The 71809-nt window shown below is 34.9% G+C and overlaps 4 protein-coding genes and 2 long non-coding RNA genes across 18 annotated transcripts; 3 read left to right on the forward strand and 3 right to left on the reverse strand.

Moving 5' to 3' along the window:
* The first annotated feature begins 5897 nt into the window (after positions 1-5897).
* Positions 5898-10749, forward strand: LOC103942149. 11 transcript variants are annotated; one of them, XR_007251733.1, is made up of 5 exons: positions 5898-6721; positions 7085-7158; positions 8095-8158; positions 9154-9317; positions 10491-10749. It is a non-coding gene; the product is annotated as an uncharacterized LOC103942149 (long non-coding RNA). The 11 variants fall into 11 exon arrangements; XR_007251734.1 differs by lacking the exon at positions 10491-10749 and adding an exon at positions 8866-9011 and having other exon boundaries at positions 7085-7175; positions 9154-9417; XR_007251730.1 differs by lacking the exon at positions 10491-10749 and adding an exon at positions 8866-9011 and having other exon boundaries at positions 9154-9416.
* LOC103949984 (11-beta-hydroxysteroid dehydrogenase A) lies at positions 9517-11940 on the reverse strand. The gene is made up of 6 exons (XM_009361121.3): positions 11511-11940; positions 11113-11305; positions 10766-10851; positions 10465-10596; positions 10213-10377; positions 9517-9937 (listed from the first exon to the last, which is right to left on the reverse strand). The coding sequence occupies exons 1-6, from the start codon at positions 11694-11696 to the stop codon at positions 9647-9649; spliced, it is 1053 nt and encodes a 350-aa protein (XP_009359396.2). The 5' UTR covers positions 11697-11940; the 3' UTR covers positions 9517-9646.
* A 6128-nt stretch (positions 11941-18068) lies between these two features.
* LOC125469373 (loricrin-like) lies at positions 18069-27878 on the forward strand. The gene is made up of 4 exons (XM_048566619.1): positions 18069-18137; positions 18210-18385; positions 18461-18667; positions 27761-27878. The coding sequence occupies exons 1-4, from the start codon at positions 18069-18071 to the stop codon at positions 27876-27878; spliced, it is 570 nt and encodes a 189-aa protein (XP_048422576.1).
* A 15263-nt stretch (positions 27879-43141) lies between these two features.
* LOC103949985 (HVA22-like protein e) lies at positions 43142-44715 on the reverse strand. Of its 2 annotated transcripts, none has more exons than XM_009361123.2 (5): positions 44510-44715; positions 44355-44381; positions 44094-44216; positions 43688-43907; positions 43142-43459 (listed from the first exon to the last, which is right to left on the reverse strand). In XM_009361123.2, exons 1-5 carry the CDS (start codon positions 44554-44556, stop codon positions 43448-43450), a joined length of 429 nt encoding a protein of 142 aa, XP_009359398.2. In that variant the 5' UTR covers positions 44557-44715; the 3' UTR covers positions 43142-43447. The 2 variants fall into 2 exon arrangements, with proteins under 2 accessions (XP_009359398.2, XP_009359397.2); XM_009361122.2 differs by having other exon boundaries at positions 43142-43468; positions 44510-44712.
* Positions 44716-55034: 10319 nt separating this feature from the next.
* On the forward strand, positions 55035-57421 carry LOC103949986 (palmitoyl-acyl carrier protein thioesterase, chloroplastic-like). The gene is made up of 6 exons (XM_009361126.3): positions 55035-55530; positions 55663-55796; positions 55971-56084; positions 56187-56364; positions 56480-56548; positions 56844-57421. The coding sequence occupies exons 1-6, from the start codon at positions 55120-55122 to the stop codon at positions 57105-57107; spliced, it is 1170 nt and encodes a 389-aa protein (XP_009359401.3). The 5' UTR covers positions 55035-55119; the 3' UTR covers positions 57108-57421.
* Positions 57422-60833: 3412 nt separating this feature from the next.
* Positions 60834-66118, reverse strand: LOC108867466. Of its 2 annotated transcripts, none has more exons than XR_007251686.1 (5): positions 65919-66118; positions 65068-65177; positions 64800-64942; positions 61448-61796; positions 60834-61346 (listed from the first exon to the last, which is right to left on the reverse strand). It is a non-coding gene; the product is annotated as an uncharacterized LOC108867466 (long non-coding RNA). The 2 variants fall into 2 exon arrangements; XR_007251687.1 differs by having other exon boundaries at positions 61448-61528; positions 65919-66114.
* Positions 66119-71809: the final 5691 nt, after the last annotated feature.

Here is a 71809-nt window from a genome sequence, read left to right on the forward strand (position 1 = left end):
GTTTCGCCCACGCTTTCATAGGGTCAAGCTCTATCCAATTATATCAAGAAATACGATAAAATATATGAGGATAAAATATGTCCTCGTAAAATTACATTTAGTCAACTAAGGGCATTTTCATCTTTTCCACTTATCGATAAATTTTTTGACGCAAATTATAATAAATCCCGGAAAAAAATTCTAAAATTCTCTAATCATATTTTCATTATCAATTTACTCCAAAAATTCATACATTTTAAATTTCCAAGATATTACATATACTATGTAAAAGAAAAGATCCACTTATAGATCATGTCGTCGAGTCGAACCCGTTCGAACTAGAATAGCTAAAGTCATCGATAATAATCCTACCTAAGCATAATATCAAGACCCATTAGTAAAACTCCACTAGAACAATTACATTTGAAAAAATTGAGTGCGAATTTGGAATCAGGGCGTCGAAATACTCTAAATAGGGTCCACAATCCTATACAAGTCAATCTGGAATATCCACCCATAGATTTCCGATCCGTAACTTCTCAAAGTCCATACTATGCTTCTAGAATAACATACTAAAATTTCATCAAGATCCAACGGTCGGATTTCCGCCAATCATGAAATCAAGTGGCAGTCAACATTTGATTTTACAAACTTAGAAATCTAATTCAGGAAGATCCGTATGTCGGATTCCAGATCCGTAAGTTCCTGTTGTCTTCAAATATTACGTACTATAACGTAATAAAGTTTGGTGACGATCCAACGGTCAAATCATCAAATCATAAAATGATCAAGTGGCGTAATATTCCAAACTAGTTTAAACTATCGAATTATAACAAACGGTTATCAAATTGGAATCAGAACATCGAATTTAACTTAAAAATGAAGCGCCAGTCCACTGACCATGCGCCGCCGCACGCGGCGGTTGGCCGTCTCGACTTGTCGGAAAATCGAACAACTCCAAAAATTCCCAAATTTTACAGGAATGAAGATCTCAATAAGAGGAACAACTTTCATACCTAAGCCGAAGTCCAATTCGGCCGAAAAAAGCTCCAATTTCCCTCGAACTCGTCGGAACCCCTAGAAATAGGTGGCTTCGATCCATCACCTATGGTGCTCCACTGCCCCTATAGTTGTTTGAGCTTTGTTCTAGGCCTTAAAGGGAGTCTAATGGTGGTGGCAATTGAAGGAAAACATTTCATAATTGGTGGATTTTGGGCAAGGGTTTTTCGTGAAATCTTAACCAATTCGTGTCGATTTTAAGCATAAATGGATGTTGGGATGTGGTGATGAGGTTTGGTGTGGTGAATGGGTAAAAATCGCCTGAAAAAAATGGATGAGAATCGTCAGAAAACCCTCTGAGTCGAAACCGAGTTGGGTGTGTGGGTGCACGGGTCACGTTTGGGTGCTTTGCACCTTTCTCCTTTCCCCTAATTTCTCTCCTCTCTGGTTGGTCACTCTCTCTTTCTCTTCTTTTTGATTGGGCAACAGCCCCCTCTCATTTCTCCCTTCTTTCCTCCGTCCATTACTCTCCATTCCCTCATTTCTCACAAAATAATTTTAAAATAGGGTTAATCTCAGTTTACTACCTTCAAGTTTCTTGGTTTTCAACATTTAGTACATCAAGTTATTTTCATCTTAGAGTGGTATCTGAAGTCAAATTTTAGGACAGTTTCATACATCCGTTAAGGTTACTGTTAAGTCAACTGTTAACTGATGAGGGTTTAGGTTAAGTCCACCATCTCTGCCGCTACACCCTTACCAACACACCTCTCCATTCCTTCTTCCTCTCCTCTCTCTTTCACCTTTCTCTTTTTTTCTCTATGTTCCACTTTTTTCTGTTTTCACCATCTGGGCAGCGCTGTACTCCCTTTTCACATCCACCCAACCCTTTTCACTGTATTTGTCCTTATTTGGCACCTGGGATCCGAATCCACACAAATGCAGGAAAAAAAAAAATCCAAATTTGACCAAATCTTGCATAACAGAGTCTATATTCAACGTAAAAATCGAAAGAAAATTTGAAAAGATTAAAAAATCGGTTTGGCTGCTAGGTTTGTGCTCCCCACCACCGTCTTTTCCGACCGTTGGGTTTTGTTCTCCATCGCCGTCAAATCTGGTAGGTGTGAGTCTTTAGTCGTAAATCTGGGTTTTGTTGACCACTGGCAGTCAAATGGATGGGGTTGGGGTATGGTGGTAAGGGAAATGTGGGTCAGGTATGGAAGGATCAGGGGAGAGAATAGTGGAGTCAAAGAAGGAGGGGGAAGGTTGGATGTGCCGGGGATTGAAGAAGGTTGGGTTGGCGCAGAGGAGAGAAGGGATGGTTGGGTGGGCGCAGAAGAGAAGGGAGGGAATGCTTGGTGAAAGCGTTGAAGCGGGAGAAGAAGGAAGGGATGATGGGTTTTGGCCGTGCGGTTCCTCATAAACTTTTTTTTTTTTTTTTTTAATTTGAATTTTTTAACTTTTAATATTTATATGGACCCTTATGACACGTGACACCTAGTCACTATCCACGTGAGCACCATATCACCAGTTAACGACTAATTTAACAGAAAACTTAATGGATGTATGAACATGTCTCAAAATTATGACTTTATATACCATTCTGGGATGAAAAAAACTTCATGTATTAAATGTTGAAAACCCATAAATTTCAGAGTAGTAAACTGAGATTATTCCTTTAAAATAATAATATAATAATTATGAGAAATATATAAAATAATAAATATTAATCTTTACAAAAGTACTTTTCGGATTTATAGTTCTGTAAAACCCCTATCGTAACTCCGGTTTCAATTTTGCTTGCCCCTATGGTTCGTATTGTCGAGTACTATAGTGATATGCTAAAAGAACATTTTGTAAGTCTCACTATAAGCTAGTCAACGAAACTCAATACCTTCACCTCTAGAGCATTTTTGTCAATTCACTCATTTAAAATTAATAAAATTATAAAAGTAGAGACGGATTGTCACTTTTTTTTCTTCTTGTGAATTAAATGGGTGAACCAGGTAAAATATACAAGGACAAATTTGTGGTTCGACAAGAGTGCCTATTTTATTTTAGATTGGAAAATTTATTTGTACCCATGTTTTATATCTAATTTATACCCAACTTATTCTTTACACTCACATTCTATTTTGATTTATGTATTATTATCTTAGGAAAACTAATAAAAAAAGCTTGAAAACTTTGAGTTTTAACGATAAGGACAAAATAAAGGGTAAAGTGAATAGTACCAGGTTAGACTTTTTAGTGTAAAAATGTGGTTTTTCGTTAAAGTGAACAGTACCGCGGACTTTTCGTTAAAACCCCCTATTATCTTTCCATAAGTTATCTGAACCCACTTGCTAGGTATATATATGTATTTTTTTTTTAAATACAATTTAGTCTCACAAGATGAAATATAAATAGATGTATCATACAAGATTAAAAATTAATTTGTCCCTTCGACTCTATCAAAAATGAATTTACATATTTATGCTTTCGTGGATATCTAGTCAAGGGCCTAGAATTAATATGTAATTTAACACTAATTTTAATTAAATTCAATCTTATTCAAAGATTAAAGTCAATAAACTTTTTCTTTTACCTCAAATGCAATAATCTTAGGCAGCTGTAGTGACTTGCCCACACATAAATATGTATTCAGTTAATGAAAATTTACAATAGTGATTCTAAAAAGAATCAACTCAAAATTACAAGCGTTCCTTATGAGATTAATGGCTTCACATTCAAGTGAATAATGTGTTACTAATAAAAATGAGCATGTTTATCAACGTTTAAATAATAAATCAATCATTAACTTCCATATTATTTAGTTTTTAAAATTTTATCTTCAAATTTAATCTCTTTAGCATTATCCGTGTCGAAATGTAATCGTATTTGTACAGTTGAAAAACAACCAGCTTGTTGCCCCAACCACATCAAGAAATTTTACTACTAGTCTGACGAGTGGATTTGGGTAGACTGTCCACAATCCAATCGAAAACTTTGAAGAGGGTTGGTGGGTTTTCTTGTCTCACGTAGTAGCGAAAAGCTCTGGACATGACATAGATTTTGTCTCCAATAGACCACAATAAGGTTTATTATTTTAATAGAGTAAGATTTTCTTTCCTCGTAATCTCTTTTTCATTCTATCCTATACTATTTAAATACTTATGATTACGTCACGTCTACATCTTTTTTTAAATTTTTTATATAAAAAATAAGATAAAAAGAAGAATGTGTGAGGAAGGTGAGAATCCTACTTCTATCTTAATTGTGACCAAATGTCATGGGAATTAATTACGGTAGTTTTGGGTTCAAAAGCAACAACTTCAAGATTGTCTTCATACATATTCCAAGGACGCTCAGAAACTCACCGCATGGGCCCTAGGGTTTGGAATCCACAATCTTATATTTATGTCCGAATGGAAAGGGCCTTCTGTCGGGATATTCAGAACCTTGTCCAAGTTTAAACTCCGGTGGAGATTTCGAAGATCTTGTTGCCAACAATTTACTAATATATCCATTACCAATAGTATTTGTCCATCTGAACATAGAAAAATCAGTTCTTCTCCGGCATCATCTGCAAAAGTTCTATCTGTTGGATCAAAGTGTAAGACTATTTTAGAGTTGCACAGTGGTATGTAACATCTCATATAGATTAAAGATTGCAAAGATTGATTTCAATAATACTTGGGAAGTTCCCTACTAGGATGCCATTTTTTTTACTATATAACAAGGGGTCCTGCTCTCACACTCAATACATATAAATAACATTTCTAACTCCATTGAATAGAGTTGTGATAAGGTCAGTGAAAGAGAGTAGAAGATCTTTTGTTTTATGTTATGGAGTTGTCACAATATATGAAGAGATGCAAACACTCAGAAGATTGATCAACGAAAGTTCTAATCTAGATAAGTGTTTTTAGTTGATTATGATTTTTCTGCTTACACAAAAGTATACAACTAAACTTGTCAATGAAAGAGTTTTAATGAAACTTTCAGCAACATGATTTGTCTCATCACATATAAAGCAAACAAGGGACAAATAAACAACTTATACTTTCTTTATGGTTTGCTGTAATTAGTAGGACTGAATATATTCTTAATTAATTGTATTAGGTTACTTGTGCCACATGTAATTATTACATATACATTTCCACATGTGATTGTTACATATGCATCCGCTGAGAGACGGTTAATAATATCAGAAAATTGAACCACTAGACGTAATAGCTATCCCAAAACCAAGGCTGAAAGGTCTTCTATTGATAATTTCTTTCTCAAAATCAATAGTCGACGTAAACTATCAATCTTTAAATTCCAGTCACCATACAACCCGTAATTGCCCTAATTATTATAAGATTCCAGTAATTTTTCATGCTGCATGTACAAAATTGAAAATTTCAAGAGTCACCAAAAGTAGGAAAGTTTTGTTCGCTTTACCTGCAGGTCGCAATAAATTAGTACTTATAATTCTTGCGTTTTTTAAAACATAATTTAGAGTGAAGTTTTCTACAAAGGAGAGATTAACACTTTATGCAACTTGTATTCATAACATAAAATTTCTCTCATTTTGATTCGCAATTCTCCCCCCATTCATTCCTAATTATATCAATATGATCAATAAACCTGAGGGCTTGAAGAAGAGAGGAACCATGGAGAATTCAAAACTCAAAAGATCCACCTGGACAAAACTTGGTATCTGAACCAGCTTGGTTTCTGTACAGTCCTCACGTGCAGTCACATAAAGTTTGGTAAAAAATTCCAGAGATGGTCAGCGGTCACGTGAGAGCTTGAGGAAACCCAGATACATTATCTATTCTAAAATTGAGGAGCAATTGACTGTTCATTCCGTTACAGTCAATTGTTTGCCTCTTGATTTCATCTTATTTACAATAAAACCATGAGATTTGGGCTGGGGGTATTTATTTGAACTCAGAAGGGTAATTTTGTCTGGAGGGTTTAGGACGAATTACCCCTTCATTTCACCTTATTTGCAAGAAACCCATTATATGTGGACTAGGTTGGAAGGGCAATTTTGTCCTCTCGGTTTTGAGTGAATTCAGGGGTTGGCGTGTAGAGTTTCATTTACTGTCCTTCAATGAGGGTTTCGGGGGATGGAAACTCTGACAGAGAGCGGAAGAAACAGAGAGAGAGAGAGAGAGAGAGAGAGAGAGAGAGAGAGATGCCGATGGGAAGAGAGTGCAGGGGAGAGGTATGGGTGATGGATTTCAAAAGTGGGAAAGTGGGTTTTGTCTTCTCGGTTTTCACTGAATTCGGGGGTTGGCGTGTACAGTTTCATTTGCTGTCCTTCAATGAGGGTTTCGGGGGGAAGAAAGAACAATTGTGGGTTAAAGTCTTCATATTTGAAAGTTGAATCTCAGCCTTTGAAAGGCTTTGTGAACATGTCCTCGCGTGTGCAGCAGCACTCTGCAGCTAGAACTTTTTTTGATTTTTCATTCGAATCGATTCGATTTTTTACCTAGAAAAGTTAGCGGTTACTGGTGAGTTTTTCCGCCTTTCTTAGCGTGGGTGTTTTAATTTTTTTTTTTTTTTTTTTTTGGTGGTTTAGGATTTGCAGATGGGTTTTGTGTTTAAGTTTGCTTTTTGTGATTTTGTTTGTAGGCTCGGATCCTCCTCTTCTTCTTCATCCAAACCTGTAGCCCCACCTTTGATTATTACCGACGGAAACACGACGGATTAAGGCGCAGCACCAATACTGTAACACTTAGGAGAAAAGAGGCCCAAACCCGCAAAGGTATTCTTTGTGTTTGTTTTTTTTTTTTTTAAATTTTTTTTATTTAAATATTTTTTATTGGTTCTGGGCTTTGAACTGTTTAGATGTTGAGAATAAGTTTTTCATTTTTTTTTTCGTTACTTTGTTTCTGGGTTCGCTCCAATTAAGACAATTAGGGAATGGGTGAATTTAAATTCTGGGATATCCCTTCAGGAAAATATAAGAATTTTTTATTTTTGTGAATATATTTGTATTGAATCACTGACCTCTTTTTGATTTAGTAGGGAAAAAGGGAATGATGTGATTGAATAAGGCAATATGGATGAATTTCTTTAGTTCTTGCTATGATAATCTATTATTTTACTCTTTCACTTTATTTTACAGATTCGTTCGAACACGTGCAGGAAGAAATAACGAGGCGGTTGAAGTGTAGTACAAAAGTTTACTTTGAAGCCAAGGTTAAGAAAAAAGAGTGGTTTGTACAGTAGCTAAGTAGATATAAGTGTATATCTCTGTGTATGTATTTGTATCATTTGTTTTGATTGTGATTCTTGGTTTTGCGATTAGGATTTTTGGAAGGAGGCTTCGATTCAATTATTGGAATAGATAATATTTATTGAAACTTCAATGGGTCAATAGAAGCTGGCTGCTTGCAAAGGCAAGAACATCAGTATATATGCATTGGAATTTGTTGCGCTATAAGTAGCTTTATAGGCATTCTATGCCATTGCCAATATATTAGTTTATATAGCAGCAAAATGATTATGAACATTGGAAAATCTAAAGTAACTTTAACTATTGTGCTTGGTTCTAAACTTTTCTAATCTTTGTCTATAAAAGTTGACAATTAGGCAGTGATTTCGATTGGGCATAAGTTATTTGCACCCCTTTTCCATCCTTACATAATTGAAGTGCTTTTGACTCTCTGTGGTTATGAGTTACAAGATCAAATTGTTGAATTTTTTCTTCCATCTGTGTTTCCTTTTTCAAAAACTGAAATTGTTCAACTATTTTATTTGTTGTAGGCGTGTGAAATTAGATAGATAAAGAATGGGAACTTACTACTCGAGAAATTACCAAGTGTTAAATCCCTATAAAAATATAGCATTTGAACGTGTTGACTTTTTGAATCCCACTTTGAGCTTTTGGTTTATGCAGTCAAATATGTATAAGAACTCAACTCAATGATGCATTGGCCAATCTCTTGCTGGGTTATAAAGGATTAATATATGAGTTTTCTCATAAAATCCTATAGTCCACTTTGTATCTTTGCTTGATGAAATTGTTTCTTATTAACTACTTTTTTTGTCCTTTTTTTTTGCCAAGGCTTTGTATCATGTGGACTTCAATTGGTGAGTATCACTTCGATGTTGATATAGTTTATTTTGTTGCAGAGGATATGAAGAAGTGGAAATGTACCTGATGGAATGAGAGTTTTGCTGCTTAAGACAAAGAATGGTAACTTAGTTATTTCATTTGCTTTTTAGCTATTTCATTGCTCTGTACAATGCGTTTTAGTTTTTTCAACTCATAGATAGTTTAACCCATGATATGTCTTCACATCATTCTTGGATATCATTAACTACTCCTTGCAAAAGGTGAAACTGAATATATACAACAATTTTCTATTTGTGCATCAATAGATTAATTTGACTAATTTAAAAGAATTGTTGCAATTTGGTATCAATTGTGTTCGGTTGTTTGGAAGCATGACTATTTCTGGATTTATGAAACACTTTGTAGATATTCCATGCATTTTTGCAGCTGGAATCTTTTGGTAAATACTTAACCTTTTAACCAAAGCCTATATATGCCAATTGGTTTTGTAAGTAGCATCAAATAATTAATTGCTTTTTTCTTGGTTAGTGCCTAAATGTTTACACTTTCAGTTTAACAGAAAATGATAAATTGAGACAAAGTTGGAACCTAATAAATCAATATTAGCAAACGCATAAACTTATTTCGTGATTATCACGATATTGTTTCAATATTCTACTTTTGCTTGCAATTCTGTTCTCTCTAGGACATTAAGGTGCATTTTTGGTTTTTAAGTTTCATCGCCAGATAACAACCATTTGATTGTGATCTCTCTATAGGATTGGATATATGATTTAAAAATTCTGTTAATGTTAATTGTGATTCAATTGTTTTTTCAATCATGTAAGGAGATGCAATCTAAGTGACTCTAAAAGATGTCGACTATGCTTTGGTTGATCAAAAAATAGAAACTGCACTTCTGTATTATGAGAGAAAATAGAGAGCAATCTGTCTCAGTTTTGGAATGTACTGGAATAAAAAAAGCTAACTCAAGGTGCTAACTTTGAATTTCCCCGAAATATCTTTTTTTTTTATTAATTATTTAGACGTAGAAATTCTCCATGTTATTTTTATTAATTATTTATTTGGGAGTGAAGTGAAAATTTGTAAATGTGGATTTGTGTTTGTTTGACCAGCTGCTATGTCAAAGCTGGAGGAGCCATTGTTGATTAATCCTAGGAAATATGAGGCTTTGTGGTGATGGGAAATGCTTAAACTGCTTGAACATTATGCACTCCGGACCAGAATGAGGCAAAGGTTCCAAAAGGTGTTGTACTGCTTCCAGAAGGCTTTCAATGAGGTTCTTCCACTTACAAATTTGTTATTCTTGGAATTTGTAATCCCGCAGCAACGCGCGGGCATTACTAGCTAGTTAATAACTAACTTATCCATTACAACACACCACACCTTTATTGCTTATTTACATCTACGTACGTAGACAACTCAAAACCCCCCCAGATTTTAACCACCACCCAAATTACAAACCTTCCTAACTTTCGCGCGCGTGCATATATATATATATATATATATATATGTATGTATATGTATATGTATATGTATATGTATATATATATATGTATATAACTTGGTAACCATTTCACATCCTTAAATCCCAAGTACTAGTTTTGATCAGTCTGTCTTGACTTCAGGAGTATGGAGGCTCTCAGGGTAAAGCACATTCTTGGCTCCTGTGTAATCCAAGATCTTCTTGCTAGGTGCATCTCTGGCAGATGAGCCCGCCCTGTTCATATAAACTAGTCTATAACCCCACTCAAGTAGCTCAGGGCAAAACACCTTCCATAAGTATGTCACCCTGAACCATGCCGGCTCCGTCAAGTACCTATCCCCACGACAAGCGCTGTTCACGATTGATTTGGCACATCCTTGCACTTTAGCAACTGGAGTTGCACTTACTTGGGCCTGCACAAAATTACGCTCATACAAAACAATATGAGGGCCGTGTTAATATGATACACTATTCAAACTGTGAATGGATATTGATAGTCCAGCAACATACTGTGAATCTGAAGCAAAGATCAATATTGACAGTCTTAACAACATAAACAGATATAGACAGTTTAGCAATATAATGTGATTATGAAGCGATGATCAATATTGAACAAAATAACATGTTTCTAATATGCATACTAGATTAACTAATAAATTAAGTGCATATAAGAATTTAACAAACTTACATCTCTCAAATCTTGATCAACTGTCATTTTGCCTTCACTCATTAAGAACTTGCCTTGGGTTAGCTCAGACTCTATGAATCCAGGAGTCACGATTGTAATTTGGATGTCTGGCCCAAATTCAATCCTCAGTGTCTCGTACATGCTTAGTAGAGCTGCTTTACTTGCCTAAATTAGATATACGTGAACAATTATGTAATGAAGTATAAGAAGATAATCTCTCTAATATAAACAATCTTCATAAAGATCACTTACGTTATAAATGCTTTGTCTTGGTATAGGTAGCCATGAAGCAGACGACGAAAGTACCACGATTTTACCTTTGCTGCTTTTCAGGTGTGGAAGTGCAAAATGAGTGGTATAAACCGAGCCCCAGAAGTTTGTGTCCTGCAATCACAAGTATTCAACTTTCACTCATCTATTTGGAAACAAAATATAACAGATAGGGACATTACTTGGGTTGGCTTACTTCAAAATTCAGTCAAAATATATTGATGTTTTGATAATTGGACATGTATTTACCAATTAACCACACAAATGAAATCAGAGCAGTTACCATAATGGTTCTGAAGTTGGTGATATCAGTTGCGTCTTCCAATATGCTAAGTAAAGTGATCCCAGCATTGTTCACCAGATGGTCCACTGCATACATCACACACCCCATCAAATAATCAATCATACCATTAAATAAGAATTTACATGTTACTGTCACCCTAAAAATAGCTTTATCTTTCTTCATTATTGTTTGTTATGGGATGAATACATATCACAAAGTAGCAAAATAGTACAAGATCACGTCTCTTTTTGGAGTACCAATCTAATTCGCTAGCTAATTTAAATTCATATTTCCCCGTGCCAAAAACATGATAAAAGTTGATTTGTACACATATAACTTGTACTTACGCCTTCCATAGTGGTTCATGGTGTCATCAACTATTCTCTTGCAGTCCTCAACCTTGGAAACATCTGCATGTATCATGAGAACATCTGGAGAGCCAAAGTCACTTGCTCGATCAACAACTTCTCTGAGAGCGTTTTCCCTCCTCCCAACAAGGGCTAACCGTGCCCCTCTCTTCGCATACTCATAAGCCAAGTGCTGTAAAATCAAACAACACAAATAATACAAGTGTACTAACTAAAAAATAATATGTCACGTGACATGCACAAATAGAACGGGGTTCAAACTTAAGCAAACAATAAATTGTTGTTCATATCTACCATGATTCGGTTGTATTTTGATTAAAAGTTTGTAGTGTGCTCTATTTGTGCATATTTTCTTTAGTGTCAGTGATATTGGTTACCTCTCCAATACCAGAGGAGGCCCCGGTGATGACAACGACCTTTCCATTGAGTTTTTCACTGAAAATGGAGCTCAGGACATAGGAGAAGGACTTGAAGAGATAAAAGGGTGGCAGGAAAACGCAGAGGGAGAAGAAGGTGAAAGGAGGAGCTGCAAGATTCAAGAACGTGTGAATAAGACCCAACATGGCTTTGCTTAAATTTGCTACCTGTCTGATGATAACACAGGAATATGTTTCTGAGATGATGAAATCTTGAAGATAGAAGCTGTCTATTAATTTGGTTTGGGGTTTATGACTATATGGAGTGTTAGGAGGAGACGAAGAAGGAGGAGGTGGCGGTACAATGGCAGCAACAGGGCACGTGGCAAGATTAGGACACGTCTACAGACATTTCCTTGTGTGACGGTATTATTTGTTTAGATGCTCCCAAATTTTGCCGCATCTCTTTGAGAAATTTTTTATTGTGATCGGAACACAGGTGGTACACCGTATATTTTATATAAGTAGTGAAAAATTATGTTTTTTAAGTTATTAACTTTTAACATACGTAATCCATCATTAATATAGTGACATGTAGTGTACCAGGTTACATTGAACAATCTCTCCATCTCTTTTATTTTGGTTTTAATCTCTCCATGCACGTTATCATTTGTGTAGAATTCAAAGAACAGAAGGATAAGAATAAAGACAGATCGCCATTAGAATTTGTTTGGGAAAACCATTGACTCTATCATCCAGTTGTTATTAGACAACCTTTTATGAATTCAATGTCGTTTTATCGAACAAGTTTTTAGGTATAAAAAATGAAGATAAAAACTAGGAAAGTTTTGACATAGGTATTATTTTTATTATTTTTTTAGTACAACGATATATTATACACTAAGAGGATAAGAACTTGGACTGAACCACTGATGTGGTCAAATTTTCATATATTTTATCATATATCTTCTTTGGGTATCGTATATATGAATGAGTTAAATGCACTAAATTCTATTGTTTTATTTTATAGGCATTCAATACCGGAGTTACATGAAGAAAAAAAAAAAAGTGAAAAATGAGCTTTTCAGGTGTCTAGAGTAATCCAATGGAGCAAGAGTCTAAGTAATTGCACAAAGACATGCATTACAGTTAAAAGATGAAAATGCAACGGTTTTGGATATCAAAGTGACATGGGAATGCTATTCCGTGAATTTTAAGAGAGACATAATTGTTTTTATGATTTCCGTTTAATTTCTTTTTCTTTAATTAGGACTTAATGTCCAATAAGAGCTAGGTTTTTAATTAGCCTTTTTCTTGCCCATTGCCGTGAGTTATAATGTGGAGATTAATTCTCCTTATTCATTCATTCAAGAAAGAAAGCCACCAAAATATATCACACTTTAGGGGGTGCTGCGGCAAAGAAGGGAAGAGGGAAGAGTTCTTTCTTTGGGTTTTTTCTTTGCTAGGGCTATACTATGTAGCTTAATTATGAATACTTAATTGCCTTCTGACAATATTATTATCAAGTTTTTCTTCTTTGTTGAGTATCTTTTGCTATTTGTAATGCGCTTGATTTTTATTTAAATGCTTGATCATTAGATTTAGATTAAGTTGATTTGATGCAAGTTAGAGTAAATGTCATACTTAACTTGGGTTTAGCTTCTTGCAAATGATACCATAAACACCTATTTGTAGATGCCATGCAACTAGGGTGTGTGATTTTCCAACAATTTCCATAGAGTTTAATTAATAGGTTCTTACTTGTTTAAATTCATCTAGATATATACCATAAAGGGTTAAGATGTAAGGATACTTTTGATGAAACAAGATGCCATGGTCATTGAATAATTTAGGGAAAATCGATCAGCAATATTAGGAAACTACTTGAGCATAACATATTGAAGGAATTAAGTAGAATTGGTTACGGTGAATTCGGATGCCCTAGGTCTTATTTTCTTATGTTTCAATTTATAATTTACATGCATTCTTTATTTTAGTTTAATTTCAAAATTTCATATATTTTCTATTAAACCTTCTCCACTCTAATTTGTTTCAATTTAGTTAGTAAGATTTTTAGATATCAATTTGATTTCTGTGCGACGATATTTGTGCTTATGTGATATACTATCATTTGATTTGCACACTTGCGAGCACAAAAATTTGAGACTTAATGAGGCTAATTTTGGTTATCTAATTTTCGCAACAGCCACACCATGGGTAACCTAATTTGGTTTCGAATTCGCTATCTACGAGATTTCAACGTAAGACTTCTCACTTACAAGTGAAGAAGAATACTACCATACCGTAATACTGAGTGGCTTCTTTCTATTTCTTAGATTCAACGTACGTTTCTTTAAGAATTTGATTAAACATTATATGTACAAATAATTAAAAATAATAATGACGTCATCTTTCATGAGGAAGATTTTTCTCTTCATAAAAATAAATAAAAGCCTTTCTCTCTAAACAATAGTCTTATAATTTGACTCTATTAATTTCTTGTATTTTCAGTAACGTCGAAGGCAAAAATACTATGAACAAACAAGGTATAGAACGTACAACGTAGCATTAATCTACTTACTAACTTGTATTTGGACATTTAGAGAACAACATAAAACAACTTAAAATTAATTTATTCCCTGAAACTTTCATTTTACTCTTACTTTCTCTCTTGAAACCAGTTTTGTCTTATTATGCTCTTCGAATATGTTTTCGTCTCATTTAATCTCAAGTCACCTTGTTTTCGTTCATTCAGTCAAATAGATGTTAAAAGGGTAGTATGAATATTTTATTTTTGCTATAGACAGAGATAGCCATGCTTGGGGACGTGGCACTTACGTAGGAATTTTGGTTGACCATGTATTTACCAAGCCGCATGTGAAGTGGCCAGAAAAGCTGGGGAAACAAATTAGGAGTAAGTTGAAGATGAGAAATTAAGGAACATAGGTTTACGAATCCAATCCTTGAGTTCAATCGAAGGCTAACCTTATGAAAATGGTGGCAGGTCGTGGTAAACTTGGAGAAGGGCATTATTATTATTGTTTTAGTAGAACGATAGTGTTAGTGCGTTAAAGAGTTACTTGTAAGGAGAGATAAGAATCATGGGGATCAAACCAACATCAGGGTGTGCAGGCATAATTACTTTTTGTTTCTACAATAAAGTGTTATCTACAGAGCAACCATTTTATTGTAAGTTAAGGTCAAAAGTTTAATTAAAGTTGTCAATAATGGAATTGAGATTCTTTTATCGGGAAGATTGGAGGTAAAGAGTTGTATGAAAAATCAAATGTTCATACTACCATTTAATTTAATGTCTATTTGATGGAATAGACAAAAATGAGGTGAAAGAGAGGTCCGTCCAGCTTAGGGATCCCATTTGCGTCCAACTAATAAGCCATAACACAATCACCACGCACGGCAACTAGAAAAGTCCTTTAAGTGTGCAAATCTAGAGAGAGGTCCATCCGTAATGTCAAATGCATCTTCCCATTTAATTTTGAGGGTGTCGAAAGCGTAATGTTAGAGAGACTAAATTTGGAGACAAATTTGACAAACTAAATGATATGACCAATAAAAATAAGCATGTTTATCAATATTTAAGTAATAAATCAATAATTAACTTTCATGTTCTTTAATTTTTAAAATTTTGTCTTCAAATTTAATCTTTCTAGCATTACTTGTTTTGAAATGTAATCGTATTTGTACAGTTGAAAAACAACCAGCTTGTTGCCCCAACCACATCAAGAAATTTTACTACTAGTCTGATGAGTGGATTTGGGTAGACTGTCCACAATCCAATCGAAAACTTTGAAGAGGGTTGGTGGGTTTTCTTGTCTCACTTACTAGCGAACGCTCTGGACATGACATATATTTTGTCCCCAGTGGACCACAACAAGGTTTATTATCTTAATGAAGTAAGATTTTCTCTTCTCCTAATCTCTCTCTCCTTTCATCCTCTCTTATTTAAACGGTTGTGATTACGCCACATCTACATCTTGTTTTAAATTTTTTATATAAAGAATAAGACAAAAAGAAGAGTGTGAGATGAGGGAATGGAAGGAGATGGTAATAGGAGGGAAGAGAATCCTACTCCTATCTTAATTGGGACCAAACATCATGGGAATTAATTACGGTACTTTTGGGTTCAAAAGCAACAACTTCAAGATTGTCTTCATACATGTACCAAGGACGCTCAGAAACTCACCCCATAGGCCCTAGGGTTTGGAATCCACAATCTTATATTTATGTCCAAATGGAAAGGGCCTTCTGTCGGGATATTCAGAAGCTTGTACAAGTTTAAACTCCGGTGGAGATTTCGAAGATCTTGTTGCCAACAATCTACTAATATATCCATTACCAATAGGTATTTGTCCGTCTGAACATAGAAAAACCAATTCTTTTCCGGCATCATCTGCTAAAGTTCTATCCGTTGGATTAAAGTGTAAAACTATATTAGAGCTGCACAGTGGTATGTAACGTCTCATATAGATTAAAGATTGCAAAGATTGATTTCAATAACACTTGTATGCTAATAAAGACAGTGTATTATTAGGATTTTATAGCTAAAGCAAACCTGATACGATTAGTAATCCTAATCAGATATGAGTACAAGTTTAGGTGATAAAGTCCTATTCTAGTAGAATTACATGATGGGAAGTTCCCTACTCGGATTCCATTTCCTTTACTATATGACAAGAGGCCTTGCTCTCACACTCGATACACATAAATAACATTTCCAGCCCCATTGAATAAAATTGTGATAAGGTGAGTGAAAGAGAGTAGAAGATCATTTGTTTTATGCTATGGAGTTGTCACAATACACAGAGAGATGCAAACACTCGAAAGATTGATCAACAAAAGTTCTAATCTGAATAAGTGTTTTTAGTTGATTATGATTTTTCTTCTTACACAAAAGTATACAACTAAACTTGTCAATGAAAGAGTTTTAATGAAACTTTCAGCAACATGATTTGTCTCATCACATATAAAGCAAACCAGCAACAAATAAACAACTTATACTTTCTTTATGGTTTGCTGTAATTAGTAGGATTGAATATATTCTTAATTAATTGTATTAGGTTACTTATGCCACATATGTAATTATTACATATACATTTCCACACGTGATTGTTACATATACATCCGCTGAGAGACGGTTAATAATATCAGAAAATCGAACCACTAGACCTAATAGCTATCCCAAAACCAAGGCTGAAAGGCCTTCTGTCGATAATTTCTTTCTCAAAATTTATAGTCTACGTAAACTATCAATCTCTAAATTCCAGTCACCATACAACCCGTAATTGCCCTAATTATTATAAGATTCCAGTAATTTTTCATGCTATATGTACAAGATTGAAAATTTCAAGAGTCACCAAAAGTGGAAAGTTTTGTTCGCTTTTACCTGCAGGTCGCAATAAGTCCGTACCACGCGTGGCAAGAGTGAGAAGTGAGATGATCGAGAGACTAAAGTACTGAACTGATTGGGAGAGATGGATTAGATAAATTTAGGAATGTGGTATTCACACTGTTGGTCCCACATCGGCTAGGAGAAGGAAAGCAAAGCAATTTAAATAGAATAGTTCCATTCTAATTAATACCGAGACCTTTTGTATTAAAACCCCACACATGACGGATTGTGCAGGTGGTTAAGTGGGGAAAGTATCGGTGTTGTTGGAGTGGGCCTAATCCGTCAGGTGCGGGGTTTTAATTTAAAAGGCCTCGATATTAGTTAGAGTGAGGTAATTCTATTTACAGGGCTTGTTCTCAAGCCTTCTAGCTAATGTGGGACAGAGGAATTCTAGTACTCCTCCGCATGTGAGAGCCAATTTTATGGGTCACACATGAAGTTCCCCACATCGGCAACTACGTGGAGCCAAGCCGGGGATACCCCGTTCGCGCGGGGCCAATGGGGACCCATCCATTCACGTGGCATCTCTTGGCCTACGTGGAGCCAAGTCGGGGCTCACCCGTTCACGCGGGGTCAAAGGGGACCCACCCGTTCACATGGATGTACGGGCTCGTCCCCTGGCATTGATACCATGTTAAATTTCAGGTAGACGGGCCAAAGGCCCACTCCAACAACACAGATACTGTCCCCACTTAACCACCTGCTCGATCCGTCAGGTGTGGGTTTTAATCTAAAAGGTCTCGATATTAGTTAGAGTAATTCTATTTAAAGAGCTTGTTCTCAAGCATTCTGGCCGATGTGAGAAGGAGGAATTCTAACACACACATCCTATTTTACTTCTCACACACCTTTTTAATTTTTAGTCGTCGGATCAGATGAATTGAAGAAGATCAACGGACAGAAATTATCAAGGTGTCTGTAAGAAGTAAAATGGGGTGTGTGGATAGCACACCCCTAAATTTATACAAACCTCAACAAAAAAACCAAGGAAAATAGGAAACGTTAGAATTGATTATGTTGTGCTTTAAAAATATTTGTAAAATATAGCAGTTGAACATTTGATAAACTATATTTTTCTAAGTGTTGTGAGTATGAAAAAATAGTGTAAAAGCTTTGGTAAAATTTAATGTAAGTGACATAATTAATTGTATATAATGATATAAATAGACATGGCAATGAGGGTGGTGGTGATGAACTATGGCAGCATTTGTGGTGGTGATGGCCGCGGCAATGGTGGGGTATATATAGTGGTTGTGCCAATAGTAAGGTGTGGTGGTTGGGGTGTAGAGGTAGTTGTGGTTGAGGTGTAGAGTAGTAGTGGTGGCATCGGAAATGATGACAATTGTGGTGGTGGTGTCGTTGGTGGTGGCAGTGGTGTAAGGTTGGTGGTTGCAGTTGTAGATGGTGGCGGTGACGATCACAGTGGAGGCAGCAATGATGATGGCAACAACAATGGTGGTTGTATGGTGATGATGCAAATAGCATGGTGTGGTGGTTGAAGTGCATATGTAATAATGGTGGTGGGGATGTGGCAACGATGATGGTGGTTGTGGTGGCGTAGTTGTGGTGGTGGTAGTGACGATTATGGCAGCAGTTGTGGCGACGATGGTGGTGGCAATGGTGGTGGCAATGGTGGTGGTGGTGCTTGTTATTGCGTTTGTGGTGGTAGTGGTGGTGGTGCTGGTGGTGGTGGTGACAATTGTGCTGGTAGCAATGGTGGTGGTGGCGCTAGTGGTGACAATTGTGCTGGTAGTGATGGTGGTGTAAGGTTACTACCTCTAGTGTTAATTAGTGACGGTCACTTTGTTCTCGAAGAAAAAAAAGTGAGTAGACGGATAAATAATGCCATTTTATTAAAAACAAATGAATGTATTACATGAATTGAAAATATTCATTAAACGGTCAACTTTGCTTTTTATAAAAGCTGTTGTCTGAATGCCGGTGTAAGGTTACTGGCTCTAGTGTTAATTAGTAACGGTCACTTTGTTCTCCAAGGAAAAAAAATGTGGGTAGACAGATAAATAATGTCATTTTATTTATAAAAAAAAATGAGTGTATTACATAAATTGAAAATATTCATTAAACGGTCAACTTTGCTTTTTATAAAAGCTGTTGTCTGAATGCCATTATTTTTTAGAAAAAGAAGTAAATTTTAGTTTTACGAAACATTTTGCATTGCTTAATTTTGAAGTGAAGCAAAAAGTAATACCAAATGGGGCCTTAGAGTGAGTATATTACCGCAAAAATTTGTTTATATTTTACTTGTATTATTTCGACTCCAACATCTGATTTGGGGATCACCTCTTCCATCAGGCTCCTCCATTCATGCTAATTTTCTGATATGTTGCAAAATTCGTCTTCCTAATAGGTGGGTAGCAAATTGTGAAGGACAATAAATATATGGGCTGACACAAGTGAATACTTCACTTTCATATATAAAAAGTAAAACATGTATAGTGTATCTGATGTTCCATATATGGTTAATCTTTTAACTCCGGAGTTAAACATGTAAAAACTATAGCTAATTTATATTGAGACCTAGAATTTGATTCATTTAATTTTCAGTTTGGTGTCTGCTAATTGTGGCAATTTTGATGATGTAATATTGTTTTGACATTTTGATATCTGTTAAAAGATCTTTGTTCTCTTTTAGAATTCTTAGAATTTTGCTCACATTTACATGTAAAAAACTTAACTAATCTATCATTTTAATCGCATTTAAATCCTTTGTCATATATTATTATTGCACAAGGCTCCATCGAAAACAACTTGAGCTTATTTCGACACCCTTTAAGTGATATGGCAACAAACAAACATAATACTTATTATTTAAGACGAGAGAGAGAGTTTGATGGGCTTGACTTGTTCTCAAGAAGTCTATGAGCAATGTACCACTGAGTGATTCAGAAAATTAATAGTTAGATTTTGTATAGAGAGATATAATGAATCTTTGAAACTATTAGATCTTGCATAAAACTCGTATCATTGAGTGAGACATATGAAGGTTAGATCTTGCATACAACATTATAATGTTTGCAATAGAATTAAAACTAGGGAATGTTAACGAAAAGGGCTTGGCACTATTCATTTTTAATCAAAATGACATTTTGTGTATGAAAAGTCCATAATGGATCAAGCTTTTTCTTTATTTACTCGTATGCCATTTTTATTATTGTAGCAGGGTCCACAATGATATTTCTATCTAGAAATACATTATTTTACATGATGCTATTCAACTTATGCTAATTTGTGGCCAGCCCTTCATGCTTCCATCATGTTGTTAATGTTTTGCGGCTCTTCTTCTGTCAAATTGTTTCAGTACTGTTCATCATCTTCTACTAGCTCTGCATCTTTCTTTATCTTCTTTTACTTTGTAGTACATTTCTACTATTTCTTCTTTGAATTTTTGAGGCTTTCAAGGGGGCTGACTGATCCTTGTCTTATCTGTAAATATATATTTCTTCTTCTTGTGCTACTAATACCATATCATACCTAAAATCTTCAAAAACTAATATCATATCATGCCTAAAATCTTCAAACTCATCTAAGGCTAACATTTGGATTCATCAGAATTTTAGAATATTTTTGTATGAATGAGTCCACCTATGTGAGGAGATAAGGTATAGTGTAAAGGATTCTTCATTAATCATGACTATATGCCTAGCTTTCTCCTTATGCATATGTACATACCAATCTAGAGGACTACTAATAAAACTTTTGCAAATTTCTTTCCACTTTTCCAGACAATCTTTTGCTACTTTTATAAGTTTTTCAGGAAATGATTATAGTTTGTTTTGCTAATTGTAATAATTCTTCTAAACTCTTCGGTCTGTCTAACTGTAATATTTTTATATGGTTTCCTTCTTCTAAAATCGGATATTCATTGATGCGAGAATTATACGCACACAATTTAAACCCTCTTTTTGTCAATTGTAGTGAAGAATGTAAGTAGGGATCGTTCTTAACCGGGGATTATGAGGGATTGCAAAATCACTTGGAAACTGACTCAAAAACGTAAAATAAAGTTTGAAACACTAAACTAGACTCAAAGAATGCAAAACTAAACAATAAAAACACTCAAACAAATCAAAAGACTCAAAACAGCCCCAAAACACTCAAAACTGCCTTAAAATCACTTTCTGGGCAGTTTGGAGCACTTTGGTAACTTTGGACGAAATTGGGTAATAGAATGAATCAAAATGCTTAAAAACACAAACTAAGATACTTTCTAACTAAATTGGACACTAAAGTAAAGGGGGATTGAATTTTTGACGAAAATAAATTAAATGCACAGATTGCAATTTAAAGGCAGATTTGTTGTTGTAACTTAAAAGCATAAGGAAATGAAGTAAACACAAATAAATGAATCAACAACTAATAAAATGAGATAGTATCAATGGAGATGAAGCTAGGGATTCGATTTCACCATTGCTAAACGAAGTCCATGTTTGTTAAGTCAAAACGTATTCAACTCTCCAATCTGCAACTAGGGTTCGTTTTACTTATTTATGATCATCCATTTGATGTGTGGTTGTGATCAAGTATTCCTAATATGCAACCTAGTTGTGATGTTCAACTTAGATTAGCAAGTAAGAATCCATTAAGAACAAGAAAACTTCAATGAATCAAAGAAATCACATGGCAGGATGTATGCATAGCAGTTTCTTCATTCATTTACATGTCTACCAAGATTAAGCATGATGTGTACTATAACCTTGATCAAATAATTCATAAGCAGCCCTAATGGTGATCAAACATTAAGATTAACAAACAAATTAAACTATAAAATCAGTGAATGAAACAAGAACACAGATTGGTGAATCAAATACTTTAACTTAATAACATGGAATAGTTTTGCAAGGCTACATCGAAACCACCCCTAGCCAAAGGGGGATTTAGTTCTTTATAACATTGAAATCAAAGAAACACCTAAACATTCCAACAACTCAAACATGAATTGTATGAACGTTTAAGCACTCTTTTCTTCCATTCCTCAATCATACAAAACAAAGAGAATTGAATTTAAACATTGAAATCAAAGAAACACCTAAACATTCCAACAACTCAAACTTGAATTGTATGAACGTTTAGGCCCTCTTCTCTTCCTCTTCTCTTCCTCTTCGTTGTAGCATAAGGTCTAGGGATAGTTGGTTGGGGGGATGGAAGTATGGTGTTTGGATTGTAAGGGAGAGTCACGACCAAAGGTGTTGTGGTTTGATGTCTACATTGAAAATGGAAGAGTTTGTGACTGAAATGTGTATGAATGAGAGTGAATGAGAATGAATGCAATGGATGCTTATTTATAGGTAAAATGGGGGGGACATGACAGCTAGGATGAGGAATATATGCATGTGCACGGCAATGATGGTGTTTTCTTGTGGTGAATCTGAAATGGGAGAGCATGTGGACTAAAGGGGTAATGATGATGAATGCATGTGAATTATTTATGAAGGGAATGCATGTGGAATGGCTGAAATGAATGATTATGGATGCATGTGCAATGTTTTAAAGGATGATTTCTGGTGGTGAATGGGTGTATGTGTGAATGATTAAAGGAACATGTGGGTTGGAAATGATGAAAGAAATGCATGTGAGTGACAACTAGATATGTTGATGAATGCATGTGGAATGTTTGTGGTGAGTGAATGTGCATGGCAATGAGTGGAGAAATGTGTGAATGATGGCAGATTTGTGTGGATGATATGTTTAGGGTCTTGTAAGGGTGGAAATGCATGTGGAGTGCATGATTGTTTATGATGATATGGATGGTTCTTTGCATGGCTTTTGAAGTGATTGTGGGCTTTGGAATTGGAAGGAAATGCATGGCCTTGGGGTTGGTTTAAGAGAGAATGGGCTAGGCCCTTTGTTTTATGTCCAAAATGAATACAAGGCCTTCAAATTCGTCCAACACTTTGGCTCCAATCATATGCTATCCATTCCAAGCCCAATTTTGCTCCAAAATGCTCCAAAATGCATCTTTTTGCTTCCTTAGCCATATGAACCTAAAAACACACGAAAATGGCTTAAACTACTAAAACAACTATGAATTAACAACATAGATGCACGAAAACAAGCTAAGTAAGTCGCCTAAATATGCTCCTATCATTCATGTTCAAATATTTCTTCATCAAACTCTTCTATATTATTATGCTCATCATTTTCTTTTGAGTTTTCTAAGTAACAACTATCTTGGCCACTAGTCTCTTCTATACTTATGTTTTTGTATGCTTTTATAGTATTACTTTGAACAGTTATTGTAATACCTCTTTTAAAAAATGTTATGTTAGGATTCATAAATAAAAAAACCTTGTAAACTTTTCAAAAAATTTAAACCTAAAATGAATGGATATGATCCTACTGGTGAAACAAATGTTAATGGTAAATTAAATTGTTTTTTTTTCTAGTTTAATAATACAATGTGTTAAATAAACTGGTCTCTCATCAAACTGTGTTTTTCTTACTGGTTTTGCTAATTTTTGTCTATATTTTTCCGGTATTAACTCTTCTCTTATGACACTCTTTGTACTCCATGTATCTATCATGGCTGTTGTTTGTATTTTATATTCTTTTGCTAATTTTATTTCACAATTTATGGTAATTAAAGAACTATTTTTTGGCTTTTCTATACTATAAATAATATTTCATAATATTTCAGTATTTTCTTGTGATTCTGCTGAATTAATTTCTAATAACCTATTACTATAACAATTTTCACACAATATTGAATTTGTATTATAATATTTATTTGCAACTAATTTGTTACACTTATGACATCTTTTTGGCCAACCTAAATTAATGTATTTATATTCTTCTTCATGTTGCTCTTCTATGAATGCATACATATATTCTTATAAATCACTATTTGTGCTACTTGAATCTTCAAAATCTGAATCTATCATATTTATACTTTCTATACTATAAATACTCTCATTATCACTTAAATAATCTAAACTGTATATTGACTGAATATTTTCATCTTCTTCTAAGTTAAACAACTCCATTAAATGTACTTTTTCTCTCGGCTGTTTACCTAATTTTGGACATTTAGGTCAAATGTGTCTAACTTCTCTACATGAATAACATTTACAACTACTCTTATCATTTGGTACTTTATATTTTCTAATCCAAGGTCTACCACTTCTTTTTCTGAATTGTTTTGGAATATATTTTCTCTTCCTATATGTTCTTGAAGGTCTTATGTTGAAATTCTTATGTTGTTTGTAAGGTTTATATGACTTATATTTTTTTTTTGTATACTTTCTTATGCTTATTTTTCTTATGACAACCATACTGTTGTGGTAAATTTATATTTTTACAACTCATGTAAAATTGTTTTCTAATCTGCTTCTTAGCTTTTATTTGACTACACTCCTGTGTAAGTATGTCATATACATGTTGAATTCTAAATCCTATTGCAATATCATTTTTCTTTGATGCTTTGCCATTCATTCCAAATCTTTTCACCTATTAATCCTTTTATTTTTGTCATATAAGTATCTAATAAATTAATATCACTAATTCTACATGTTCTTCCTAAATATTTAAAGAAATCTGTAGTATACTCAGCTATATATTGTAAATCACAAATCTATAACTGTTCTAAATTCCTAATTGCTCTTATTTGTTCTTATTCGCTTCTGCCATCTAACATATTATGATCTAAAAATTATTGTTTAATCAAAGTAACAAAACCATCAATATTAAAATGTGTTTTGTCTGCCTGATGTTGTTCTGGATTTTGAACTTTCCATGACTGAAAATAATAAAAAAACTAAATCATCTAAAGTATACTCAAAGTAATCTAACATATTTTGTGAATTACTAAAATCTAACATTAATGCCGCATGTACGCAACCTTTTTCTCATCTCTCAATCATTCTTTCCCAATCTTGTGGATCTACATTATCTAAGTTTAATATATTACTTGCTATATTAATTTGTTCTTGTGACATCCCACATCGCCCAGGGAAGTGATCCTTAAATGTATATTCCCATCCCTACCTAGCACGAGGCCTTTTGGGAGTTCACTGGCTTCGGATTCCATGGGAACTCTGAAGTTAAGCGAGTAGCGCGCAAGACACTCCCAGGATGGGTGACCCATCGGGAAGTTCTCGTGTGAGTTCCCAGAAACAAAACCGTGAAGGCGTGGTCGGGGCCCAAAGCGGACAATATCGTGCTACGGTGGTGGAGCGGGCCCGGGAAGTGGTGCCACCCGGGCCGGGATGTGACAGTTCTAACCCTCTCAAATATGGAATCCTATTTTTTCTAGGTGGTCTTATCATACTTTCTTCTATATAATCTACTTTTGCTTTTCCATTATATTGTTCATTTGTTGGTCTAAAAAATTATTGATCAGTTCTACTTACGTGTCTGGGATTTTCTACTCCTAATGTACTATTTTCTTCTATTGGATTACATTCTTCTTTCAATTCTAATAAATTATTATATTCTTTTGATCCTAAAATATGTTCTACTCCTATTTCTAAAATTAAAATTTTCATCTCTTCATCTGAAATTCTGTATAGTCCTAAATCATATGTCTTATATTTTTCTAAATATTGTTCTTCATCTAAGTGATCAATATCTTCTATAAGCTTATTTACAATATGATCAAAATTTTGCTCAACGAAATTAATATCTAAATTATCAAAAGTCATATGAATACTCTCATTTTCGATCTCACTTTCATCCTCTTCTACTTTTTTTAGTTGCTTGTAATTACTAAACCTAATTGTTGCTTGACCTGTACTAGTTTCATATATTTGTACATTATTTGGTTGTCTATTTCCTGCTACTTGTAAGTTAGGTAATATCCACTGAGTTCCTTCTAAAAGGCTATTATCTACTGGTTTTGCTTCTATCATATTTACATGTTTACTACCAAATGTTTGAACTAAAATTTGAAATTTTAAATTAAACTTATGATTATATCTATCAGACACTTTACCAATATACATTAAGCTAATACACAAATTTTTATACTCTCTTTTCATGTTATAATTTTTTGTTCTTATGCTTACTTTAATATATTTACTAAATTCATTAATTGTCATAACATAATTTGGAATACATCCTATGACTGCTAAGTTTGAACTTAAGTCTACTTCAGCTGTTGCAATTACTGCTTGTTGGTGATTATCCCATCTGTCATCATATATGTATACTAAAGCTTTTATGCCTATTTGTGCCCTCCAATTAATATTGTTCCTATGTAAATATGGCTGAATTGTGATTTTCTCAAATAAGTAATTGCTTATTTACTAATTAAATTAAGTGTAACTTCCTTATCAATATAGCTAACTTTATATTGACTGATGCTACGTTCAATTCTACTTCTATTTTCAAGTAAATCTAATTGATACAAATTATATTTATTTTTCCGTGTTCTCCCAAAATCTCTTTTAATGAATTATTGTGCTTCTTCTTCATTTGGATAAATATTTTTAGCTCTAACTACTTTTTTTCCTTTTTTTCCTAAAGAGTTCTATTTTCGGTTATCAAAAGGATTTAGCTTAGGTCTTCTAATATTATTATTTGCACTTATAGTTAAATTTTCTAATTTATTTAACAAAGATGGTGGAAATGATGACGATGCGTTATGTAAAACTTGATTTATTTCTGCTATTTGTTCTTCAACTTGATCTAATTTCTCAGCCAAACTTAAAACTAATTGAATAATTAAATTATTTTGCCTAATGGTAATATTACTACTGGCTACTTGTGTTGAAAAATCTGTTAAACCTACTGATTCTTTATCTAGCTTACTAATTTCTTTCAAAGCTTGGATATATTTTCTGCTAGTTCTAGAATCGGTCATTAAACTAATAATTTATCTATTTTATTATGCAACTTATCTACTTGTTCACTTAACTCCTTTTGCACTAATTGAATTTTTTGAACTTCTAATTTTAATTGCTCAACTATTTCTATTGATCTAAGTTCTACTTGCTTATGCTTACTATCTATGAGGTCAACAAACTTTTTTATCTCTCTTTTGCTAGGAAACCTTTGAATATTTTTATTATTATCTTCTAACTGAGATGTAATATAATCTAAATTTTGTAATTGTTTTTATGGAATTTTTCTAAAAATACTCTAACAACTGGTTTAACAAATGATTATGCTTATTATTTTCTAGTTTTATATTTTTTGCTTGACTAATGATAAGATCTACAATACTATTGGCTTGTGGATTTTCTTCACTATGTAAAATATGATTATGCTTTCTTAATCGAAAATAACAAACTAAACTATTTTGATCTAAGGTTATTTTTCTTTTTTGAGGTTCACTAATTTCTAAATTAAGGTAATCTATCATAAACTATAGTCCACTTTTCTCTAAAGTTATGGCTAACTGGCTTCTTAGAAACTCTCTTTCTTCTCTTAGGGTCTCTAAAGTTTGATCTGTTGCTCGTTTGCTTCTAAAACTTAATGCTGCACTTCTATGTTATTATATTTACGAATAAATGAAGGATGTTCAAGATAACCAAGATAAAACTTTTGCTTCTTCAAAGTCCTGTTAATTCTTTTGGATATATATGATAATCTTCTCTTTATGCTAACTATAGTTGGGTGCCTCGGACAATAAATACCTGGTGGTTGTGGTCGCCGAGGTCTCAAAGGACAATAATATCTGTTGTTCATACAAAATAACACAAGTATGATATCAGTTGTGTTAATGACTTTTGTCCTCAGGGTACTTTACTATTATAATTATACTATTAAAATGCTAAACTTGGCTCTGATACCAGATTCGCTAAGTAAGCCCGGTTAAATATCGAATGGTCATTATAACAACTAGACATAAAACCTTGCACATGGAACTCGACATGTTTCAACATGATGGTCACTCACAATGCAGGTATAAGGCCTTAATGGCTAAACTCAGAGGTACGAAGAATTCAGAAGTACCCTGGTTAATGTCCAGTTATTTGTATGGCAAGCATTCAACTATAACAGAGTGCTCGAACAAAGTATGATCGTCAGTTTAGCAAGTTAATAATATAACTACAATGGTGTTTCCTTGTTTTGGATTAGAAGTCTAATTAAACAAACACACTAAAAAAAGAAAAGAAAACTTACTTAAGACTTGGAGATTGCTTGAATATGTACATTTGAACTTTTATTGATATATAAAATGTTTACAAAGAGAAGTGTTTACAAAGAAATGTTTACAAATGATGCTATGAAGACTACAGATGCTTGAGAGTATGAAGTTGGTGTGAGTATATGGTGAGAGTATGGTGTTCAGGTATTGAGATGTTGAGGTGTTTTTTACAATGAATGGAACTCCACTTATATAGATTGAATGAGGATACAATGGTATTAAAATTATAAATAAATGGTGTGGACATCTCTTTGGTATTTGTCATTTGTCACTATGTTTCTACTGTTGCTGAAATTATCAGCACTGTTTCTTAAACGTGGTTTGACTTTTGCTTTGCATGTGAACTTTGGAGACAATTTTTGCTTTTGCAAGTGATATCCCTGGAATGCTTTCTCCCTTGTCTTCTTTTTCATGCCCATTTTGGATATTATTGAATTATTTTGTCCTTATAATTGAAAGGAAAGTTTTTTGGGGGGTTTTGGTTAGTTTTCCATTAAAACTACAAGATGAATTAAGTCTCTTCTCACGTAAAACCTTAATTAGGTTAAAATAGAGGGATGTCCATTAAAGAAGAAGAAAAGGCAAAAGTCTTTGGGCCTCAATAGAACGGCACTTTTAACATACCAATTTTATTGATCACAGATGCATAACAATAAGATTACTTCTTCTGCTCTTTTATGCAAAACAATATCTAAACAATTCTAATATACGCATCTAGAACAAAATTAGATTTCAAGTGCAAGAGGTAGCACACACTGCCTGACCACTGGCCTACGCACATCTACTTTAAAACTTACAACTATTCTTTGCTACTAAAGGCCATCAGTTACGAATAGCAGTTCAAACCTTCTCCTCTCATTAACCCTTGCAATCAAATCATCAGCTCTTTGGTTTAGTTTTTGATCATCATCAGGTAAATTAAGCTCATCATCATCATTATCATCATCATCATCTTCATCTTCATCTAAATCCTCTTTCGCCTCCTCCATTACTTCCTCACTTTCTCCAACCGATCCTTTCTCATCTACAGCTTCTAATAGATCTCCACAAGTCCTCTTCAGCACTACCCTTTCTTCAACCAAAAGAGTATTCAAGGTCTTGAGTTCCCTTTCTTGGTGGCCTGAAGAGCTCTGCTGGCCTTGGATCCTTTTCATACTTTCGTATTGGTCAACAATATTAGATGGCGAAGTCCCTGTTGAAAAGATTTTGGATTCTCCTATAAGGGCAACAACAATGAGATTCCCTAGAATGAACACAAACTTGGAGCTCAAGAATACTGAACTGATTTTAGGGATGGTAACGAGGACAAATACCTTCATGGAAGAAGATACATAGGGAAGCCACAAAGGGCTAAAACAAAATAAACTGCAAGTTAATGCAGTAAAAAAATAAAGGACGAAATTGCTCAAAGGATGATGGTGTTTCTTGTGTTTGTGGACTGCTTGGAACTTCAGTAACTTGATTGGATCCATTTGGAGGTTATAAATTCAACCTAAAAAAAGGGTGGAGTAAGAGGTAATTCTAATGAGGAAGAGCTAGCTCAAAAGACAATCTCAGAAAAAATGGGGTAGGTTTTCATCTGCCTGACCGTAAGGCATTTGCAACCACTGGTTTATATAGTGGGTGAAATGGGGTTAATTTGGTAATTAAGATTCATCATACTCTTTATATTTTACTTCATATGGGAGAAGGTGACTTTTAAAAAGTTATAGGGAGATTGATTAGTGTTTATTGGTTACTTTTATTTTTCAGGCTAAGCTAACTTTGCTCTTCCCCTGCTTGCAAATTTTTAACAAAAACTAAAAGGATTAACATGCTCCCAGTACACAAAAACCTGGGACTGAAGAAATCTAATTCTGGGTTCATCAGAGACAGACAGTCAGCGAGATCAAATTCATGCAATTCAACATGACATCAATAGCAGCCAAATTATTGAGTTTTTATTTTTATTAAACCTCGACCGCACGAGAAGAAAATTAAGAGCTAAAAGCTTGTTTAATTAAGGTTTTATTTGTGCAATGAGTCTGCATGTTTAACTTATAAGGCCTTTGAATCAGCTTCATAGATTATGCTAATGAATGAGTTTCGGGACTTCATGTTGGGTGGGCGTTTGGGTTATAGATTCCCTTTGTTCATCAACATTATTAAAGGGGGATTACTAGTAGTCCACGTAAAAAGTATATGCATAATTGTATCATTTCCTTCTTTTCCTGGATCTTTTTTTGCTTTTTCCTCTCATAATTCCTCAACTAGGTGGGACATCGTTGAGTGGAACCAAAAAGGGAACCTTTCAGAGGAGAAAGTATACCATGTCACAAGTTTTGCTCAATAACGTATAATGGGATATTTAGACATATAATTGTATGTAGTTGGTTAATTAAGTCTAATTGCTATAAAATCGGCGGTATGTGTATAGTGGCATAAATGAAATAAGACATAATATTTATGAGGTTCCTTTACAATCACTGTGATTGGAGGTTCCTTTTCATTCATTATTTGGAATAATAAGAGTACAAAGATAACTCTCTCTATTCTCTCATCTCTTCCTCTCTTATTCCTCTCTTTGATGTTGTCTCCTCTTCTTACACTTTGGCCTTCCTTATATAGGCAAATGAATAGGCAAGATGTTAAATCAATACCTACCACACTCACTTAATGTCTTCAACTACTAAACTCATTAAGCCTTTACCTATTACTCACACTACATAGTGGACATCCATATTTACCATGCATTTTTACAACACTCCCCATTGGATAGCCATATCTCAATATTGACTACCTCATTAAAATCTTGATATGTTTGGATGCTACCTTGGATGAGTATCTCCCCCTGATTTCAAATATTGCATTGACACGCATCAACCTAAAGAATTTGAAATCAAGGGGAGATACTCATCCAAATGAGCATCCAAAACATATCAAGATTTTATCAAGACAATCAATATTGACATATTGTCATCCAAAGGGAAGTGTTGTAAAAATGCAAGGTAAATGTGGATGTCCGCCATGTAGTGGGAGTAATAGGTGAAAGCTTAATGGGTGTAGTAGGTGAAGGCATTAAGTGAGTGTGGTAGGTGTTGATTTAACATCTTGCCTATTCATTTTTTTTTTCTTTGTATGCCACTTCCTTTTGTTTCATCCCTTTTATTTTATTTTATTTTTATTTTCACAACTCTAAGTCCTTTTAGTTACTCAGGAAGGAAAATGATCCTATCCGGATCCATTTTGTGGGGATCATAGGGATTTCCACATCCTAACTGTTCATCGTACATCGTGCGGTTAATTTTTGTCAGATACTATTTGTGTTAAATTTCAAATAAAAAAAAAAGCAAATGATTTATGACCGCACAATATATGATGAACGACTAAGATGTGGGGATTTCTAGGATCTCCACAAAATGGATCGAGATGGGATCCAATTCCACTTAGGAAGTAATAGTAACAATAAGTCTCAATTGGTGTTCCTTCTCCGGTGAGTTTTGAAAGGATCGAAACGGTTCTCATAATTTTTGGAGTCAAGAGTAGTGTCTACAACTTATGAGAAAATCAAACTGTTAGATTTAGCTCAAATTTTAATATGATATGGATAAGAGGATACCGAACAACTTTCGTGACGAAACAGTTTCAATCTGACCTACCAAAAATGAAGTTTCGATACTCATAATATGGCTGTCCAGTTTTATGCAGAATTGGAAACTGAGTTGGTGTTTTAGACATCTGCGACGATTGCACAGTTGGAATTTTCTGAAAATTTGATATGTTATAGGTATTGGGTGGATGAACAACTTTCAAGAAGAAAGTATTTCAATCCGAGGTCAGCAAGTTAGAGTTCAGAGGTTGGGTAAATGGCTATTAGGTTTTCTATGGATTTTGAGTATGTACCCTTCTACTTCTGCAAAGGATGATATACAGTTATACAAAAAGATATATAGTTGCTTCAAGAAAATTAGTAGTACAGTGATTTGAAGATAAATGAAAAGATTTTCTTATCTGTGAGATTCCAGCTGACAGAGGTGAGAGGTAAGTAGTGCTTCACCGGATTTGTGGCGTTGTGCTTTCCATTGACACGAGAGCTTCTCGTGCTGATAACGTGTTGTAAAATCAACAGTATGTGTGCATTGGAATAAATGAAATAAGATACAAAATTTACGAGGTTTCTCTACAACCAGTGTGACTGGAGTACGTCTTCAGGGCAGCAATGGTGATTTGATTCATTATTTGGAATAATAGGAGTACAAATATAACTCTCTATTCTCTCCTCTTTTTGATGTTGTCTCCTCTTCTTACACTTTGGTCTTTCTTATATAGGCAAATGAATAGGCCAGATGTTAAATCAATACCTACCACACTCACTTAATGCCTTCACATACTACACCCATTAAACCTTTACCTACTACTCCCACTACATAGTGGACATCCATATTTACATGCATTTTTACAACACTAATGCATTTTAGGTGATGAAAGCGCCAGGGCTGCTTATTAGATATGTATGTGGAAGATCTTGTTTCATTTTATATGAAATCTGGGTTGTTAATTGAGCACATATCTCGTTTTACATTGGTGGATAAATGACATGAACCCTTTTTTTTTTTTTTTTTTTTTTTTTGGTAAACATGATATGAACCCTTTGAGGATCCAAAACAACACCCTAGCTCGTCTTTTCCCTTCCACATTTCTATTTCTCTAAATATTATAAATAATCAAACAACATGATATAAAAGAGTATTATACATACATGCATTATTTTTTCTTAAGATAGGTTTATTCACACATCTAATTTTACCTCTCACATACCTCTGTTAATTTTTGTTCATTGATTTTATGATTTTATTCAATTCAATCAATCCGACGCGCGGAAATTAAAAGAAGTATATGAGAAGTAAAAATGTGTGTAGGGACGTTTTGAATTAGACACCTCGCTTTTAAATGTCATAGACTAAACATTCATTCCTTTGACAAATTTGATTAAACATTTTCCCTACAATTTTGGTACTTTAATTTTATTTCATTAGAAGTCTAATCACGTTAGCATTCCCTTTTTTCTCCTATTTTTATGCATCTCTTATTATGATGATTTAAGATTTTTTTTATTTTTTATTAAAATATTTACTTTAGTAAATTAAATAGAATGTAACAAAACTCATTGTTAGGTACGTTTGCTTATAATGGTACATTTAATTACTTTGTACATTTGAATTTTTGGTCCATTTGGCTTCTTGATACATTTGAATTTTTAGTCTATTTAGTTTTTTGTACATTTGAATTGTTGGTACGTTTGTTTTCAAAACATAAGTTTTATTACTTTTTGTTCTAATGATGAGGAATTACCTTTTTTTTTTTTTTATAGAAAGAGTCGTTAACAATGTAAAAGTTTAAATTACTTTAATTAATTATTTTTTCTTTTTAGAAAGAGTCATTAATCAATGGATAATAACCTTTTTGTTAATATATGATTTATCGTTATTATTTAGCATTATCTACAATAATAAGGATTTATCTCCAATCAACTAAAAAATGTTTCAGAGACTTATCTACCAAAAAACAAGACTATCTAGATCATTGTTTATGAATTAAACATATTTTTAAACATTCCAAAAGGATGAATATCCATTTTAATGTAGTTTATAATTGGGTACGCTTTAATTCGAGGTTGGTACGTTTTCGTTTGACGTTGGTATGTTTTTATTTAATGTTGGTATGTTTCATTTGGCGTGAGTGTACACTTAGATTGAAAAGTTTAAATTTTTGGACTTAAATATAGTTGAAATTATTTAAAATATATAGTAGATATTTAAATGTAAATTCATTGCAATTAATTTGAAGTAGTTCAAGTCTGAGTATCTTAGTCAAATGTTTCAAAAACTTAATAAAAAAAACTCAAAAAGCATAAATGTTTAGTCTACAAAAATTTAAAATGAGGCATTTAATTCTAATTTTCTCATGTGTGTATGGATAACACTATTTGTTTTTTTTAACAGCCAACCTTGTTGTCTTAAAGTTATCCTATAATGCTTTCTTATATCTTAAAAAACACATGAAGATGGGGATTTCTTACTTTTTGGTGCCTAAAGAACCGAAAGCTTTTATGAACTTTTGGGTGTGTTTCTTTCTACTTCTTGGCTGCCCACATGCATCGCATGTGTACGTATATATGTACGTCTATTCAGTACACAATAGTACAAGCACGCACCAAAATATACCTTTAAAAATCAACCTTTCGATATTAGCATAACGGGAAAATGCAGATTGATTTAATATGCCAATTCCTTTGACATACATTTTCAAACACATCGATCGATTGATAAGAAAGAAAAGTTGGGAATTGGCTAAGATGATTGAAAATTAAATCTCAATTGAATAACTGATTAAATTAAATATCAATAATATATATAAACCATATATTGGAAGCTTAATATTCAAAGGTTGACGACATAGTGATTAGTTATCAACGATACCAAAAAATTAAACATTTCAACAATTAAGATTTGAAAAATGATCGCCAACTTGTTAGGACAAATAGAACAAACCCCAACAAGTGCGGGTCAAAAATCTTTATTAGCTCACCGCCTCAAGTGTTGATTTCGAGAAGTTCATGTGCTTGGGGATATTAAAACAGAAAACTTCCTCGGTAAGTTTTCAATTGTATTAATTGAATAATGAATTGTACACTATGAAGATATATATAGGCTTTGGCTATTTACATAGATACCCCTAATTGCCTTAGCTAATCTCATAACTACCCTGACTAATCACAACCATTAGCACAACTAATTACATTTAGTTTTAACACACTATTTAATAGTAACTGAAATGAATGACTTGTCATTCTCCCTAATACACCCCCTTAAGCAAGAAGGGGAATCATAAATGATTCCAATTGGAAGCTTGGAACACAAATAGGTGAATCTGCTTTTAGATAGGGACTTGGTGTGAAGATCAGCTAATTGGTCTTCACTGCAAACAAACTGCACTCTAAGGAGATTAGCCAAAACCAATTCTCGGAAATAGTGGTAGTCTATCTCAACATGCTTTGTTCTAGCATGAAAGACAAGATTAGATGCTAAGGATATTGCTGAGAATGTCACACCAAAGTGTAGGTAGTGTAGGTAGAGGAAAGTGAAGATATCTGAGAATTTTGCAACGAAGTGATTTCTACAACTGTGTGAGCTAAGGAGCGATATTAAGTTTTTGTAGATGACCGAGCAACAGTACTTTGTTTCTTGGCACTCCAGCTAATGATATTAGAGCCTTGGAACACACAATAACCACAAATACTTATCAACAGTGCCATCAGGCTTTTTCTTAACCTGAAACACCCACTTACATCCAACTATATTTTGGGAAAGATGAGAGGGAACTAGAGACCAAGTACCAGTAGATATGAAAGCATTGTATTCATCTTGCATTGCAGCTCGCCAGTGAGCATGCTTATAAGCTTGCAAGTAGGTTCTGGGAACATATTCAAGATCAACTGGAAGATGATGCTTTGTTACTGCATAAGCCTGAGACTTAGATTTTGCATATGCCAACCTTGGATCTTGTACTCATGGGATGGAAATTAACAGTGATAGAAGGATGACTTGGCTGACTTGGTGGCAAAGTTGAGGGTTCTGAAACAGAAATAGAACTAGAAGAAATAGGTACTGAAATGGTTCCAGTAGAAGATGAACTCGGAGGAATTGGAACAAGGGCAGAAACATATGGTGGTGTTGATGATGCATTGCTAGTGGCGATATTGGGAATATATTTGCCAAAGTGAAGATCCATAGATGGACCTTTTGAACACAAAGCATCTTGGTTTGAACTTTGGAGCTGCAGTGACTAAAATGGATAGAGATGTAGATTCTATTTGCGAGGGGATCAAGACAGCTATAGCCTTTATGTTGAAGACTATATCCCAAAAATACACTACTTTTGCTCTTGGCATCCAATTTACTATGAACATAAGGTTTGAGCCAAGGAAAGCATTGGCAACCAAACACTTTGAGTTTAGAGTAGTCCGGACGTTAATTGAATAGCAGTTTCCATGGTGACTTTGAAATAACAGAGATGAGAAGTTGACTAATTAGATACATGGCAGTGGAGAATGCTTCAACCCAGAATATATGAGGAACATGAGAAGCAACAAGCAAAGTTCGAGCTGTCTTAACAAGGTGCATGTGCTTTCTCTCGGCACAACCATTTTGTTCAGGGGTATGGGGACAACTGAAGTGATGTAAAATGCCATGTTTATTGAGAAATGATGCAAAAGAGTGACTAGTAATTCACCCTCTAAATTTGAACGCAAAACTTTGATTTTATTTCCAAGTTTTCTACATAGGATTTGAAGACAACAAATGTAGAAAATACATCCGACTTTGATTTCAAAGGAAAGAATCAACTATATTTGCTAAAGTCATCAACAAGAAGCAAATAGTACTTGAAACCATTATTGGAGATAACAGATGTAGGACCTCACATATCACAGTAAAAAAGTTGAAGACTTTGAGTTGTTAAAGAAGCTACTCCAAAAGGAAGCTTATGATTCTTTGCAAGTGCACAATCTGAACAGAAAAAATCAACAGTGGACTTGCCTTGTAATGCAAGTTTATTAGTAGATATTACCCTTCTAAAAGTAGAGGAGGAAGGATAACTCAAGCGTTTGTGCCAAACTTTAACAAGAGCTTTAATATTGAGCAAAGTTGAATGTGATGGAATAAAAGAGTTGCTGGAACCTTGAAGAGGATAAAATCCATCTCTACCAGTCCCCACAAAAGCATCTTCCCCGAAATATGATCATTGACAATGGATCCATAGGGGTCAAGTGTCTATGAACATTATTATCCTTAAGAAACTGATACGCAGATAAGATATTACGTTTTATGTGAGGAACGTGTAAAACATTTTGCAGCTGAAAAGAAGTGTGAGGAATGTGCAAGGATGATGAACCAATATGATGAATAGAAAGGCCTTTACCATCGCCCATATACATTTTATCCTCGCCTGTATAGGGGGTAAGAGAAGAAATATTGGCAACATCATTGGTGATGTGAGAGGTGGCACCCGGGTCAATCAACCAAGACTGAGATGGTTTTGCAGAGTGATGTGCACACATGGCAGCGAGTTTGGATGGAAGATTTCAACCACAGATGTCCAGATTCATGCAATCAAAGCAATCAATTGCCTTATGACTAGTAGATCCACATATCTGGCAAAGAGCTGTGAAGGTGGAAGAACCTTGAGTAGTGCGAGGGATTTGATAACTTCAATTGCCACAATTGTTGGAGAAATTACCATGGTTCTTATGGAAGTTACGATTGCCTCTATCAGAGAAGTAATTGCCTCGAGTGTTTTTGCCACGATTATTAGAGTTTAGTTGTTGCCACGATTGGAGTTAATGTTGAGCAGCAAACACAGATGGAATGGGTAGTAGAGGGGGTTGAGATTGCACCAAGAAAGCTTGGAAATACTCAGCTGCAGAATATGAGTTGACAGTTTTGCGTTGAGCCATAAATAATTCTTTAGTGAGTTGAAGTCAATGGAGTTCATCAAGGGATGTAGAAGACAACCGAAGCATGATAGAGTCAATGAAAGACTCGAATTCATTAAGCAATCCATGAAGCGTGGCTGCCCTAAGATCGCGATCGGACACATAAGCACCAACTGCTTGCAAGGAATCTACAATTTCCTTAATTTCTTAAAGATACTCAAAGATGGAGTGAGATCATTTTTGAATTGATTAAAGGAGCGACAATTGATGGATGTAAGGCTCTGAAATTCCACCAAATCGTTGTTCAAGCTTCACCCAGAGCTCTCAAAAATATGAAACCCCAACCGTGAAAGGGATGATTTCTTTAGAGAGCATGGAATTGAGCCAGATCAAAAGATTTTGATCTTTTTCATACCATTCCTCAAAGGCAGAGTTTATGGTATGATCGGGCAAGAATGGTGGTGGACAGACTTCAGAACCATCAATGATGCCAAGAAGCTTGTAGCGCCTGAAAATTGGGCCAAACAACGCACACCATGGTAGATAGTTTGATCTTTTCAGCTTAATTGGCACCATGCTGCCGATGTTGTGAATCGTAAAAGAGGTGCCGGAATTCATAGGACTTGGATTGCAAGAGGAATTAGGGTTTTGAATCGACGAAGAAGACGATCCAGTCGATGGCGAAGACGATTGAGCCGTCACATCTTGCAGAAATCAAGATGCAAGATAGATCAGAGATGAAGAATTGAAGAATCATAGGAGAATGAGAACAAGAATCGATCAAGAATCGAGCAGAAGGATGAATCGATCCTGTTAAGCGAAATAGCAAGATACCATATTAAAACAGAAAACTTCCTCTGTAAGTTTTCAATTATATTAACTGAATAATGAATTGTACACTATGAAGATATATGTATAGGCTTTGGCTATTTACATAGACACCCCTAATTGCCTTAGCTAATCTCATAACTATTCTAACTAATCACAACCATTAGCACAACTAGTTACATTTAGTTTTAACACATTATTTAACAGTAACTGAAATGGATGACTTGTCATTCTCCCTAATGGGGGATACCACTGGTGGTATTTCACTCAACCACACAAGCATTGTCATAGGAGAAAACTTAAACATATGTGAGTGTGCAAGTAGTTTGAAATAAGCGCCACCATCATATCCTAGATACATGTGAGCTTCTCTTCAAAATTTGACAAGATTTTTTTCTTTTCTTTTCTTTTCTTTTTTTTTTTTCAAATTTTTAAAAGAAAAACTAATGAAAAGAGGTTGAAAACTTTGAGTTTTAATGATAAGGACAAAATAAAGGGTAAAGTGAATAGTACCATGATTAACTTTTTAGTGTAAAAATATGGTTTTTCTTTAAAGTAAACAGTACCGGGAGCTTTTTGTTAAAGTTCCCTTTTTTACAGTGCCTAGTATTCAAGCTGGTACTCTATATGTAATAATACAAGTGGTGGGACACAAAAAGTATATCATTTCCTCCACTTGTATTAGAGCAGTTCCACCGGAGCAAAAAGAGGCCAGCACCCAGTGGAAAAAACAGGCTGGGACTTAGCCAATCCACTCTAGCCCATGTGTTTGCCTGGCACCCAGCCTAAGCTGGTCTCCAGACCAGCCCATTTTTGACAGACCTGGGGATCAGCCTGTTTGTGTTCTTAAGCCTGGCATATGTCCTACACGTGCACATCCTAGCGAGTAGGAGACAACAAAATCAGAGGTAGAGCCCAGCGGCGCAGGCTCATTAACCTCTCCCTCGGGTGGGCGACATGGCCCAATTTCTACCGTTGGATTTCCAACGGTAAAAAAAATTTGAATTTCACTTTTAAACTAGAGCGTCCAATCACAGATCAACAATCCACGTTTTTTCCCCCCAAAAATTAAGAATTTCACTTTTAAAAAATACATAAAATTTTTAATAAATTCAGAAATTTAAAATAAAATTATTATTATTTATTATTTTGTAATAAAAAATAATAATATTTTAATAAAATGGACTAGGCTATTTTTTTTTAGGGATAGAGATGCTTTGGCCTATTACTGCTCACTGTGGTCTATTACTGTTCACTTGAGTAGATAAATGGGCTAGGTGCTGGCGCAAAGTCTTTAGGGGTGGACTTGCTCTTATGTCATTGGAATACCACTTGAATACCCAGAACTTAGAAAAATCTCTCCTCCTTTTTGAACTTTTGGGCATATAATGTACATCTTACAACGTGCCCTTCAAATACAGGGTTCACAATTCACACATAACTCCCTTGATGTTCTCGTTCAATGAAACTTGGAAGTATCCTTCGACCACAAACAAAAAACCCCCATTTGATGGATTTTGAGCATAATGAAACGTAGATTAACGCCTTTCAGCACATGGAACCCAACAAGAAGTTGGAAGTCGTGTGTGGCTTCGAAGCCGATTTGGTAGGGTCTTTTACTTCCCTTTTCCTTCCTTTGCTGTTGGTTCTTACTTTTTACTCCTTTTTTTTTTCTCTCTTTCTTTTCTGTTTTCTTGTAATAATTTGTGATCATTTAATTGCCCACGAAAGTAAGAGTGCACATGATGGTGCATCTTGCAACGTAGAAAGTAGTCTTTGTTCTACAATGTACAATATTTTTTCTAATAAATACCGCAACCCATCTAATTTCACCTCACCACTTTAGTTTAACTACCCACAAGCCCTAATTATTTTTCTAATAAAAAAAGCTTTTGTGATTTGGTATTCTCTATGTACAGTGAGAGTTCTTTCTCTCTAATCTGAGAGTATTTCTCATTGCATGTAAGTCTTTCGAACTTGGGATTTTCCGATAACACCGACCCTAGCTTCGGTCGGGGTTGGTTGCCGTGTATTTTCTTTTCTCTTTTCCTTCTTCTCTCCCTGCCTCTACTGCTATCCTTTCCCAATTTTCACTTTGGTCTCCCCATTTCCTCTACTCCTGAAGGTATACCTCTTCCCTGCTCATCTTTGATCTGATCTTCAGCCATGTTTCATGAGGAGATTGTGTGTAGAGTTCCAGTGTTTACACTGGCTCAGGTGTTACAACCATCACCACTATTTCCTTGTTGTCCGTCGGTTATTCCGGCAGTGTCGTTTGTGGTATCCACGAACTTCATACCATAGTCGGCTCCGTTCACTTGGTTGTCGATTATCCATTGTTTATGTTTGTGCTCTGGTAGCAAGTCGAGGTTTGAGGTGGCATCTGTGGAGGCGCAACTGCACAGAGGATGGGAATTGGCTGATGGACGTGTTTCAGAGGGTGGAGATGGCTGTGGTGGCGGAAGTTGTTTGGTTTTTGTGCCTTACTGGCCTATGTTGTAAGGTGTGTTTTTTGTAATAATAATCTCCTTGACCAAAAAAAAAAAAAAAAAAAAAAAATCATAACAAAAATGCTTTTGTGTTCATCTTCTTCTCAAACAAAGAACACGCTCAAAGTCAAGGGTTCGAAACTTTTCTTTTTTTTCGGTTTTTAAAATAAAATTCCTGCTGTTTTATTGAAATCTCGACGCCTTGGACAATAAAAGGCCAAATGGAAAGGAATTGTTCGACAGAAGAAGATCGAACGTGTAGGTTCTCAAATAAAATTAAAAGGAGGATCAATTTAATCTTAGACATCTACCTAGAAGAGAAGTATTACTGGACTAAAAAATGCTGTTTAGCAACTAGGGGCTGTGCTTCACAACCAAAACTTCTACAAACCAAAACCAAACCAAATCAAACCAAATAAGCTTTTGGTTAATATAAATTCACGATATTTTTAGCAACATCCTCTCGGACATGCTCACTAGATCGCCATCTTTTTTGTGCAACTAATGATACGTAAACAAAATTTGCAAAACAAGATACAATTACAATGTGGTAAAATATCACGTTAGTAACAGTAAGTTTTCCAAGAAAACCTGTTAAACATGGAAATCAGAAGGCAGGAAATGGCAAACCACGTATTGACTGGGAAGGAACTGCCACGAAAACTAAAAGAACTTAATTATTCAATAGCCAAAGCCTAACTATACGTTTTCCATTTCAACCTAAAAGGTAACTGTGTAAAAATCAAGACCTCTGTACGCGAGAGAGGAGGGCATATGCATGATGTGTCCCATCGGCCGGCGGCCCTCTGTTGGTCGTATGTGGTGGTTGTGCTCTTCGTCGAGCGAGATATCAGTGTTTGCAAATAAGTGGGTTGGTCCGTGTGTCTAAAAAGGCAATTTGGTGACAAAAGTGGTGTTTGTTGGATTTGTGTCCAAATTCTATTGGGCTTTAATTCATCTCAGCAGCCCATTCAATGGGTCCTTTTATTTAGCCCATATGTGCAAGCCACGTGAGGTGGCTAGGGTTTTAGTGAGGCAGCAGCTGCTGCCATTTGTTTTGAGAGAAGCAAAAATTAGAAAAGGTGCCGCAGCCCCACTTAGAAGAGAAGAAGAAAGTGCTCTTCTTTTTGGTTAGCAATCATTCATCAAAGTATTAGTTGTTGTAATAGCTTTGAGCTTTGTATAGAGAAGAAATTGATCATTATATTTCTTTACTTATTTGTTTCTTTGTTCAGTGAGAGTCATTGGGTGTGTTGGGGTTTGGGTTGTGAGGGTGACAACACTTTGTAAACTCCCATTTGGTTGATAGTGGATTATCGACTGAGCTCTTACTATTCCGAGGACATAGTTCAGTTACACTGACTGTTGAGAAACTTTATTAAAATCTGAGTGTCTTTTATATTTTGTTCTTGCATTTCATTTGATATATTATCTGCGGGTTAACTTGAGTTGGTTCCAATTGGTTTGGTGCTATCCTGGCACAATAGTGTTCTTAGAAAAAAAATTCAAGTTCAAACTTTGAAGACTTTTTCTTTCATGAATGCAATAATGCAATGCGGGTTCATCGGGCCATTTGGCACTTGGTGTATCCAATAAATGTTTCCCACCCCTATTCAGCAAGCAACATAATTTAGTGTTTTAAGAAAATCAGAAAAACGATGAACTTTTTATTTGCAAATTCTTTTTTTTTTTTAATAAAAATATTACTATTTTAAAATGTCAATAATAATTTTCAAAATATTAAAGATAACTTAAAATTTTCCAATCCCTTCCTACTTTGTAACAAGACTTTCATGCAGTGAAATATCATTTAGTACGGTACTTCAACTTAGACAGATAGTTATGTTACAAAATACAACGTATCATACTAAATATTAATTTGAAACACCAACACGGTAATACTTTTATTGTGATAAGTTTCCCCTTTCATAACTATTTCTGTTTCATAATTATCTGTGAGTTGAAAGTTGGAATTGGATCTGACGTAGAAGGTTGAAACATCGGCCCAGAAAATGAGTCTCTTGTTTCATAATTATTTGTGTGAAAGGAATGAGTTTCTTTTGTTTCATAATTATTTGTGTGAAAGGGTCCGGAAGAGGAAATAAGATTCTCTTTCTTTTTTTTTTTTTTTTTTGTCTATTTTTTTTCTTTTTTTTTTATTTAAATGGTTAATTCACGTTAACATCTTATATTAATTTTTTATATTTAAACAAGTCACTGTTGATATCTTATATTAATTTTTTATTAAAAAAAAAAGACAAAATAAAGAATATTAGAAGAGAAGATAGAAAAGAATGGAAAGAGGAAGAGAGAGACATGCACAAACAACTCACGTCCAATCAATACTAAAGTAAATTAGGCGGTGGATTATTATCGACCAAGTAGCGTACAAAGAGCTGAATAAACGTCATACATTACACACTAATGAAATGATCACTAAGTGGAGATCTTATACACTACAGATGAAGGAACACAGGGGCATCAAAGTCATCTACTTTAGAAGTTGTACATGGAAAACAAGTAAGGTGAAAGGCCGAAAGTGTAAGAAAAGAAAGCAAAGGTTGAAGAACTTCCAATCAGTGCACTCATCCACACCAGTCAGCTTGGGAAATTTATTTTTTCAGGGAAATTAGATTGCTTTCTCTGCCTCTTTCAATAGGCCTCCTGCTCCCCCTAGCCATTAACCAAACCAAGGATTAATTAGAATAATTAATCGTAAACATCAATCTTAAAAGGTGTAAAAGTAGAAAAGAAAAGGCCCATTTGAGAATCAAAATAAGAATTCGATTTTTCGCACTCCATATTTTTTTACGAGCTTTTAAATTGAATAAATCAAAGGAGAATCTTTGGAAAATGAAATATTATCAAAGCTTGAAATTAAGAACCACTCACAGTCTTGGGGTTCATGAACTGCACAAACTTGTTCTTTGCTTTGCCAGTGGGGGATGTATTGCTGGATTGGGGATGGTTATATTGGGGATGGTTATTAAATCCTCCATACTTTCTGACTTGATCTCTCACATATCTCTCATACAAGAAAGCTGCCCCCTTGAACTGTGGCAGAACCAACCATGCCACAAACACAAGTTTCACATTGTACCAAATTGGTAACCTACAAATATTCCACCACCAACAAACTTAATCACAAACTAACAAACTTAAATTATGATAAACTTAAAACAAAAGCCCGTTTGATAACCATTTCAGTTTTCAAAGAAAGTGAAAACCAAAATTGAAAATTGAAAACGAAAAAATTGAAAATTAAACGAAATTGATAAGTTTCTTAATTTGTTCTTACCACTCGAGGGCTGGTTGGAGCAACATCTCCACGAGAGTGAGGAAAGAGTAAATAATCCAATAGGCAAGCCACTGCTCATCATCTAGTTTGGACGTGCTCTCTATGGCTACCACTGATGCATATCTACACTCAAATCATATAAACATACATGCCCATTGCAACAAAAACCAAAAATTAATACTTCTTCTTCATCTACTTATTGGGTTTCATCAAATTAATCAAAAGAAATAAACTTTGAGAGAGAGAGAGAGAGATGCTTACAAAGGGTAAAGCAACATCAGCACTGGCCTGCATAAATTGTCAAGAAACTTTTGGGTCAGATAACTGATCAACCCAGAAAGACAAAAATAACACAAATTGGAAAGAAAATCGAACCAAAAATTAAATGTTAAAAAAGCAAGAAAATGAAGTTTTACCCAGCAACTGTGTGAACTTGGGTAAGAAAGGTCCAAGCTTTTCCCATTTTTTTCTTTTGGGGGCGGGGCGGGGGTCCAACAAAAACAACAAGAACTTGAAAACTGAAGCAAAAAACTCGGATGGATAAATCGGGTTGGTTGCAAAAAAAGAGTAGACAGTACGAAGGGTTTTAAGTTCAGAATTTCCGAGCTAGATTGAAGAGAGTTGGTGCTGCATTTATAGGATGGCAAGAAGAGGACACGTGGCAGGAGAAGAACAAGTATCGGATTTTGCCTTAAGCGTGTCAAGGTGGATTAACACCCCCCCGTCCAGCGGTGCGGTCAGGTTAGTCAGGTGCGTGAGTGGCTGGAGGCCCTTGGGCTCTGCCATTACCTCAAACGACACAACGGCTTTGTGCTTTGCTACAGACACAAGCCACGTATTGGTTTTTGTGGGTTTTCTGTAGTTTAATCGAGGTCGGTCACACGTGCCGGAGGATGAGCACCCAAATATGTAGTGTTAAAAGGACATATTTTCTATTTTTTTTTATTGCAGGTCCGATTGAGACAGATCATTCAAGGTGGGGTCATGATTTATTGTGTTGTGATGTCGGTAGTAAATAAAGAATCTCTTCCCGAGGGTTATTTCTTTTGGAATACGATTTTCTACCTTTTTATTCTCTTCTCTCACATATTATTTTTTATTTTATTATCTTTATATAAAAAATTAATATGAGATGTTGACATAGTTTAACCGTGATTATTCAAATAGTAGGAAGGAAATGTAATGGTAGAGAGATTAGAGCATCCCCAGTAAGGGGCTTTATATGGAGCTGAAAAAGTGATGGATATATCCCATTTTAGAGTTCTGAAAATCTTTAGGGCTTTATAAAAAATATCTCCTAATGAGGAGCTATATCTTTCGGGCTCTATATGGGATTATATATATTTATTTATGTTCTAATTTGATTAAGTGATGATTTTTTTTTTTTTTTGTGAACCATTCAAGCTAAAATGTTTAAATTGTGATAAAGTTAGATTTCATCACTTATGAATCGTTCGTTGAATTAGATTCCTTTATCTCAATCTCATTCGTTCAAAAAAAACAAACTCATACTTCGCTCTTTGAAATAATTTGATTTTCACATATAACACAACAATTTACCTAGCACCAATTGGTAAATTAGTATCATACAATTTTGAAAAAAATTATTTGAAAATTTCACCCTTTAATGCCTATGAACGTTAAATCAATTTGAAATTTTAATTCTTATAGAATTTAAAACAATCATTAATTAGCCAAATTGCAAGAAAAATAAGTAAGAAAAAAGAATTTAAAAAATAATAAAATGAGAGTATAAGTGTATTTGCAAGTGGAGAAAGAATGATAAAATTTTGCTCACATAGGTTGTTACTTTTTTTGTAGGACCCACTGTTTTTTCGGGTTAGATGTAACCCGATTTTCTGCTACCCAATAAATGAAGTTACTAGCCTCAGTGGTGGATCTAATCTCATTTTCTGGTTTATTGGGGATGAAATCTCTCACTAAGGCTAGAAATGTGGTAGCCTTATGGAGGATAAAGCTTCCATTGGGGGTGCTCTAAAAACTATAAATATATATATATATATATATATATTAAATTAAATATTAAATATTGGTGACCATTGGATCGGCTTAAATATACATATCATTCAATTTCTTAAGTGTTATACATCCAAAATAAATAAATTTAAATTTACTTAATAAATAAATAAATATATATATATATATACACCATTGAACTTGATGGGATACGAATTCTACGAAACTAATTTCAACGATCTAATTGTCAAACTTGTTTGCATATGCTTCGAGATCGCATCAGCCAAAAATCGCAAAAAAACAAACATTCAGAGATCAAGTAACGGGACAAAACTTTTCGACGGTTATCAACGAAAAATCACGATTTAACGGTTATTTTAACTTCGATTTTGATGATTGTTTACAACTACACTCCTTGAGCCTATATGAATACAATGAATGAACTCGATCTTCAATTTAAAATATTTACACTAGTGGATACCACAAAATCTTATGTTATACTTAATGAAAGTATAAATAAACTCTAAGTGTTAGTGAATCTATCGTTTTGATGGGATACGCATTCTACGAAACTAATTTCAACAGTTCATCCATCAAACTTGTTTGAATATGCTTCAAGATGGCATACGCCAACAATCGCAAAAAACAAACATTCAAAGATCAAGTAACGTAACAAAATTTTTTGACAGTTATCAACGAAAAATCATAATTTAACGGTTATTTTAACTCCGATTTTGATGATTTTTTTACAGCTACACTCCTTGACCCTATATGAATACAATGAATGAATTCAATCTTCAATTTAAAATATTTACATTAGTAGATACCACAAAATCTTATGTTATACTTAATGAAAATATTAATAAACTCTTAAGTGTTAGTGAATCAATCTTTTTGATGGAATACACATTCTACGAAACTAATTTCAATGATCTCACCGTCAAACTTGTTTGTATATGCTTCAAGATCGCATACGCCAAAATCCGCAAAAAACAAACATTCAGAGATCAAGTAATGAGACAAAACATTTTGACGGTTATCAATGAAAAATCACGATTTAACAGTTATTTTAACTCTGATTTTGATGATTTTTTACAGTTACACTCATTGACCCTATATGAATACAATGAATGAATTTGATCTTCAATTTAAAATATTTACACTAGTGGATATCACAAAATCTTATGTTATACTTAATGAAAGTGAATAAACTTTTAAGTGTTAGTGAATCTATTGTTTTGATGGGATACGCATTGTACGAAACTAGCTTCAATAATCTAACTATCAAACATGTTTGTATATACTTCAAGATCGCATACACCAAAAATTGCGAAATGCAAACATTTAGAGATTAAGTAACAGGACAAAACTTTTCGACGGTTATCAACGAAAAATCATAATTTAATGGTTATTTTAACTCTGATTTTGATAATTTTTTACAGCTACACTCTTTGACCCTATATGAATACAATGAATGAACGATCTTCAATTTAAAATATTTACACTAGTGGATACCACAAAATCTTATATTATACTTAATGGAAGTATAAATAAACTCTAAGTGTTAGTGAATATATTGTTTTGATGGGATACGCATTCTATGAAACTAATTTCAACGTCAAACTTGTTTGTATATGCTTCAAGATCGCATACACCAAAAATCGCAAAAAACAAACATTTAGAGATCAAATAACGGGACAAAACTTTTCGACGGTTATGAATAAAAAATCATGATTTAACGATTATTTTAACTCCGAGTAGTGTATGGATGTTTGTAATAGACTAGTAGTGTATCCTTGTACATTTAATAGTTTGCAATAGACTAGTAGTGTATAGATGTTTGTTTATTAGGCTCTTAATTTCAAGTGTAGATGTAATACTTAAACAACATGTGTATTAATGTTTTGAAGTAATATTTATGTGGCAATGTGTGGTATGTGCAAATTTAAGAAAAAATAAATATTTTTCTTAACGGGTTGGGTCACTTCACCTGTTCGATAAAATGACCCGACCTGTTAAGGACCCGTTAAGATAACGGGTGTGACACAACACGACCCGTTAAGATAACGGTGTTACACGAAAACGACAAACATAACTTGTTTTCCAGGCCTAATTTCTTCTGACTATATATCTGGTTATATATACTTATTTATATAGTAAATTAATTAAGAAATGATTTTATTTTATTTTTTAAGTTTTTCTTAAGTTAAGTTTTAGATGTTCTATCTTAATTTTTTTTATGAACCTTTCAGCCTAAAAAGTTCAAATTGTGACAAAGTTAGATTTCATTACTTATATATCGTTTGTTAGATTATATTCTTTTATCTCAAACTCATTCTTTAAAAGAAACAAACCCTCACTTCGTCCCCTGAAATAATTTGATTTTCATGTATAACACAATAATTTACCTAGCACCAATTGGTAAATTAGTACCATACAATTTAAAAAAAAAAAAAATTTGAAAATCTCACCCACGTTAAATCAATTTGAAAATTTAATTCTTATGAAATTTAAAATAGTTATTAATTAGCCAAATTGCAAGAAATTCTTTTTTTTTTTTTTTTTTTTTTTTTTTTTTTTTTTTTTTTTGTGGAGCGGGGTCAAGGATAATTTCATTACCAGCAAAGCAAGATTACATGAAAGGAAGCCCAAAATCAAAAGCAAGCATAGGAGAAAAGTAAAGACCTTCTAAACAAACAGAAGTTTGGGCCAAAACAGAAATTGGAACCCATAATAAGAAAAAACAAAAGGCAAAGAACTTTTTTAATCTTCCTACAACGTCACTACGGAACCGATGAACCAAAGAAGAGACTGAAGCCTCGACGGGAGATCCGTAAAAGATGGTATTGTAGCATCCAACCGGAACTAGCAACATGCGTCATCTTCAAGCGATCAAACGATGAGTCAAACATGACTCTCAAAAAGCTCGACCCACCACCGCAGACGTGAAATCCACAAATGTGAGAAGAACTAAGAGAGGCACCAGCAGCAAACGAAAACAAGAAGACACCAAAAGCAATAAGCCCAAAAGTAAAAACATCCGGAAAAACCTTAATCCCCAACAAATAGAAACAGTCTCACGCCCTTTGTCTCCGGCTAGCAACCACCAAAATAGCCACCATGAAGGATCCAAAACTATAGTGGGTCTACAAAGACCAAGGCATAGCAAAATCAACCAAAAAGTGGCAAGCATACCCAAAGCAAAAATCAAATCTTAAAGTATAAAAATTGAAATTCCAGATTAGGTCCAAAACTTTAATATCTAATTTTTGGGTAAGGGAGAAGGAAAATGGTGGGGAAAAACATGGTTGAAATGGACTGATGTGCAAGTTGGTAATGGAAATATAGAAGGGGTGAGGTTGAGGAAAAGGGGCTGTAAGATGGGGACTACGGTATGAAAAGAACACAGAAAGTAATAAGAAAAATTCCAAGCCTCCGACTCTCAAAACGGCAATCGGATGGGGAAACTGAAGAAACGGGAGGGATGGTGAGAAATTGCAACTGTTAAAATTCTCTCACAAAATGAGAGAGAGACCCTTACATGCAGAGGGAAGATCTCTCACAGAGGAGAGAAATGGAAGGTCCAAACTTTATACTTAGTGATTAAGACTTCAAGCTACTTAGGGTCAATGATTAAGACTTTAATGATTAAAGCCCATCATTAAAGCCCCACAAGAACACTTTAATGATTAAGACTTCAAGCTACTTAGGGTCAATGAAGTCTAAACTTTATACTTAGTGCAAGTTCATTCGTTTGGAAAGTGCAACAGCAGTGGCAGGAGTAAAACAGTTGAATGTTCTTTATTATTCACTCTAAACATTATTTTTCTTTGTCTTACTTATTCATTGAACAATGGCGATTACTAATCACATATGTTCTCTTTTTTGTTCCTTGTAATTGTGTTTAAGTGTAAACTTTGCAAATTTTTTCTTTGAAAATAAAACTCTATGTTTTACGCCAATAATTTACTTTCAAATGCAAAGTAAAGCATAGCATTACAACCTTGTACAATATTAAAACAATATAATTCTCAGTAGACTACAACCTAGCAATGTTTTGTGCTTTATGCGGCTGCCTAGGTGGCGTCTAGGTGCTAGGCGATGGTTAGCCTTTTCGAGTAGGCCAAAATCGGAGAGAAAATCAGCAAACAATTAGGCAGAGCTAAGGCAGATGTTAGGCCATCTCCAACCGAAGGGTCCAAAGGGTCCGAGGGCCGAAAAACGCTCGAAAACCGTATCCAACCGAGGGTTAGACCAGAGGGCTCGTGGGCCCCACGAAATCTGAAAGAGTCAAAGGGCCAATCGGTTGGCCCAATCAAGCCAACCCCGAGTTGGGCTAGAAATTTGAGCATTCCTATCGGATATAACCGACATGAATATATTATATTGGTGTCAGTTATATCCGATAGGAATGCTAAGTCAAAAATTTAAAAACAAAGGCTAGCTTACATCAGCTAGCCGTTATTTTTGGAATATTTTTTTTTTACAGTTTTATGTTTTTTATTTTTTTTTCCTGTAACTTCTATTTTTTTTTTCCTATAACTTCCTTGTTTCATATTTTTTAAAAAATTTATATTTTTTTCCTATAACTTCCTAAGTTAATATACAACATTAAATTAAATTAAGTAACATGAAACAACATTAAACAATATGAAACAACATTAAATAACATTAACCAAGTTGTAGTTTTTAAATTTAATTTGTAGTTTTAAATTTAAGTTGTGGTTTTTAAACATAAGTTGTAGCTTGAAAACATAAGTTGTAGTTTTTTAAATTCAAGTTGTTGTAGTTTTTAAATTTAAATAATAAATTATGTTTGACCTTTTGACCATCGATTAAAGATAGAAGTAAATATGGTTATGTACTGTTCATTAAAATATTAATATCTTAAAGGATTAGAGGGCTAAAATAAGACTAGTTTTAGTCATCTGACCAGCCTACGGTTGAAGATGGTCTTAGATTGCCGTTGGGCAGTGTAGGCGATCTTGTCGGAGCCTAGGTGGCTCAGGAGTCAAACCATCACCACCTAGAAGAAGGCAATGAGGCATGCGGCCGTCAAGGCCACACGATCCGCTGCCCGCCACCCATATAACCCATCCTTCACAACCCGTACCCACACACCCAACATCAAACGATGACTCGTAATTCACGCCTAGAATTAGACCTTAAATTTTGGAAACTGAATAAAAAAAGAAAAAAAGAAAAAACGAAGAGAAACTATGATTCACCTGCAAAAAGATTGGGAAGACGAAGAGAAAGGGAAAAAAAGAATGCTTTGGGTTTAGAATCAGCCATCAATATAGAAAGCTAAAAAAATTAATCTTTATAATAATAAAAGGGTTCCCGTAAATATTAATGATACCCATAAATGACTATAAATTAATTATTACTTTTTCTTTTTATTTGAGCCTCTTTTGATTTTGGCATAACTTTGCTTCATTATGTTTCACACTACGAGTTTTGTGAAAGACATGGGCCTGTATCTGTATGTTGTTACGCCCAACCGGTTTTGTGGTTCACATTCATGATAAAGAATGGTTATTGTTGTGCTAATGTTAGAATATAAGTATATATTTTTTTAAACACAAAGTATATTTTTTAAGTGTAAATATACACTTATTTACTTAAATTTGTTTAGTTTGTCTAAATTCCTGCCTAGGTCCCGCTTAAGCACCTAGGTGCAGGGCCGGCCCTGAGGGTAGCCCAAGTAGGCGCCCGCCTAAGGCTCCCACTTCAGAAGGACCTCCAAAAATATTTTATATCTTGTAATTAACATATAAATAAATAAAAAAGTAAGAAATATCATAATTCATTTGTTAGTGCAGTGGAAATGTTGGCTTCATTTTTCTTTGGGGTGGTTGAGTTCGAAACATGGAGGTGCCTTTCAATCACTAGATTTTTCTTGTTTTTCAAATTTACTGTCAATTCATCTGTCCAAATGCATATAAAGTTATAAAACTCAAGTCTCATTGCAATTTTTTTTTCTTTCAACTTCTCATTCTTTCCATTTCTATCGAATGTTTAAACTAACTTCTCATTCTCTCCATTTCTAGTGAATGTTTAAACCAACTACCATAAGGTCTTAAAGATTGTACTTTAAGGTAATTAAAATTTTTAATTTCTATTTTTCTTTTCAATAACTTTTTATTTAATGGATTATTTTAATATTCAATTTGTTAGTGTGATGTTGATTTTAGAAGAAGAAAAAATACACAAGAGAAACAATTGGCATTGAATTTATTATACTCATCAATCAAGTTTTATTGTTATTTACTCTCTTGATCATTAAGTTTTATTGTTCTTCACTCTCAATCTTAGACTCTTGACTACAAACATTTAGTATATTTGTGTGTAAAAACGTGAATCGTGTAATGTTTAAGTAATATTTGTATATTTATCTTCTTTTGATTTTAATTTCTAATGATATTTGATGTGAAAATAGAACTTTTTATGCATTTAGCGAATTCTTTGTTATACAAATCAATATACAAAGAACCGAAGATCAGAGAATTTTAGGGCCCCACTTCGAAGACTCGCCTAAGGCCCCCAAATTCTCAAGGCCGGCCCTACCTAGGCTAGGCCCCTGCTCGTCGCCCGAGTAGCGCCTAACGTCTTTTAAAACGATGCAACATAGAGCATCCAATGCACAACGCTAGGGCATCCAACATATGGCACAATTTTATATTACGGAGTATGCTACACAACGGTCCACCACTTGTGCTTTGTGAATGATATGTTGTTGTTATAAAGCTGAACTACATTTGTGCTTTTAGTTGCTGAAAAAAAAAATTGTGAAACAACATAATAAATTACATAAATAAATGTTAATTACATTTGAAATTTATTAATAATAAAATGCTATTACTTCATTGGCTAGATTATTGCCACTTCGATAAATTGCTTTTGCTTTTGTGAAGGCTTCTTGCCAAGATTTCAAATCTTTGTGTGCATTTTTTTACCTACTCGGCATAGATAGATTGGTTTGAAATATGCTTTGAATTTGCTCGACAGTTTGTGCATGCATCTTCTTCCCACATTTGCTCTATCATCATCTCATTACTCGTGACTGGCCCATTAGTAACATGCACCCAAGCCTCAAGCAAAGTAACGTCTTCCCTGATTGACCAATTTGTCTTCTTACTCTTTTTTTTTTTCTTTTTTTTTTTGTAACAAATGGATTTTGAAGGTGAAAAACAAATAAGGAGATTGTGATAAAATAAATATTGAGTTATGGTGTGGAGTATGAAGAAGATGGTTAGGTATTTATTTGGAAATTCCATTTATGTATGTACTCCCGGGAAACATATAATACTCTACTCTATTTCATATTTCAAAGATTGGGAGTAATTGAAAAAGCTAGACCAAGTACAGTCCGGTATCCCATGAAAACCTGAATTTGATGCTAATAATATAATAATTGTACTAATCCACGAAACACTCGGTTTCATTTCAGCATTTTTAAACCTCGAAATGCTCGGTTTCCATTTCGGTTGTAGGTGTAACCAACCCGCTGTTAAGGATATAGCAAAAAGAAATAATAGAAAAAGAGCTCCAGTATAAAGATCCTCATTAGTACGTAAACCAATTGTATAACATTACTGATAAACACCAGAATAAGCGATATTCACTGGGCCAAGAGCACCCCACGAGGAAAGGTTTCTACCGCTGGTGTACCATCGGATTAATCCGAGCCGTTGATTTCCTTTCTCTTTGGAAATCAGACATCCCATATTGTGCTACGTGGCAGAACCTTCAAATTTTCAATTTTTTTTACCATTGAAAACCCAAATGTCCATATAGTCAGACCGTTGAAAGTCCAACGGCTAAGGTGTGAGACAAAAAGAGCTGTTAAAGGAAGTGCATCTGTCTTCTCAGTGATGTCAGTGTTGACGTCGCCCATAGCGAACAGACTCAAGGCTTGGCATGAAATGGCTGCGCAATCTGATGGTCACATTAGAGCTCACTAGTTGTCCTTTACAAAATGGACTGTTGGACGGGGATTTTTGAGCTAAAGGGCAATTCCAAAGCCCTTGCCTGCCTTTTGAGTCATGGATGGACTGCTCTTAGAGCTCTCTTATATTTGAAAATTTTCAACCTTAATTGTTAATGAAAATTCAATAAAAGATCAAACCAAATATTTAGGAGCTGCTTGAAGAACAACAAAGTATTTCTATGTGAAATGATTCCTACTCCTTCGAGATATTTTGGACTTGGTTTCCACAAACTCAGAAATGGGGAACACAAATACTTCATCTACCCCTTTATGGCGGTCAAACAATCAACAAGCTCAACCAAACCTTTTTTTCAATGGAAAATGGTAAGGAGATTTTTTCAAAAGTAGAACTACGTCACCTTATATTTTTGGCGTAATTTTTTTGCTAACATTATAAAATATTGAACAAAAAACATAAGGTGACAGATGATCCATGGAGATGCCTATTTTAAGATATCCTCCTTAGCATTTCTGTTTCTTAAAAAAAAAAAAAAAAAAGCACTGATAAAATCCCCTATCAAACTCAAATACTCTTCATGACTATAGTTAGAGGCAGATTACCAACACCATCCTTTTAAAGCCTTATTATATAGAGGCATACCTTTTTCTAGCATATCATAATAGCAAGACCAAATTAAACAACATAATTAGTGGTAGAGTTACTTATTAATCCAAAATTACTATTGTCCAAATAATCTATTATTTGAAACTCCCTTGTAAATACGCACAAAAACACCACTCAAAACATTAGCGTGGAAGCCATTGGTGCAAACTACCCCATTTCTCCCCCACCCATTGAAGTGGTTGAGCTAAAAATACCGTAATCCTCCTCCATTTCAGGAAAATCTTCCCTTTTTTCCCATCAATCTTTTTTCCTAAATTGTATAACTAGATCTCCTATTCCTTCCAATAAGTGGTTACACCTAATACTAATCTTTGACAAGAAGTGCTAAAAGCTTCACCACCCTCTTTTATCAAACTTAAACTTCGTTGGCTTTATTTGATTCCAAAATATCTGAAAAAACAAATGAGCGCTTAGAGATTATTGTGGCATCAATGGCAGCAAGAACTAATAGTATCGCCACGCTAGGCCTTCCGGGGGACGTGTTGATGGCGGGGAAGAATGAGACGGCTACCAAATTAGGGTTTTATCCTTCCAGGCGTGTAGCAATGATCACGAGAAAAAATGGAAACTTTTCAGTGAGGGCCAGTGCCGGCAGAACTCCTAGAAGTGTGGAGACAATCAATGGGAAGATCAACGGTGTTCATGTGGGAGAGGCTACATTATTTGGAAACAAGAATAGTATAGAGTTGATTAATGATGATGGCGATTCACTTCCGCATTCCTCTTTGCATGGAAAGTTTGTGGAGGACAGGTTTGTTTATAGGCAGACCTTTGTTATTAGGTCTTATGAGATTGGACCTGACAAAACTGCCACCATGGAAACCCTAATGAACCTCCTCCAGGTCCAATTTTTTCAGTTTTGCTTCAAGGAAAAAAGTGTTTACTTATTATTCAAATAAGAGATTCTAATCATGAATTACTAGGATGTACACTTTCATTGAACTTAGTAACCTTTATATGGTTTATGGGTGCAGGAGACAGCTCTAAATCATGTGACAAGTTCCGGCCTTGCCGGAAATGGATTTGGGGCTACCCGTGAGATGAGCATCCGGAAGCTCATCTGGGTTGTCACACGGATCCACATTCAAGTACAGAGATACAACTCATGGTATGTGATGAATAATGATACAAATGATTCAAAAAATATGGTCTCTCCAGCATTACTCGTACGCATGTGTTATCGATATATGACATATAACTTTAGGCATAACTGAACTGCATGGTATGTGTACAAGTTCAAACATTTCACAAAGGGTGATGTGCAAAAATTGGTACGTGACAGGGGAGATGTGGTCGAAATCGATACTTGGGTGGATGCAGCGGGCAAAAACGGAATGCGAAGAGATTGGATTATCCGAGACTACCAGACTCAAGAAATTATTACCAGAGCTACAAGGTTTGCAATCTTCTGCTTACTGCATAATTTAACCAATGATATTAATGTTTAATTCCAAGTTTATCTTATAATTATCTGATCTCCTACATTAACTTCATGCAGCACTTGGGTGATCATGAACAGAGAGACAAGAAGGCTGTCCAAGATACCTGACCAAGTGAGGCAAGAGGTGTTACCATTCTACCTAAACAGATTTGCAATTGCTAAAGAGAAAAATGACAGCGAGAAAATCGACAAGCTCACCGATGATACTGCAGAGAGGATCACATCAGGTTTAGCAGTAAGTGTTGAAATATTAGGTCATCAAACTTTTGAATTTACTTTTCATTTCATACAATTTGGTTAGTGTAATAGTTTCTTCATATTAACTACTTCTTTGCCTACAATTATTCCAGCCAAGATGGAGTGACATGGATGCCAACCAACATGTTAATAATGTGAAATACATTGGATGGATTTTGGAGGTACTTCACTAAACCTTATGTTCATATCTAGAAAGTACCAAAACTTGCTTAGCCAGAGCCATACCAATTTTTATGTTGATTGTTATTCTGAGCCACATATTCAAATGAGAATCCACTTGAAAAATGATTTAGATGCACATCAAATCTCGCAAGAAAGTCCAGCAAGAGAACATTTTGAACCTTTATGTGGCTAGCTTAGCTATATCGGTACATAAAGACTGCTACTAACTTTTTTTTTTTGCTTTTTTTGTTTCACTGCTACTGACTTAATTAATTGGGGTTTTTTAATGAGCAGAGTGTGCCCATCAATGTATTGGGAGATTATGATCTCACAAGCATGACACTGGAGTATAGACGTGAATGTAGACAATCAAATTTGCTAGAGTCTCTAACAAGTACAACATCAAGTTTGGCTGATGACTCCAACTGCAAGAACAACTCCATCAATCGGAGACCAGACCTAGAATACACACACCTTCTCCGGATGCAGGCAGATAAGGCAGAGATAGTACGAGCACGAACGGAATGGAATACGAAACAAAAGGATAAACTGCATTGACCTCAAAATTTGCAGCAGTTTCAGTTTGTTAGCCTCACATCAATTTGTTTTCAAGCCTTTTTGGTTTCCCATCTGGGTTCCTTGATTTTTATCAATTTTTTGCTTTGGCGTGCTGTATTATTCACCAGGCTGTAACCATATTTTACAAGTGCACTACACCCGTGACAGTGCAGTGCTTAGAAGGTTTTATGGAACAAGAAAATACAAAACTACATAGTCCATATAGTTATTAGGGTAACATGTTTGTTTTTATGTTTATGAGAAGCCTTGACTTGAAGTGAGATCAATGGATAAGGCCCTAATTTTAAATCTGATTACTCAAGACTACCATGATTGTGGAGTACAAAACTAACTCAATGGTAAGCCCAAGTCTCCCATCTATTTTCCCTTTTCTTTAAAAAATGATTAGTTGGTGGCTTCACTATTTCAGTCTACCATTTTGGAGGCCGGAAAGACTCACAGAGGCATTTCAGTATCTCTCTGACTACCATTGTATGATTTACCAACGCCAGGAATCGAACTTAGAATGTGCTGTACAAAATATGGCATGGAATTCATCTCTAACCATATGCCATCCCGTGGTGGTTCAAATCTCCCATCTTATTCCCCTGAAAGGTTTGGGTTTCAAAGCCTAACGACCAGTTAAAACAAATGATTGCTTCTAGAGTGTAAACCAAATAAAACCTAATTATATGTATTCTTACTTATTTTGTTCTATGAAATGGGTTGAACATGTGTAACATGAGGATATTTCACTACAAGAAATGTGAGCAACAGTCACGAAGAATTGTCACAATTATTCAGTTGTGAGAAAGTATCAAGCAAGGGAGAAGGTTTTTAGCATTTGAGAGAGATTGTCACTATTATTGATTTCGTCCGTCACTAACCGTTTAACGAAAAATAAGAATGGTAACTATTGCATTATTTTTAAATATACATCAATAGAGTACCATCTGGCACAAGGGGAGAAAGGACCCACTTAGGGATGGACAAATACCTATTGGTTATGGGTAACCGCGGTTATCTGCCCATTTAAAGTAAACGGTTACGGTTATGGGTAACCGTTTAGATAAATAAACGGTTATGGGTATAAACACCAGCGAAATTTAAATGGACGGTTATGGGTATTATTCGCAGTTATAAATGGGTAACCGTTTACCCATTTATTATATATATATATAAAATTAACACAAACCATGTTCTCGATCCAATAATACTTAGCACCCAATAAATTAGCAAGAAATTCATCGGTCATTCTCTCAATAACACTGCTAGAGAAATAATGATTCTCATCATCAAGGAATTTGCCAAATTAATTTAAATTCTTTGTGGGTAACCGTGAAATTGACAGAAATGCTTTGATATAAATGTCTTCTAAACAATTTTTGTAACCCAATAATACTTAGAAAATATTATATTTACCTTCATTGGTAACAGTTAAAAATATCGTCCGTAAACTATTATTTCAATTATTGGAATGGTATAAGGATTTAAAAAATTAAAATACGGAAATGTATGATGAATGTACCTATAACGGTGTTTAATTGTCAAAAAAAAAAGAAAATTATATAACGGTGTTTAATTGTCAAAAAAAAGAAAATTATGATAATTTTTTTTTTTAATTTTCAAGTTGTTAAAAAACATGTAGACGGGTGAAAAAGGGGTAATGGTAAAAAAAAAAAGAAGATAAATAGGTTAAAAAGGGTAAATGGGTAAACAGGTATTAAACGGTTACGGTTAAATGGGTATGCAGTTATGGGTATGGTTAACTGTTTATAAACGGTTATGGGTACGGGTACAACCGTTTAGGCAATTACCCAACGGGTAAACGGTTATGCGGGTATGAGCATAAACGGTTATGCGTAAATAACCGCGGTTACCCGCCTGTCATAACCGTTGCCCATCCCTATACCCACTCAATTTTACACGGAAAAGGAAAATGGTGACTAGAATTAATTTCTTTAATTTTCTCGAACTCTGCCTAGAACTCATTATAGTCTTGAGGGAAAAAAAAAAGAAAGAGAAGATGCCCACAAACGAAGCATCCAACAACAAGAGATCTAGGCTCCACTGATTCGAAAGATTTTTCAGTGTGTCCAAAATACTGGATGACATATCACGTGTCACTATACAAGTAGTGAGATACTTATGTTAAAAAAATTAACAACTTGAAAAATAAAATTTTCCTCTACTTATATAATGACCCGTTGAGTAACAATTGTGATCCGAGCACAATAAAAAAAAATTTCAACCAATTGGGACCGTGGGTGATGAGCGGTTGAGTAAGCTTTGATATTTCTTTCATCCTTTTATTTTCAAAATTTTAATGAATTGAACAAGAATTATCATTTTATTCCATGGGATCGACAAAAAATTGGGTTGCATTTTTGGTTGACTCTTAAATGATGGTAATGCCAATGTTCTAAAAAACGGCTTAGGCGATGGGCAATGATGACCCGAGGCGTTTTCTTGCAAATTGGTTGGAAAAATCGGTTGGGCTCTAGGCGGCTAGGAGTTTTTTTTTTTTTTTTTTTTTCTTCTGTGAAATTAAAAAAAAAAAATCCTATATACATTACTATATTTCCTTCTGTGAACTTATTGTACATGTATCATCCTACAATACTCTTCATTATGGTTCTATGGCATATATGCTTAATGTGTTTTTAAATTTTGGACTTGTTGGATACTCTTTTTGCATTTTATTATTCTTTTATTATCTTATCCATGAATTTCATACAAGTTTAAATTTTCGTAAGTCTCAATATGCACTTATTTATAAGATATACAAGAAATTTACCTAAATCCGCCTAGGCGCCATACTAGCGCCTAGCGTTTTTTAGAACCTTGGGTAATGCTCACCATCCTACTGTTTACTATTAGATGAATTTAAATTTTGAGATTTATATCTATGCATTATACGAATCTTGAGATTTAAACTTATCTAACGGTAATGAATAGGATAGTAAACATCACCATCACGATGTTGAGCAAAAATATTTCCAAAATTGTTGACAAACCCCCTGTCGTGCCAGCAATAGCGACACACCCATTATTGGTAATTGTATTGCCCTGCTCTCTCGCAACCCCTACTCTAATCAAAAGACGAAAGGCCCCTTAGGTGGAGAGTTTCACCTTCTGAAGTGCCAGTTGCATAAGGTGACTGAGCCAGGCCAAGATAGAAAGGCTTTGATGAGAATAAGTTCCGCATTGATGGGAGGATAGACCTTGGATGAGCTTACAAGTAAGTTGAGCTATTCTTCACAATACCAATTGGTTTTATGGTGGAACCTCAATGTCCTTCTTGGTATCAACCCAAGTTGTCCAACGTGTGAAGCAAATAGCAACACACGCTCCACATCACCCTACTAGTACAAAAAATAGTTTGCGCGACGCATGTACCTTCGTCATGCAAAGTCAAAAAACGTTGCCTGAAAATTAGCCCAACAAAACCTTCATCATGTGCCAACCGTCGCTCAAGGGCGGTGAAAGTAGGGTTTGCGCGACGCAGGTTCTTCAGTTGTGTAAAAGGTCTTTGCGCGATGACAGCATTTGCGTTGCGCAAAGTGTCTTTGCACGATGGAAGAACTTGGGTCGTACAAAGACACTTTGCATGACGCAGGTGCTCTCTTCGTTGCTCAAACCCTTGTTTTTTTTTTTTTAGCAAAAATATTTTTTATTTAATTTTTTTATTATAAATATTGTAATTAAATTATAAACAATAATTAATAAACCAAGAAAAAATATTTAATTATAAAATATATGAAAATGTACATACAAGATGTCCGAACATAAAAGAAAAAACTACAAGTAGTCATCTAGGTTTGATACATCAGGCTACTGGGTATTGGCTGGGCGAAGTGGCTAGGAGGTCGAAGGTGGAGCAAGATCAGGTGCTGACATCGAGATTTGGAGATCGGACATCTGTAAGGCATATACAATCATACTCATCTACTTGCCCTGGGCTACAAGCTAACCTTTTAGGGTTGCCATTTCCTCCTTCAGGGCGTTGACTTGCCCTATGGTTGATCTGGAAGAGGAGGCACCTGTCTCACGAACCTGCGCCTTCCCCATACATCGAACAAACTTGCCATGACGATGACTGAGCTTCTGATCCAAGACCTCAGTCAGGATCTAAAGACCTGTATCCTCGGGTACAGTGACGTCCTTGATCAAGGTCTCCGAGGGAAGTTACAATGCTTCTTCTTAGAGAACAACGGTGCGCTTTTCCACCATAGCAGCCTGTAATAATAAAGAAATAACATATAATATTTAATAACAAAATATAATTAATATTTGAACGATTCATAAATATAAGAATAATAACAATTACATATACTTACATGAAGGTGCTCAATGGTCTCATTACCGGGTCGAACGTAAACGTCATTGAACATGCAAATCTCTGCGAACTTAGAGCCTTCCTGAAGAAAAAAAAAACATTAAGAAAATTTTAGAAACTAATGCTGTCGATGATCAGAAGGCTCCGGATCGCCGTGGTGCCGGTGAGACCGCTGTGCACTGAGTGGCTGAACCAATACTAATGACGTCAATGATGCAGCCACCTAGGATGTCGTAGGAGTAGCCTCAGTAAAGGGTGTAGGCTCCCCAGTCAATGGAGCACTCATTCTTGGAACGGTAGATGCTGATAATGTGATAGGCGCATGTCACACTCCGACGACGAGTGATCATCTGCAACATTTATACACTTTTTGAACCATTGAAAGGAACATATTTATGCGACTTTGTTAGCTTATTTCTTTGCATTTAGTGAGTTAGTTTCTATTTATTATAGCGATTTAAGCTATTTTCGCGTGTTTGTAGGTCCAAATGGCAAAGTTGGCAAGAAAGGCAATTTGGAGCATTTTAGAGCAGTTTTGGGCTTGGAATGGATAATATATGCATGGAGTAAGGTGGATGGACGTTTGTGAAGATCAAAAGAGGCTAGGAATGTGCTTAACATCTGGAAGAATTAATTCAAGACGTTGAAGATAAGGAATCAGCTAAAAGGAAGGAACATTATCCAAACCTTATCCAACCTTATCTAATCTTATCTTATCCTAATCTTTTCCTACCTTAATTCCAGTTGCAAAGGGGAGTCAATTTCACATTAAATCACCTAAATATCTGGTTCTAGAAAGCTTATCATCTGCCCTAGATTATTGCCGCATATCTTATGCTTTGTCCTTCTATAAACTTGTCACAATACCTTTTTCTAGAAGTCCTAAATCTCTGCCGCACCTAACCCTAGTCATTTTCCTTCTAGACTTGCGCCGTGCCCTATCCTTGTCATCCAAGGATTGGTGCGTGAACCCTAGCCCTATACATACATGTTTTATGCCGCACAAAACCACCAGAGAGCTTTAGAGAGAAAATCATAAATACATACTTTGTGCCGCAGCAAGAAAGAAAGGAGAGAAGAAGCTTTGTGCCGTGATCTGCTATTCAAGGATTGTGGAATTTGCCATTGGAGTGCTGGAGCGTTTCTGGGTTCTTTCTATCCTTAAATTTAGTTCAATGTTTAAATTAGATTGGTTTTGTTTAATTGCAAACATGTGGAACGGAACTAATTTCGTTTTAGTTAGAGGTGAATTCAAAGCCATGAACATATATGTGATATGAATTGATTTCCTCTAGTTATTGTTTTGTAAAACATGAGTGCGATTTACTTATCTGTTTGATTGATAACTTATTCTTGTATGTTGATTAAGGATGCATACTTAGTTTGCATGCATGAATCTGATGCTAAAATATAAGGGAATTTCACCTAGTAGTTATGAACTTATATTTATAAGTAATGGAAATCACTAGTTATGATTGTGTTAAATGAATCCATGACAGGAGTATTATGCAGTTCATAGTTACGAATGCATTGTCAATGCTTATAATTTTCATAGAACTTAATGATCTTTGATATGTATCTTTATCATGCAGTTCATATAGGGAACTTGATAAGGATAATTTGATTGCGTCGCTGAGTCTAATTCAATGAAATTAGGAAAATGTGATGGTTAATTTGTGCAATTCACAATTAATTTGGGGCGTTGTCATTCATGGTTTATAGGAATAATAACTGGAAATCAATTTGTATGGATATGTGTCATGTGTGGAGAAGGACCCTGTAGCTAGCCTTTCACCCTTTAATTCACCCAATTTCGTGCAATCTTTAGTTTGTTTCTGCAACTACTTAGTTTTAGTTAAAATTCGTGAAAACAACCCCCATTTAGTATTCTGAGTCTTTTTAGAATAATTTTCGTCTAAACTTCTCTCTAGTTCTTGTTTTGAGTCAATTTAACTTAGTTTTGTGTTATTTGAGTCAATTTAGCTTGTTTTGAGTTGTTTGAGTCTAGTCTAGTCTAATTTAGAGTCTAATTAGTGTAGATTAGCATCCCTCCTAATCCCCGACCTAAAACGATCCCTACTTGCACATAATACAACTATCAAAAAGAGGGTTTAATTTGTGTGTTAGTTTATATCACATCAACCATAAAAATATAATATTAGAAACTAATCCTTTCTTGCATTTGAAACTAATAAATTAGCAGCCAAAGTAATATAAGTAAGTAGGTTACCAACATTCTTAATTTGAAAACAAGAGGAACTACCTATCCATTTTCATGACCAACAAAAAAAGTGCATCAAGTGAAATAAAAAAGAATGGGTAATCTGATACTGAGAATCTGTGGTAAATTTTAAAGATTATCTGAATCACTATTTATAACAACTAAAACATGTTTCCGGATGCCCAGTAAACACTCTAGTAAGTAGACATTGTAATCAATCAATGGTACCAAAACTTCATTAGACTAATTGATATGATCAAAGTACCGTACAAAAACAATTTACTTTGTACAAGCCATACAACCAGACACATGACCATAAAGACTAACTAGTAAACAGGTAGAAAGGTAAGAGAAGCAACTGATGCTGTTAGGGGATTTAAATCCCATAATGTTAAGTCGAGATCTAAACACCTTGAGAAATGCATGTTCAAGTTCCAATAATCAGCAAAAGATAGCTTGCATAGTTCACCAGGAACCAACTATGTTAGTTCCTATACAGTCTGTCTAATCAATGAGATACAAAATTATTCTAGGGAAGAAGTTAATCTATTGATGATAACTAAAAAATTCATAAAATATACTTCTCAATTGTCAGGTGATTCAAGAGAAAATATACTTATATGAAAAAAGCCCATATTACCAATACCATCCACTGTTATATAAACATTTTGTGTCAACAGAACAGTACTTTACTGCAGCAGCAGAGCCATGAATCTAAACTAGGATGGTGGTAAATGACACGAAGGAACACTGTGACATCAGACTGCTAATCAATTGTATTCTAACACATTCAACATAAAGGGGAAGCAAAACTGAAAAGGATTAAGAGCTATTCATAAACGAACACTTTATGCTTGAAAATCGTATACAAATCAATTCATGGCTTTGCACTAATGAAGATGACATTAACATCACTTATAGAGTTTCAACTTTTTAAAATATGAGGATACCATGGATTTCGGGTACGGCTTTGTGGTGAGACAAGTTGGGAAGTTTTCGGGTTGTTCAATCCAGAGCTTGTGTGCTATGCCACCTTAACAGTGAGAATTGGAGTGTAGTCTAACTTGTGTAGTTAAGAGAAACGGAAATCAGTTTACAAAAGGAGTAATCAGGATCTACTGCCTTCACTTACAGAAAGGGAAAAAGTTTGATCTTGTGTCCCGAGTTTCAGTCCACCACCAGCAAAAGCGAGGCCATGACCACTACTGAACTAATTTTGAGGTAGTATCGTTGTTCAGTGCGCTGTACTGCTTTTAACCATGTGATACTGATAGCCTGTTGGAGATAATTGTCAATATATACATGCATTACAGAATGATTTTCATGCTCTGTTAGCAGAATTGCGTTCATAACTTCTCCAAAAATGAACCATACTGATAATTGATTTCAGAAAACACTACCTTTTTCTTCCTGCTTGATTTTTAGACCTTAATTCTTAGAACATAACTATGGCATTAGGAGCATGGTTGAAGAGTAAACTTAATTGCCCCGTTCTCCGGTCCATGGATGCCTATTGAACACGGATCAGAAGACAATGTTAAGTTTTAAGCTACTTTATTAGCTATTTATGTTTTAAGCTACTTTATTAGCTATTTATGTTTTGGTGTGTTTGTATACATTCATTTGTTGATTTCTTGAAACCGTGAGAGTGCATCAGCTAGCTGTTTTATTTCCTACACCAAAAATCTCAAGCATTTGGAGTTGGATATCGGAGAACTGCCAAATCCAAATGTTCCTTTAATCCCTCATGATGGTGGAGATTTACCAATTTTTTGATCCCCTGAGTGATTACAGAACGTTTGAACCTCAATGTTAATAAAGTTTTTACTGAAGGATTCAGGTTGAAGAAATGCCTTACTGAATAAAGTATTTACTGAAGATTTCAATTGTATTCAGAAGCAAAATACCCTTACCTGAAACAGTAGATAGAAAGCATACCAACCCACCACCCTAAACAGGTGGGGGAAAAAACTATACGCAGAGACGATATCCAGAGATTCATGATCAAAGTTTACTTCGTTTTTCATTCACACTCACAATGCACAACACCATCAACATCTTAATATTCGATTTAACACTAAAACCCTAAAATTCCTAACCCTAAAATTTGATTTAACACTAAGACCCCCAATTTCTAATTTAATTTTCCAAATTGAATCTAATTACAATACCAAAATCTTCAAATTAAGGCATTAAAGCTTGATTATGACCTCAGAAAGAAGAAAAATAAAGAATTAAGCTTGATTCTGACCTGGGTCTATAGCTGCTGGTAGGGTGCAGTCGGGTGAGGATGAGGAGGAAGGCTATGGGAAAAGAAAATTTTGTCCAAACTTGGGAAGAGAGAGACCGAGAGAGAGAGGGAGAGAGAGGGCGATATGAGCGAGAGGGAAGAGAGAGATCGAGTAAGAGAGAGTTTGGGTATGGTATCCAGCAGTGAAAAAAAAAAAAAAAAGACGCCTATTTTTTACAATTGCATCGTCAAAATTATCACAACTGGCGCGATGCAGGTATACATTTTGACGTCGCGCAAAGTATTTTTGCACAATGACCACATTGTGGAGTCACTCAAGGTATTTTTTTTTAAATTATTATAAACTTGACTGAAAATGTAACTTTGCTCCCTTCAAATTCAAAATATTTTTTTATATAAAACCCACAATAATATATTTTTCTAACAAAAACCTGACCCGAACTATAATAAATTTAAAGCTACTTAATAAATATACATACCATTCAATTTCTTAAGTGTTATATGTACAAAATAAATGACACACCTCAACCTGGAATGTCCACCTAGACACCCAAATCGCGATGTGCTGTCCGACACCTCGAAGGTGACAAAACCATAAAGTGTAGTGATGTGGAAAATGTGAATAAATTAAGGGAAGTGTTATTGGCACTCCAAAAATCTCATTCTACACTTGTCACAAATGTATTTTTTTTTCCTAATACAGAAAGTTTGGAGTGTAGAATGAGATTTTTGGAGTGCTAATAACAATTCCCTAAATTAAAACCTAAAAGTGACTAATTTAGAGTGCGCATGTGAGCGGGATTGAACCCATATCACACAAGTGATGTCAGAGCATAGATAAATTGCAGTAAAAGAAGAGTAAGGATATTTATAGTTAAAGGAGAAGTCTCCTACGTAACAACTTTACCAACAATCCTCGTCGTCACGAAACCTTTACCACTAAAATCTTGGAGGGACAAGATATAAGGACGAGTGGGCCTGAAAATAAAGTTTTGTAAAACCATTTCGAAAAGTGTAACCCCTCATTGTAAAACAAGTATATGGTTTCCTAAAAATATTATAATAATAGTATGTAATAAGTACCCTGCATCACAAGTAAGCTATTGGATGTAGGCATAACAAGAAGATATCTTAACATCAAATCTCAATTTAATAATATAAGAAATCGATGCTCATTAATTTATGTAGGCACACAAGTCCATTGCAGAGGTATTCAAATAATGGAACAGACTGGTTGTAGGTTTTACATTCTAATACTACATCACCTGAGCTGCGCTAGTCGCATCACATACAAGTCCAACACATCATACAAAAGGACAGGCTGTCACCTTACTCTGGATCCAAAGCGAATGTAAACGATGCATGTGAACTACACGTGAAACTAGTCCTTGGCCTAGGACAGTACAAATAACTAAGAGACATCGTGCAAACATGTAATAATGAGCAGGTAAAATGCAAGGATGCCATGCCACAGTTTATGCTCACAAATAATATTTAAAACATAAAGTGTACGAAAAGTCTATTTATAAAGCTAAACATGGCATGCCATATCATAATATATAAAGTTGTTGGGAAAATTACATATACACACACACACACACACACACATAAAAACAAAAGACCCACTCACATAACCATAGCTTACTTGCTCTTGATAAGCCTTGTCATTCGTCAAACCGAATAAGCTTGTACCTATACCAAGTCACATTGACTTAACAAAATACTTAAACATAAATAATATACAAAATGGACAGATAAACTATAATCTGCCCAATTTTTCATTTAACAAAATTGCCCCTAAACCTAGAGGTAATTGCAAAAATGCCCCTAACTTCCTAGAATTACCAAACAGCCCTAAAACTTCAACAATTTTTACAATTTCGTCCTTGTTGTAAAAACAGTACATCAACATTATTCTTTTCTAAAATTTCTCACCAAACAAGCATATTCTAATATTGTAATTTCTACACCTAACGTGATTAATGAAATATACCGCTGGGGTTCTCGTCCATGGTCGCATTTGGCCGGAAAATGGCCTACAAGAGCCAGGTTTCTTCATTGAATTCTGGAAAGTTTACATCGAGAGCATGCATGTCAGTTCCTTAGTGATTTCCAGCTAAAAAAAATAAAATAATAAAAACCACATGCATAAAGATATTTAGTTACCTAGGATCGATTCTACGCGAGCCCGAGTGCCACCACTCACGAACTCGACAAAAGTCTTGCTAGAGTTTAATGTTGGGGTTAAGCATGTATGTGCAGAGGATGGCAGAGCTAAAAACACTCAGATTCAAGTTTACACTCAACATAATGTTCATTTCCATCATAATAGAAGCCCATAAATTGAAGAGAATGAAAGAATCCTATTGGAAGTAAATAATAGTTTGCATCTAGTTGGGGTCTTTTATCATCTGGACAAATGGTTTCCTTGTTTCTAGCGACAAAGTGCAACAAGTTGGTTTCCTTATTTCCTGCAACAAGGTGCAGCGTCCCATCGTAGAAGATAGGTTAGTAGAGTGGCGTCCATATCTTTGTAAAATTATGTAATCAATCCCTTAATTTAAAGGAAGAAGTCAGTAGCTTGGGCATGATTGAATGAGTATGTTCCTTCTCTCCTTTGCATATATATGTTGTCACTTGTCTTTCTTTCATATAATTAATAAAAAAACACATTAAAGCTTATCAAATTCCACATGGTATCAGAGCAGTGACCCTAATAGGCCTGTCTCTGCATATTTTTGTGCGTTTTGAGTTTCTTTCAATCCACAACAATGGCTGAAGAAAGTTCTGTTAATCTGGAGGGAGAAAGCTCATTTGCCGCTACTCCAACTTTTTCTGACATTGATGTTAACCCTAACCAACGTCTTAGTTCTGTCCTACTAAATGAGTTTAATTACCTCATTTGGGAAAGAGTTGTGACTCTTGCTCTTGGAGGAAGATCTAAACTCGGCTATGTCAATGGAGTCATACAAATGCCAGAGCTCACCTCACCAACCTATGAGACTTGACTGTGAAAGGACTAATTGGTCATGTTATGGCTACTTAATTCCATAGAGCGGAAGATTGCTAAGATTTTTAGCTATGCTGAATCATCTATGCATCTTTGGAAGAATATCAAAGAGATGTATGGAAACCAGAATAACTAGCTTGAGTTTTTCAACTCAAAAGAGGTATTGCTGGTATACAACAAGAAGGAAAAACCTTTTGTGCAACATCTTGGCACTCTAACAACTATGTGGAATGAGTTAAATGTTTATTGACCTCATACCACATATGCCAGAGTGTTGTTAAAAAGGGTTGAGGAGGACAAAAATTTTCAACTATTGGCAAGTTTGAGTCCTGATTTTGAAGATCTTTGAAGTCACATTCTCATGAACTTTGATCTCCCGTCTTTCTAGAGCATTTGTGCCACTATCCAACGAGAAGAAGTTTGCAAAAGGGTGATGAATATGGAGGTTAAGACAAACATGCCCGAAGCTAGGGCTTATGCTTCTAATCACAAGGTTGTTGAAGAAAGAGTCTACAAATAGAAAAGATCGGATCTGAAATGTACCTATTGCAAGGGTGTTGGGCATTCGAGGGATAGGTGTTGGATCCTTCACCTAGAATTGAAGCCAAAATTCTCTAAAGATCACAAGAGTTTTCCAAAAACCCTTCATAACTATCCACACAAGGCGAATCATGTTGCTTCTTCATCTACAGTGTCAAACTTCATTGCTAATCCAACAGCCTTAATCAATGAATTTGCAGCATTTCTTCACAAAAAATAGATGGGTGGTGACTGTGAAGGAAATATCAGCCATGGGAGTAGCAACCAAACTATATTACTTGGTCAGTTTGTAGGGTTTCTTGCTGAAAGTGAGGGCATAGCACACCAAGACATTCCAGGTTTTTTGAATTCCTTCTCAACTACTCTCAATATTGGTAATGTGCATAATTATTGGATTATAGATTCTGGAGCCACTGGTCATCTGACAAATAGATTCACAAATTTGCATGATTTTGAAAAAATGTCCACCCCTTCTCAAGTGTCAGTTACCAATGGAATGGGTGTTTTAGTTTTAGGGAAAGGGAAAATAAATTTGCTCTCTAAAAAAATAAAGTTTGTTGCCTTCTACGTCCCTTCGTTTCCTTTTCAACTATTATATGTTGGAAGAATCACAAATTCACTAAAGTGCCTTGCCATTTTTTCTCCTCATACTGTCATCTTTCAGGATCTAGTCACCAATAAGACAATTGGTGAAGGTTTTTACTTAAATGGACTCTATTATCTATCCAAAGACACCCATGTTTCGAAGGTTTTTCAAGTTTTGTCTTCTTTGTTTCCAAATCTACGCAAAATCAAGAATCAATGTGATGTTTGTCACTTATCTAAGTTTGCTAGATTACCATTCACTTCCTCTATGTCTAGGGCTAGTAATCCTTTTGAAATCATTCATTCCGATATTTAGGGTCCAACTCTCAAGTCCTTTGATGGATATCAATATTTTATAACCTTTGTGGATGATTTCACAAGGATAACTTGGTTGTATCTTTTGAAATTTAAAAGTGAAGTTGTGGATGTATTTAAAGACTTTCATAAATTTGTCATTACTCAATTTTCTTCTCATATTCATGTCCTATGATCAGACAATGGCACTGAATATATTTCACAATACTTGAGCACACATGGGATTTTACATCAAACAAGTTATGTTGGTACACCCTAACAAAATAGGGTAGCCGAGAGAAAAAGAAAAAATTGAGATTTACTCGAGAAAACAAGAGCCCTTATGTTTCACATGCATGTTCTCAAGAAATTTTGGTCTCAATGAGTGCTCACTGCTACGTATCTCATTAATCGATTACCTAGCAGAGTGTTAGATTTCAAATCACCCTATGAAGTTTTGAAAGGCAAAAAACTAAATTTATCACATTTAAAGGTCTTTGGGTGCACATGTTTTGTTCACATTCAATCTTCACATCATGACAAACTTGACCCTAGGGCTGTTAAGTGTGTTTTTTTGGGTTACTCATCCACTCAAAAATGATATCAGTGTTACAATCCAAAGACTAATAAAATTGTGGTTTCAAGGGATGTGAAATTTGAAGCTAGCCCCTATTTTACACCATCAGTTGATAGTTCTGGACAGGGGGATAATCCGCTCGATTTATTACCTATTCCATGTCTTGTCGATGTCGAATGTCCCTCTCGAATTGATGGTTCTGGGCAGGAAGAGAATCATGATCGCAAGTGCTCATTCCCAATCAAGGAATGCAAACTGAATCATCCAACACTTCTAGTCCAACCTATGAGACTTCACAAATGTCTACTCCTATAGCTCAAGTTCAACGCAACCCTGCTCATGAACGTAATCCTCCATCAAGGTTACTTGGCTATGTCACCTACAATGCCAGGTATCCCTTGGCATATTTCATTACTTATGACAAATTCTCATCCTTTTATGCTACATTTCTTAGTGCTCTCAATGGTGCTCGTGAACCCCAAAGTTTTCAAGAGGCAAATCTTTGTGATGAGTGGAAAAAGGCCATGGCAGAAGAAATTCAAGCTCTCCATGAAAATCAAACATGGTGTGTTGTCAAGCTTCCAAAGGGAAAAAAGGCTGTGGGCAGTCGTTGAGTGTACAAGACGAAGTTGCATTCAGATGGGACTATTGAGAGACATAAGGCTCGTTTGGTGGCTCATGGCTTCACTCAAACATATGGCGTCGACTATAAGGAGACATTTGCTCCGGTTGCAAAAATGAACACTGTGAGGGTTTTATTGTTGATTGCAATTAACCATGCATGGCTTCTCTTTCAAATGGACGTAAAAAACGTTTTTTTGCATGGCGATCTCGAAGAGGAAGTCTACATGAAGCTCCCTCCAGGTCATCCTCAATCTAGTGATC

This window comes from the organism of the source record quoted next, unplaced genomic scaffold, assembly GCF_019419815.1.
Source record: "Pyrus x bretschneideri cultivar Hongxiangsu unplaced genomic scaffold, Pyrus_bretschneideri_v1 Contig42, whole genome shotgun sequence".
NCBI lineage: Eukaryota > Viridiplantae > Streptophyta > Magnoliopsida > Rosales > Rosaceae > Pyrus > Pyrus x bretschneideri.

What these genes read in the sequence shown, in the direction of transcription:
- LOC103949984 (XM_009361121.3), bottom strand. Translation starts at nt 11,696, where the DNA reads ATGTTGGGTCTTATTCACACGTTCTTGAATCTTGCAGCTCCTCCTTTC. An exon ending in CCTCCTCTGGTATTGGAGAG is followed by an intron (nt 11,306 to 11,510) that starts GTAACCAATATC and finishes TTGATTTTACAG; the next exon opens with CACTTGGCTTATGAGTATGC. An exon ending in TTGATCAAGATTTGAGAGAT is followed by an intron (nt 9,938 to 10,212) that starts GTAAGTTTGTTA and finishes AATTTTGTGCAG; the next exon opens with GCCCAAGTAAGTGCAACTCC.
- LOC125469373 (XM_048566619.1), top strand. Translation starts at nt 18,069, where the DNA reads ATGGCAATGAGGGTGGTGGTGATGAACTATGGCAGCATTTGTGGTGGT. An exon ending in GTGATGATGCAAATAGCATG is followed by an intron (nt 18,386 to 18,460) that starts GTGTGGTGGTTG and finishes GTGGTGGCGTAG; the next exon opens with TTGTGGTGGTGGTAGTGACG. An exon ending in GGTAGTGATGGTGGTGTAAG is followed by an intron (nt 18,668 to 27,760) that starts GTTACTACCTCT and finishes CTCACAATGCAG; the next exon opens with GTATAAGGCCTTAATGGCTA.
- LOC103949985 (XM_009361122.2), bottom strand. Translation starts at nt 44,556, where the DNA reads ATGGGAAAAGCTTGGACCTTTCTTACCCAAGTTCACACAGTTGCTGG. An exon ending in CTCCAACCAGCCCTCGAGTG is followed by an intron (nt 43,908 to 44,093) that starts GTAAGAACAAAT and finishes GAATATTTGTAG; the next exon opens with GTTACCAATTTGGTACAATG. An exon ending in AGTTCATGAACCCCAAGACT is followed by an intron (nt 43,469 to 43,687) that starts GTGAGTGGTTCT and finishes GTTAATGGCTAG; the next exon opens with GGGGAGCAGGAGGCCTATTG.
- LOC103949986 (XM_009361126.3), top strand. Translation starts at nt 55,120, where the DNA reads ATGGCAGCAAGAACTAATAGTATCGCCACGCTAGGCCTTCCGGGGGAC. An exon ending in CCCTAATGAACCTCCTCCAG is followed by an intron (nt 55,531 to 55,662) that starts GTCCAATTTTTT and finishes TTATGGGTGCAG; the next exon opens with GAGACAGCTCTAAATCATGT. An exon ending in ATTATTACCAGAGCTACAAG is followed by an intron (nt 56,085 to 56,186) that starts GTTTGCAATCTT and finishes AACTTCATGCAG; the next exon opens with CACTTGGGTGATCATGAACA.